Below are 72,089 nucleotides of genomic sequence, written 5' to 3'. Positions count from 1 at the left end.
AGCGGTGATGAGGGTTGCTGTCAGTGCTATTTTCGTCTCACCCATGCCTTGTCTGACGACCTGCTAACCGGCATCGGTGCCTGCATTTCCTGCCAGGACACCAACTACAGGCTACCACGTCACATATCTGATCGATTGGTTGATGCGCATCGTCCAGCTGAAAAAGTTCTGATTCGCCAACTCTAGCGCCTGCCGCTTTGAAAGCACTGTACGCACATCAAACGCTAGAAATCTAAAGGAGGACAAACTGTTTCAAAACATGCAGCGCTGGACAAGCCTCGAGACATCTCAAAGCGACCTAAATGCATGTACACATATATTTAGCACTAAAAACCCTGAGGATTTGGAAAGCATCTGCATAGGGAAGTGGAGCCAAATCACTTCTGAGATGTGTGCAGACCAGTTCACCAACTTCAAGGGATACAGTATTTAGCCTTACGGTCACCGACATCAGTTTCACAATCAAAGTAGTTTTGCTTGAGTATCAAATACTTATTGTGCTCAGTAATAAAAATAAAATGTGAATGTTTTGTTTCTTGCTTTTTGTGTTATTCCTTTTTATATTCCGTCTTTCTGTTAAGTTATATGTGCCAACAATATGGTGGGTTGTTCTTTTACAATCGAAACCAGAAGTTTGCATACCCCACATAAGAAGGCACATTCAGCTTTTTCTTTCTGTCTGAAGTTAAATCAGACCAAGCTTCTCTTATTTTAGATCAGCATGTGGTACCAAAGTTCATATTTGCTGAGCATCACAAGATATCCATGGTTTATTGATGTGTCAAGTACCAACCTGATAGAAGTGGAGGCCATCCAAGAAAACAGTTAGGGAGATTAGAAATGTTCCCTAATCTTTTTAAAGGAATCCACAAAAGGACAGCCCAAAGAATTATATAAAATAGATCATCTCCTCAAATGGATCCCAATTAGATTTGAAATAACCACGTAAGTCTGCCACTACATTGTTAGGTTGAGCATAAAAAGGAAAAGATATAAAATTCAAAGTCCTTGGTGTTTGGAATAAGTTATAACCAGAAGAAATATACTTTTTCATGCAGAATCTGAACGTAGCCTTGGGTTCAGCTTTTTAATTAGCGTTCTTTTTTTTTTTTCTTTTCTCAAAGTACATGACACTGTCAGTGTTTATTGTTTGGAAATCATTAATGCCTTGCTAAAGGTTACTTGTGTTATTGCACAATTTATGGTTTATACTTGGCTTCTCTCTTGAACACAGAAATGAAAAGCTCTCTGAGCTGTTTGAAACAGAGTAATATATAATAAAATAAGAATTAAATGATTTCCATCCACCCTCCAACCAAACAAAAAAAAAAAACCTCTTGCCCCTTATTTTTTGCATTGTCAAAGGCAAAAATAATGATTTCCCATTTGGTATGCATTTTCCCCATCTCTCTCCGGTGGATTTTGGGGTGGGGGGTGGGGGGGCAAGAAAGGCAGCGTGGCGCTTGTGCCTTATTAAAAGTCGGACCTGTGTTCCATATCTTATCAAATACAGAGAGAAAAATTACAAAAAACAACCCTCTGTGTTAGATTGTCTGGCTGAATGGTAAATATCAGGCTTATAATGAGCTTTCCCTGTTGCCGTTTCCCTCTTTTGTAATGTAAAGTGGTTAAGCACCTCTGAGAGAAGGGTGCTTCTTTGCTTCTGTAAACATCATTTCCTCCATTGCTCACGTCCCTGGGACATCCAGTTCCTCAGTGGCATTAAAAGTAAACCCCTTCTTTAATACAACCCAATTACAGAAACATTTTTTTTCCATCATTTGATGGCTGCCTCTAAAAATAACCTGCAATGACTCATTCTCAAAAAATAAACAGAAATTACTATATAACCCCCAAATACCTTGGTCTTTTTAATATTTTCAGTTTGTTAGTGTTTTCTGTATGTATACAATGGATTAATGCGCTTTCTGATGCAATGTAAGTTTATCTTTTCCCCTCAGGCTTTTTTAGCATTTTTTTATGTGCCTGTCTGTGTATGTGCTTTTAGCAAACATTCTCAGTGCTGACCTGCATATAAAACGTAGCAATGTAGCTGCTCCATGTCATAAACAAACAAAAACACAGTAAAAATCCCATAGAATTATAGCGTAGCTAATAAAACCCTTCACTGAGTCAGAGGTACTGAAAATTGATTGTAAAAATGTGTTTATTAACATCTATAATCAAAAAGACAAATTTAATTTTTTCATACAAAATTCTTTGCAAAGTTTAATTTTTATTAAAATCATTTGTTTTGACAAATATGTTCCTATGCGAAGCCTTATACTTGCCTAAATTTATGTATTTGTTCTCTTATGAGAGCAAGCAACCTTACTTTTGTATAGTATTTTAATTAAACTTTTAATTTTGATGGAACACAAAAACAAAAACAAAAAAAATATGACACACATACGCACACACACACACACAAATGCAGTCTGGCTCAAAAAAGCAATACGTTCAACTAAGTTCCAAACCTGAGTTCGACTTTACTCGTTGAAAATGAAACTACACAAAAAGCTCTATGATCATTTGAATGGACATAACTCCACAGCAGCAACGTTTTATGGTAAAACCAGTTAAAAGATGTCAGATTTGTATGTGTAATATGAATTTCCATGTAAAAAAAAAAAGTCTTTTGCATGGACTTTGCTAATAATTGTAAGTTTTGTATGCCTCAAGGTGACATAACTTTATTTTAGCATAACCTGTTTACTTACTGCGTTTGTACCTCCTGCAAATATGTACAACGTGAAAGCCCATGCTAAAGTTTTTGTCATTACTGAGTTGGATATTTGTCTCATTTTAGGTTATTTTATCATTTTTCACTTGGCGTCTGCATACCTTTGTGCTGCACATACGCTCGTTCGCTCTGCAGTCTGTGTTTACCGTTTGTATCCTAGAGCTGTTTGATGTCCTGAGAAATGAGTCAGACGCTGAACAACATTCTAAAATTTTAAAGAAAACATATCCAGCTGTCACAGCGGTACAAGACGTAATGTAGCTCTGAGGATTTTTAGTCCAGGATTTGTACTTTCTTTGAAATATCAGTGACAAGACTCATGCCATCTGTCACAGAAGTACCTTGCATGTTTATTACTGTCAGTTCTTTGGAAACTCAACTCCCACCACGTCTTTGACAGAAACCAATTTTTAATATTTTTGTAAACCAAAATCTATTTTTCCGGAGTGGCAATGGTGTATGCAAAAAGGGAGGAAGATAAAGGAAAAGGATGCAATTGGATTGGGTAATACGCTGTACATAAAGTACTGCAACTGTAGCAGTACTTTATAACATGTCAAGTCATGTTAAGATGAAAAATGTGTGTCGAAGGTGTTCATTTCAGATGCTAACAACAAGCAGAATACCATTAAGCATCCGTCATCATGACTATACCTGTTGTAAAGTTTTCATATCCTGACAGATTCTAGTAATTGCCCAGATTTCCCATTATTCTACATACAGAAGCAAAGAATATGTTTCAATTTAATACACAGACGAGGTCCTGTAAAATAACAGTAGCGTCTTATTGCTCATGGTCATATACAAAACAATGTGAGGCAGAATTTTCACATTGCAGAAAGTAAAATCAAGAAAGCCAGGGTTAAGGCAGGGTTTTGCCAAGGTTTTTCTTTTTTTTTTTCCTGGAAGTTCAAATGATTGCACTGACAAAAAGGCTGCAACACCCCATCCTGCCTTTGAGCTTTCTTTTGAACTTCAAACTAATTTTAATATCAGACAAAGATAACATCAGAAAACGCAAAAATCAAAAGGGATTAAATTTAATAAGAGGAAAAAGTTATCTAAACCAAGTTGCCGCTGTGTGAAAAATCTATTGAAATTTGATAACAAAAGCAGATTAAAATTTTACCCTGAAACTAACTAAACTTTGGGTTGTGCAAGGTGCTCAAATATAATTAAGATATTCTGAATTATCTTTTTTATGTAATTTTGATGATTATTGAATCAGTAAAGGATTTAATTTAGCATTTAATCACATTTGTACAGTTACAAAGTTTGACATTAAAATAATTTTTCTGCTTATTTTGTCTTAATTGTTGTAATTAATTATTTAATCTCCCACCTTTGTTCATTATACTTAGCTTACTGCTCTCAAATCTTGACTTTACCAAATTTGTATGCATATTTTTGGTTGTTGAAGTGTGCTTACCAATCAAGAAGCCACACGCATCCTATATCATGAAAGCTAATTGTATAAAGTTGCATAAAGATTAATTTGTATTTTGAATGAAAAATGCTTCCATTTACCATACAAATACTTGTACTACTACTATTATTATTTCTACAACTAACTGTTAATGTTAATTCAATATTTGGAAGCATGACCAACATGGACTGAATGGCACTTCCTCTGCTGACATTGTTAAGCTACAGGCAGACTACAAGTCTAAAACAGTGCAGGAAATCAGTGTCATCGTTCACAACTTCTTCTGCTGTTCACTGATTGGCCCAATAGAAAATCTACTGGAGAAACAATCCAAGTCAAGGGGAGAAAGCTCAGACTATGTTTAAATGAGAATTTTTATTTATTTATTTTTTTTAGCAGAATTGCACAGGAAGATAATGTCCAGGTTACATATTTTATAAAAGGATAAGCATCTAGAGTGTATGTTAAGTTAATTACCAATATATCATAGACTGCACAAATATTACAAATCCTTGTTCACTTTTGTTTTGCCTCTGCAAAAGATCATGGGTGATATCACCAAATACAAGCCAAACATAAGAAATACTTACAATATTAACAAGTTTGCATATAATTCCATTCATGACAGCAAAAGAAAATGAACAAAATGAACTAGATCTTGTCATCTTGAGCTTTTGTTCTTGTGCATTTCAGCTGTTTTCCTCCCCAGGCTGAGATTAATTGTTTGTACATCCAGCACTGACAACAGCGTTTATGAAAGGAGGACTGCAGATACAAAGCTGTATTTCAGGTTCTCTCCCTCCATGTTTTTTTTATTTTTTTTTTATCTTTCATTGGTTCTCTTATTTACCACTTTTCTTTGATTCACCGGAGGAGAAACACAGTGGGAGAATGTAATGGGAATGTGTCAGATAGAGAAGTTCAGGCAACAGCCTGCAGGGGTAGAAAGGTGATGTCTCAATTTATGATTCACCTCCCACATTGTTCGTAAATTTATCACCGAGATACCACCTGCTGCCACTATTGATGCCTTTGTCACCCACACAAGAGCGGTGACTGTGATACTCCAGAGAACCGCTGAAACACTGCGAAGGCAGAGTTCACAAAGGCTCTAGTAAGTAACTAAAGTTTTAAGGAGATGTCTCGGCAGCATGAATATGTGTACTTTCTATTCTACAAAATTAGTATAAAAAACATTCTTCGATTTAAAGGAGTTGACTTTGTATTGTCTGTATTTGTATTGTATTATTATCTGTTTTTTGGGGGTAAAATAAGCTTTGTTCCAGACAGGCATATCAGGCTGAATTCTGCCTTCTATTAATAATCTGTTCCACAGGGGAGGATTTTATCCAAGAAATAAAAATGTGTGCGAAGATCTGAATAGATTTTATCCATGGCTGAATTAATTCACCTCCTGCATTGTCCTGTTCTACGACTCACATTATTGGTTTGGGTGATGAGCAATTTCAAATGCTCTCAGAATTCAATGTGCTGTATCACTGAGGTACGGGATTATGTCTTTGAACACTGCTGAACATTATCATAACTTAATAGGCAGGATGTGAACTCGGCTGACCCACAGTTAGTCAGTCTTTAACAGGCTTTCAAAAACACACCTAATCCATCCCTGACCCCGCCTCCCATCAGTGCGGCTAATTCTTGTTATTTTTTCACGATGGAAGAAAATCATAACCAACCCACAACTAAGATTTTTTAATTATTTTCTGCTAAAAGGTAATATCATTTTGTATAAAAACTACCAATTAGTACCAGGAGTAGTGTCTTTACACTGTCAATCAAGCTTGTGTATGTGCTCTATCTGTGGTAATGGTGGTATAATAACTTAACCTTACTTACTGAAAATTGTTTATCCACCTTCATCAGTGGCCCTGCTTACTAGATCGTGCAAGCTCCGTTGTGTAGAAAAAGCCATTGTGTAGCAGAATGCAAGGGAGAGGGTGAGAGCACCATATACACAAGCATGATTGACAGTGCTAAAACCCTCCTCCTGGATCTGACTGGATGCTTCTGACCAAGCAGTAGGACCACAAGGAGGAAGCAGAGAATATTATCTATCTTATATGGTCAGGGCACGTTAAGTTTTGAGAAAATGTATACAAAAACCATATTTTTAATAAAAGTTACCTGCTGCAGTAACTTAACATCAGCTCCTGGGTGAAACCTCTGAGCAAAACCTCCATTAACTCCGTAGCAGTGCCAGTGAACTATTACAAGTAAAACCCAAAAGAATATTGTTATTTAAGTGTTTTGTGAAAGGTTTGTGTTGTTGTAGAGGACTCAAATACACACAGGTGGCAAACAGAGTGATGATGGAGTTGCATCTTGTGACAAAATGGGTAGATGTGCAACAGAAACGGTATTCTCCAGAGGAAGGATCAAACAAGGCTCAAACCACTGAGCCACTGGGAGAGGTAAATTGTGAATCTGGCGATGACTAGAAGCTTATCAGGAGTATAAACACAAGGGGCACTGATTTCTGCGACGAGGACCAGGTGAGTTTATTTACACTGATGTAGAACACCTGTGTACCAGGAGCTTTTGGTAGCCAAGGAAATTAAAAAAGTAAAATCCACAGGGGGGCAAGGGGAATAGGTAAATGAGCCCAATAACTAAATATTTGTAAAAACAAAAGACACACTGAGAGCACAGAACACAGGAATAACTCAAAATACAGGAGACCAGAATGCAGACAAAAAAAAATGTCAGTGATCAGTGCAATTTCTTGTTTTTTTGCTTATTCTTTTGTTGCCACTCCTGTTCACATTCACTATTCACACTGTCTCAAAAACATGAGAGAAGATTTCCAACAAGACTGCTGTAACAATATGTGATGAAAGTGCCTATGGTGGCTCTATTTATCAGACACAAAGAGCAGGATCACTGCCAGTTCTGCTCCTTTTCCCACCTGATGCTTCATCTCAGGAGTGCAATTTTCATAGATAAGCATTCTAATCCTGGGGTGACACAAGACCCCGGGCTGAAGAAACCCACACATTCGACTGTGCTATTGCTGTGTGGAAGCCGCTTGCCGTCCTAGAATCTAATATACCACCGTGAACACAAATACTCAGGATATAAACCTGGCTTCTGTCATGACAACCTCTTCTTTTACTGCAGCAGTCTCCTTTGATCATCTACAAAGCCGGATGACTGAATGAAAACTCTTGTTTACAACACTTTAAAACTCCAGCTGCCTCAGAAAATTCTGACACCAATAGGATTTTTTTTTTTTTATCTTCACGGGGATATACATCCTACATTTTTTTTTTCATTATTCTTAAAAAAAAAAAGATTTGGGCCAACTACTTTCTTTATGAAAAGAGTTTTTTTGTTTTTTTTTTCTCTTGATGCAAAATGTTTTCCAAATTGTTCCTCACCTTGTAAAAGAAAATCCTTTATGCTTAGGAGATTGGGTTTATTTGTGATTACAAATTCACAGAGGGCAAAGAAAAATCCACCAGGAAGCCACAATAAAGCAGAGAATCAGTAGTGCTGTTTACCCCCGCATCCCTGCTTCTCTTCAACCACCACCCCATCCCCCGACCCGCTTTTCAAACCCCACTGGCATTATTCTATTCTACTGATGAAAGAGATTGCCTGGGTCTTGCACTAATGAATTGGCATTATTATTAAATGATGTTTGTTAATTATGACCTAGTTTGCTATGAGTGAATCACACAGAAAGCAGAAACCGAAAGAAAAAAAAAACAAAAAAACATCATGAATTAAGGGCTCACAGTCAGTGCCAGCAGTTAGTTTTGGAGTTAAACTGCTGCTTGGCTACAACCTAAACCAGGAATCTATTTAAAGATAACTGGCGCTCCCTTGTGGTGTGGCAGCGAACATGTTTTTTTTTTGTTTTTTTTCTATTCTTTAGTGGAAAACCTTTTAAATATGTTAACAGTAGAGCTTACTGCTCAATTTTTAAGATCTGTTTTGAATAGCACAGCAGGTTACATAAGGTAATTACTGATGTTTACTTTATTTTTTTTGCCAAGATCAGACATCCAGCAGCCTTTCTCTTTCTCTAAAAGCAGAGATTAGGGCTTTTCAAGTATGTGCTTGCAAATTTAATCACCCCCAGCCCGATTTTGCGGCCCATCTTTCGCAGAGCATGGGGAAAGAAGTGGAGCAGATGAAAAGCTCTGAGATTCTCATCTCAGTGATCAAATATTTCCTTTTCATTTGAAATTCTGCTTTGTTGTTAATGATGTTGACACAAACTTCAGTCAGCGTCTGATAATTTTGATGGCTGGGTGTTTGACAAATGCAAATGAGCAAATGGTAATTAGAATTTTTGATCCAAACTGTTTTAAGAAGCAAACTTTTAAACTCTCTCTGAAATGTGATTATCTTGCTTTAGGCTGGAGGAATTAATGCTGGGAAGCAGGCTAGATCTCACAGTGACACCTTGTGGAGGACATCAGCAACATGTTTGCATTCATCACAGAAGGTGAATCTCTGTTACAGTGTCAGTACGACTGGGTTTGCTGTCACACATTTCGATCATGACGGAAGTAACACGCACAAGAAAATGCAATTAAAATATCTCAACTTCAAGTCCGATTTGTGTTTTTATTTTTAATCAAATATTATTCAGCAATAATATTGTACCATCTGTCAATATCCTGCTCTATAGTTGCCTCTCAAGTTCCCATTACAGTTTGAAGATATTTCTCCCATAGTGATTAACATATCCACACAGATACAAACACATACAGTCCAGTCATCAGATGTAACAGTTTCTTTAGGGGGAAATTATGCATCTGCGATCATGACACGTTAATTTGGTCTCTTGGATTAGAACACTTTATTAATTTTTACCTGAAAGAACTCAACAGTTGACTTTGGAGTTTTACAGTGTTAAGTAGCAAGACCCATTAGCACTGCCTTCACTAGCTATACTTTTTTTTTCCTGCCATGCATCCTCATGTCAGGTTCTTCAAGTAAGATAACAACAAGATTCATCTGACCAGGCCCCCTTCTTCCACTGTCCTGTCATCCATTTACTAAGTTTACATCCAGATTGCTGATGCTTTCAGGGCTGGACACTGAAAACCATGGACAACGTGGATGGTCAGCAGGAACAAACTGTGATTCACTGTGCTCTATCTAACACCTTCTCATAATCAGGGTTAACACACAGGTCAGGCTTTCCACCCCACATGCCTCAGTGAGCCTTGGTCTCCAAGGTGGTCAAGTTCTGATAGTCACTGACTATTGCATTGAGCAACATCACAACAGCTGCGGTTCTGGAGATGCTCACACCCAGCTGTCTAGCTTTATCAAACTAACTCAAATTCTTAGGATTGCTCATTTTTTTCCTACTTCTGACACATCGGTTTTGAGGACAAAATGTCCACTACTGTTACGATGAATTGTTATGCAGTTGTCTTAACGTACGGCCCGATTGGTGTAGTTTGATTTATTGTTTCCCTTTACAAATCAAGTCAATAACACAAACTAAGGTTGTAATCATCTTATTAGGGATGAAAAATGTAAGGCTCGTTTTACATTTCAGTAGAACTAAAACTCGTGGGAGCAAGAGGTTTGTTCTTACATTGCTGCATGACTGGCTTCATCCCACTTCCATTCTTCACCGACCATATGTCTGTCCCACGCAGCAGAGAGGCTACAGAGTGTTACAGCCATTATGTATGACTCTTAACAGACCTCTCCTTCATACATCATTTCAAGCCGCCAGGGAATTTATCCACTTTATCAGCACTGAGTCACAAAGTCAGTTCAGCGGAAATAACTCTCGGGAAAAGACGTCATTTTAAAGAATCACTCTTTGGGCTCTCGGGGAGCAGAGAAAAGCTTCTCCAATCCTCTCAATGCACATCACTCGGCCCTTCTGTTACACACTTCTGTTTAAACTCTAATACGTTTCATTGGGCCAAAAGTAATGACACTGTGCAGCGTGAAATTTAACTTAATGTTCCATTTGTGAGTGAAACACAATGGGAAGAATCAGCCTCTTAATGGGTGTTTTTTTGTTGTTGTTTTTTTGCAGAAGCAGTACCCGACAATTTAAAAAATAGATTACTGTTCATCTCCATAAAAAGCAGCTTTGGGAAGTACCAGAATATTGCCGTCTTTTGCAGGCTTCCATTATCCTCATAATGGAGCTTAAAATACCCTAAGTGAAAGCATTCTTTAGGCGTGCTGCAGCCTGTATCACCATTGAAGAACATTCTAGTATTTTGGATGTGTTACACAGCTCTGTGCCGCCAGGGCTTCAGGGAGGGTGAGGAGCGGTGTCAGATTCCAGACCCAATGAGGCTTAAAGGAAATGATGTCAGCCTTTGCCCAGACTACCATGATTCATTAGTTTCAGCCTGAGCTTTCATGTTGCCCTATTTTAGGGGGCCCTGGCAGTTGTGGCCGTCTTGGCAGTGCCACGCTGAGAGGGAAAAATACCTGGTGCGTTACATTACATTCTGCTCTCAACACATACTGGATTTTCATGTTTCTTTTCTCCATTACAAACAAGCTAGAGAGTTTATTCAGGGTTCAGTCTGCAGGCTGAACTCTCATACACAGGGAGCTGTAAATCGCAGTGATTTAGAGCCTTCTGTGGGTATATTTTTTTCTTTTATGCTTATTATTTTTCTTTAGTTTGGAGTCTTAACCATGAAGTGGAAACAGGAGGTAGTCCACTAAAACCTCTACAAAGCAAAGTCAACACCAAGGAGCGTTCCTTTCAGAGAGGGAGGTAGATCATAAGATCTCTGTAGGAGAACTTGAAAACAGCAGGTAGTCAGCTTGCCCGACGCTAAAACCGTGCACTCTTGGGAGGCCGTTCAACCTGCTTGCAGCACAAACAGAAATTATAGACGATTACGCATGAGTGTGCACGTAGACAAACACAGCCCAGTTCCCCTTTCTGTCGGGACAAAGCATTTGACTACCTAAAATATGTGATTTGAGATAATCTGTGTGTGTCTGTGAGTTGTATACTTTAGATTTGCTCAAGGGTTAGATTTTTTTTTATTTTTTGCAGGATATCATGCCCCATTTCTTCTGCTTATGTCAGAGCTAAAATGGTTAGGTCAGAGTTTACATGACTTTTGTTATTGTTTGGCAGGAGGAAATCTGCTGAGCTAAGTGAGACTCAACCTTGGAATTAGACCTCAAAGAACCCAACTAAAACTAATAAAATGATTTCTTTCTTCTATTTTTTGAGCTCTTCACATCAAGGCCTGCAGTATACTTTTTAACAAAGACAGTATGATCTGATGGGCTTTTGTTTTAATTCTGAAGACTACCGCAATGCTAAATTTGTAAAATCGGGATGTTCACCAGTTGGGTTGTTTGTGTGTTGTTGATTTTCTCTCACCTTCCCTTCTACCCCGTTTTCCTGTTGTGGTGCTGATCTCTTCCAAGACAAAGGTTGTTCCTGCTGCCAAAGCTGTTCCTGCTACACTGCTCACCCACCTGCAATGTATCATGTCATCAAGTTAGTATAAAAGCACCAGCAGGACTCCCAGCCATTGCCAGATTGTCTGTCTCAGTTGTGGTATTTCAGCTCTTTTTCTTTTTATGCCTCAAGGGAAAGCTTGCTATATTCTCCTTGAAGTTTTTGTGCCTTTCAATTACCTACCTGAAGCTTACCTTGTTTCTCCCCTGGATTGCCCTTGTAATACCTTGGTTACTTAGTGGTTTTTACTATGTCTGCAATAATTATCTAGGAAACCCACCAAACTGCATGGGAGGTGATCTGTCAAACCCCCTCCATTTACCCCAATTGCCTCACAAAGACCACATGTAAAACAACCAACCTTGCTGGAATCACACAAATCAAATGCTAATGAAAACCAGTGCACTTTAAAAGCATTAATCTTTACTTTGGTCACATCACAGCCACAGATTCTAATATTTAATACTATTTCCATGTGATATTAGCATGTGTACCGTTTTACTTAATCCCATTTATTTTAACATTTTGAAATATCTTGCCGTTACAATCCCTGCTCCAACTTTGATAGTCGATGTGGTATACCTTGGATCATGAGAAATTGCCTTTAATCCTCCATACCTTTATAAACAGTAACTTGTACAACTTTATTCCTGCCATTTTTATAAAGGGTCTTGTTTCACCCATTTCTCAAACATTCTTATGCCAACTCTGGCATTTATGATTGAATTAACAATTTTTTCAACAGCATCTTTTGAGTTCAAACTTTCTATCCATTTTGAGTTTTTGACTAAGATTCACCAAAAGTTTACACCATCTCTTTATTGTGCAGTTCTTTTTTTTTTTCAAGGTACAACATAATTTCCATCTCTAAGCCAAAAACAAACCAGAAGCCTACCAGAAAGTGCCCCTCATGCTCTTGAAGAGTGGTAGAGATACATCTCAGGTGGGGGAAACAACAGCAAATAAATTGTGTACTTATGTTAATGAAAGATTGGAAAGAACAACACCATAAAAAATAATCATGAATATAAAGGTTTATTTTTATTTATTTTTTTTGGTGTTTTTGGTTTGTTTAGGGAGTCAGAAACTTAACTGTAGACAAACTTTCCCCATTATGAAATATAGTGTTTTCCCTATTATTTTGTGGGAATTCATTCCTTCAACATGCACACAAAAGCTGTTTGTAGTAATAGATGAAGTGGGACAATTCAGGGTTAGAGTGTAAGAGTTTGCAAGCGTCTTGAAATCATGTCAGTAGTTCAAAACCCAGCAGTGTAATTACTTCACATCTTTTGTACAATTATTTCTCTCAAAATACTTCTTTGCCCTTAAATTGCAACCATAAAATTCAAACAACACCATCAGGCCTCAGTGGAGATTTGGAAGACTTTTGACAGGAATAAAGTTTTAAAAAACGTCCTTGGCTGTTGAAGTCTTGAATGCTACCCATCATGATTAGTTTTACAGCTCTATAAAATACAACAAATGGTTGATCAAAGTACTGCACGACAGGTAAAACATGAGACACAGTCAAAAACAATTAAACCCTTAAAACACTAACAATCACTGCTACTTTCACACTGGGTTAACAAAAGAATGTTTTTGACTGAGATTTAAACACAAGAACAAAGCGATCTCTTCTTACGTGCTGAGGAAGCCCAATCCAGAGCTTTGGGGCCACAACATAAAACTCTCAATCACCTCTTGATGTATTCTCTGATTTAGGAGTCATCCAGCACCATATTGATGAACAAGATGAGCATGCACGAAGAAGCTACTCATTAAGACATTTAAAACAAATAGAGGAAGATTAAATTGGTCTTGAAATAGGAAGTAAGTGCAATGAAGCGAACACTGGAGTGATATGCTCTTGATTCATTGTACCTCTTAGAAAAACATATTTGTTATCTTTATATCTTTTAACAAATGAAAAACAAGAATCACCAAAGAACAGTTTTAATAAAAAAACCCCATAAAATTAGAAGATTGGTGTTAAAAAAAGGCATTACTAGAATTTAGAGTATAATCAGGTAAACCTCATAATTAACCTTTGCAGGTTACAGCATAACACACCTCATATCTGAAAAAAAAAAATATTCATAAAGATTGATAGTTCTATGCAAGGTCTTATAATAAAGTTTTTAGAAGGAGGATGAATGCTCATTTAAACCGATAAAATTCATAATATTTTTATCTTCCTTTTCCAGAAGCTTTGGTGAAATTTTACCACACAGTTGCATTCTTTGGTTACTCCTATGACCTAAAGCAGGAAATGTCCAACAGTCTGCAGTAATTAACAGTTTTAATGAGTTGTCACACACACTTTCACAGCAGTGGAGCTCAAAATGCTGGAGTGAGAGGAAATTAAAAGGATTGGCCAGAGAGGGAGGAAAGACATTTGACCTTTTGAGTCAGTTTTCAGCTTTGCATTCCAGAGAGCTTGTTATGTTCAACAGATCTGTGTGATTTCTAGCTCTCTCAACTTCCTGTGGCTTCTAACCTCACGCAAGGAAGTAGAGTTACCACATGTCCTTCATAATAACCACTTGACTTTGGATTGTGCTCTGTACTGATTTCATCAGACCTCCACCTTCTAAGGTTAAATTTACTCAGCCATCTCACAGTGAGGACCCACTGCTAAGCTTGGTTTTGCTCTATAATTACTGACCAACCTAATATTACAGAGAAGTACCTCTAAACATATACCAAACCAAGGAACATTACTTCCTGTTTCCAAAAATATCAGCAGATAACTCACGTAACACACCACACAGGGCCATCGTACGCAACGTTTCTGATTCAAAAACTGTATGAGAAAAATCGTTGTTAGTTTATGAATCCACAATCCATTGCTGATCTTCCTTCACCTGTTTTACTCAGGCTTTTTTTTCTGTGCAAACTTCTCCTGTAAAATAGTTTTATCCCTTTAGACAAATTTGTGAATCTGAGAGCAAAACAAAGACTAAGGCAATATTCCCAGATGGAAGACACAGTGGCACAGTATTGCCCTGCAGACCACAGTGTCCAGTGGGGAATATTCCATTGTAAAAGCACCAACGATATTCAAAGAAAAAGGAAAAAAAAAATCCCTTACTTGTGGTTAGTCTTTTAGGTTGCAGCCAAAAAAGGATAAGGGTGGATCACCACTGGGTTTTGTCTTGATGTGTTGTGGTTACCAGATTGCCAGTCTGCTACTGCTGTGCTTCCAATGCCTCTTTCTCCTTGGAGGGCAACAGGTTCACATGGATGGCTCAAAACAGACACACCCTCAGTGTGAGGGATTCTTCATCTGAAATATCTGATCAGACTTCAGGACAGAAGTGCCTGCTGCAAATCTTACTGAGGCTCGAGACTGGCAGCCTACAATTAACTACAGCTATTATACAGAAGGGAAATGACACAGTGCTTTCTATGAAATGAAAGATCAAGAGTAACTATGGGAATGATCTCATGTCTTCTTTTCCTGAAAACATTTACGTAACCTTCGACGCTGAAAATATAACAAAAGTGGCATAAATGCAGACCGAAAATGGTATTTGTGGTTGAGTTTTATTTTCCTGGAGGAACCTCGCCAAAGATTAATGAGGTGAGGTGTTTAATTATAAAAGAGCACGTTCAGGCAGACTCGTGAAGTTTTGTGTATGTTGAAATTATCAATGAAACTATTGTTTTTCTTTTTTTAAGTGCCTTTGAGTATAACTGGCATTACATAATTACTACCTTACTCTTGATTATTAACTTTGGGGGTTATCTAACCACTAGAAAACAGTCAGCCATTATCCTTAATTTATGGTATGTTTCTAACAAACAGACATGCATTGACCATTAAAGTTTAACAATAATATAATACTTTATCTTGGAAGTTTGATGGCTTTTTGTACTTTTTGTACAGGCAGTGGAGCAGCATATGTTTCAGAAGAGCCTGCTTGAAATAAAAAGCACAGCAAAGTGCTTTGGCGAGACCTGAGAACAGACGAGACCTGATATCGACTGGTATTGGTGAATATTTGCTTCTGCATGGTCGGCCTGCTTTTATCCTCTCCCTTTGCCGCCTTCAGCTTCTTCTGGAACTCAAACACAATGCAATTACACATCTCACAAGCGTAAATCCCAAACAGGGACTTCTTTGTGAGACGTGTGTTTGGGTGGGTCAAGGAGACGGGCGTGAACATTATTGTCAGGTGGTAACCACCATTCACATGTCCAATTGTGTACCCACAGTTGTGTCTTAGGGCACTCAAGCCCTGTGGGGTACACCGTGTCAGGTCCACATGCTTTTTTCAGGAAGTTATAACAATCCTGAAGCAGGTGGACCTGACAATGCGGCAGCAGCATATAGTGGATGGGAGCTAAAAGTGCCGCAGCACGTTTTAGCTCCACCACCAGGCCATCAGTATCGAACCTGAACGTGACGTCACGTTCAGTTCACTAATGTAGGTGGAGTGAAAATACATTATGATGTCAGCTCCCAGAAAGTCTGACAACTTAGCGTACTGTGACACAGCATGGTCTGTAAGTGTCTGTGAGTTCAGGGAGCCAACCTCATGAATGTCAGACTGGGTGACTTCCATTGTGTGCACAGCACAGCTGTCAAACGGCAAATGACACAAAGATAGGTTTCAAGTTAATTATGATTCCAAAATGCAAACTTATATTAATTGCGCAATTTTGCAAACTAATGTAATGTCTTAAATAATAAAATGTAGTTTATATGTTAATGGGTATATAATAAATTTATGTTTACATGTCTCTATGTGTCCCCCATGAGTCCCCCATGTATTCAACATGTCTCCCATGTCCAACGTGTCCAGCCAACGCCGTGTGTCCTACATGACCCATATGTTCAACGTGTCCAACCAACATGTCCAATGTGTCCAACATGTGCAACGTGTCCCCCGTGTCCAACGTGACCCATGTTCTCAACGTGTGGTCTGTAAAGAAAAAGGAAAACTGAAAACGTTTTACCACATCCATGAAAACTGCACTTTGATCAGTCCATTTTGAGAAAATAGGGCCACAGTGGTCAAAATGTTTTCAAGAACCAAACTTTTTCAGGGTAATCGCTCTCAAGTTCTTGCGTTTTAGATCCCAACATATAAAGGGCAGGTATTTGCAATAACTCACAGGGAACTACATTTAGGGGAAAACTAACATTTGTCATAATGGTTCTCACAAATTTAGGGAGAAAATAGTGACATAATGGGTCCTGCTTTTGATGTGGGACCTTAACAGCATTCAGAAAATCCGGTGCCATCCGTCTGCTTATTTAAACCAGGCAGTCAAGGAAAACTGGCTATATAGCTATTATCAGCATAAAATGAAATAAATTTTACTTAGCACCAACAAGTGGCAGCAGGGACAAAGACCTGGGAAATAGATTCTTGTGGGCCTCAGCTAGGTGCAGATTTTTTAATAGTATTTCAGACCAAAAATGATAACCTGGACTGGCTTTAAATTAATAGGGTCTAAGCTGTAGTTGACAGCTAAGTCACACTTATGACCTAAGCAATTATCCCCTCAACCAAGTATTGGAATATTGGTTGTGAAAGATGGATATGATTGACCGAGCTTTATTACACTGAGATCCAGTATGAAAACGATAAGTCTGGGTGGCTGTCTCTTGTTTCATGCCAAGAATCACAAACCATCTCTGGAGCAAGTAGCAAGGAAATTGACTTCATGTAAGCAGAACCAAATGTGTTTATTCGAAAACAAACACTGAACCAAGCAGGCTCTTCTGAAACATATGCTGCCCCACTGCCTGTCTTTATCAAAAAGCAAGAGTGTTTTGATTTCAGTGTCTAAATACAGTCTTTCGAATATTCCAAAGTTTCCCCAAATTAATCTTGCTCCATTTTGTCATCTAGGTCTAAATATGTGGTCAGAATGACCAGTTTTGTAGGTCTGAACATCAGTTCATTGTTTTAGCTTCTTCTTGCGTCTACAAAAACAACAAGTTTGTTCCTTTTGAAATGTAAAAATCAGAATTTGCAGTCCACATGTGGACTGAACTTAAAACTTAAAACGGGCAACAGAAATGATCAAACTAAACAAAGACAGCAAAAAAGCTAGGCCCAAAATTATTCATGCACCTGGCAAAGTTAGATTGAAAATGTCATGATGTGAGAGTTTAAGAATGGACCAAAATGCAGACAGGAGCTGGGAGCATGTTAATGGAGAAATACAGACAAAAAAATGACAAAAAAAACATGGAAGCACAGGGACACAGAGCCAAACAAAAACCAAGAATCCAGAACAAAACACCTTCAGGAAAATCCAGGGAAGTATCCAGGGTCAATGGGAATTAACAGAAGGAATTAGCAAGGAGTATGAGCAAGAGAAAGATTACTGTGAGGGTTCAATGCTGGAACAGAAGACCTGAGCTGATTAGCTAACAGTTTGCAAGTGTGAGGGGAGAGAGAGACAACGTGGCACAGGGGGCGAGAGAGAGCACATAACTCAATCTAAGAAACATGACAGAGTAACAAAGAATAACTAGAGACAAGAAATAAACTAGAATCATCAATAAAACAGAAAAAAAGAAAGAGACGAAGGAAAAAAACAAAAACAAAAAAACAAACCTCAAAGCAACTAACAGAAAATGCTTTTTCATTTTTACCAACAAGTTTGTTTCTGGAAGGAAATGAGATTGGCATCGCTCCAAACATTATATGTATACACACACACACACACACACACATATATATATATACAGTTTGAAAAAACTGTCAGTTTGAAAAAAGACAGTATTTTATTTACATTTTATTAAACAATGGCGCACTGATATTTCTTATCTTCTCAATCAATGGAAATATGGAATTACAGCAATTAAAGCCTTAATATGGTTGAAAAACAGTTCTTCACATTTCCACTGGTATTTCACAATTTGTCTTTGGAGCTTTCTTCCAATAAGCTTTAGAAAAGATTGGATCTACTTTAGGATTGATGGATAGAAAAACAGAGGGACCCGAAAGCAAGCCTCTTTTTTTTCATGCACTTTTATTGACCTAAGACACGTAGCCTCTGTGTACCCGTACAGACACACCCTGACACCAAATTACCCTACACTGCTATTTTTTTTTCAGCTGAAATTCAACCTACAAAGAGATTGAAGGCGCAAAAGTCAGACTAAACACTCTGAAAGATCATTCAGAAGTCTCCAGAATAGCTCATAAAAGTCCCGCTTTGATTTTCTTAGCTGGCTATAAATGGAGCTCCTGTGGCTTTTGACAACTCCCCATCCTCCACCCATCCTCTGTTCCACTTTTGTCTTCTCCATAAATCAATATATGTTTGGGAGTGTGGGGCTGCTGATTGTTTGTACAGAGTGTAGATGTGTAATTTGGATAAATGGTATGTATAAACAGTTTGCTATGACGATGGTAAACAGTCTGGGTGGTTAGAAAGGGAGTGTGCTGATAGTCTCAAGGCATACAATCTGCTATAATTGGTAGTGTATAACCTGAGCATATTTGATTACCCACCTGGATGATAGGTGTGATGACAGGCTCACAATAATTCCCCCTTTTTTTTTTTGTTTTTTTGTTAAATCGCCCGGATCAAAGTTCCCATTTCTTGTCCCTGCCAGCACATCATTGGGTTGCATATAATCATAGATATTAGGCTGCCAGAAGGAAGTCCATCCACACAGGTATATTATTTGTGATGTCATACATAGGCTTGAAATGGTATATTCTATTGACTTTTTTTTTTTTTTTTAAATCTTCCCGTGGTCTTATAGTGACGCTCAGGAGGAGTGTGGGGTGTCAGACAGCGGGGAAGTAGAGAGGGAGAGAAAAGGGGGCGGTGGGGGAGTCAGTTCTCCAAATCACACACACACACACACACAAACTCAGGATGAGTGAGACCTCACACAGGATACGAATCTTGCAGAGTCCAATGGACCCCGGGTCCAAGACGGTGTATTAATGCTACAGCTGCATTTACTGCAGCCAAGTATTTCTTTGATTTCAAATTGAAGGAATATAATCCAACTGCTTACTACAGCTGGCAAAGAACTTTCTCTTGCAGCGAGACAATAAGTATGCATCGAACGAAGGATTTTGTCATGTGAGCAAATACAAAGTTTAATAAACATGTTTGCTTCTTATAGTTTTCTTGCAGCGGTTGCTTTCCTCTTGACATTTTTTTTTTTCTATTCAGGGACTATTTGTGAAGCATGATTAATGTTTATCAGATTTTTCCCCCTGAGCCTTGGATGTTTGCAGCTGATACTGAGTTACCATAACCCTCCAGAGTGATACTGTACTAAATGCTCTCTTTGCCAGGCCTTTGGGGATAGGTGGGCAGAAATGTTTTGGAAGATCTTGGACACTGCTTTCAGATTGAAAGAGGTTTTATTCCAGCATAAGTTTTCTTTTTATAAAGTAAAGGGGGCTTATTAGGCACTGTGCATCTTTAGAAGTGCCTTTATAGCCTATTTTCTACCATTTTACAATTATACACTGCTTTGTGTTGGTCTGTTGCATAAAATCCCTATAAAAAAAACATAAATGGTTGTGGCACATAAAATGGGGAAGAAAAAATATATTACTCATAATATTTCTGTAATTGTTGTCAATACAATAGATGTGTTCATTCTAAACAGAACAGGGTGGGAAAGTTGAGCAAATAACCGCCCAAGGCAACAATAATAAAACTGCAATAAAACAACACTTACATTAAGCTTCGGCTCACAACAAAGGATGCAAACTTTGTCCAAAATATGTGTTTCATTTAAAGCTGACACACAAACACTTAATGAACAGGTGTTGGTCCAGCAGAACACGTCATACATTATTTCTTTCTTTTTTGTCCATTTGCATGGGGAGACATGTTCACTATGAACAAAAACAGAACACTATAACATTTATGGCCTTATCTAATTTGCAATGCATGTCCCCAGATGGAGCTTTATCAACACAAAACAATTTTAAAAGACATAAAACAACATAGCAAGATAATAATAAAATGGGGATGAAAAGAGCGTATGTTAAAGAGGCCTCCCACCGCCAGTGATTCGACAGTACAAAGCATGAGTTAAGTGTATAACAAAATATATATATGTTTTTTACTTTACAGTTTTTTGATGGGTGTTTTCTTGTTCCACTTTTTAACATTTGTGTGAAATGAAGATTAATGATTTCGAAACTCTTACAGAGATGCACGAGGCCAAAAAATACACAGCTGCACCGAATCTCTCCTCACTTTTTGTCTCTTTGGAGTATTTTTCCACTAACTCTAAATTGCACTGTGCCTGAACCCAGATATCCCCAACCTCCGCCCTCTTCCTCAAACATAATTAGAGAAATTTACAGAGAGCTAGCCATGTGGTATCCTGTATACTGTATATACAATGTGCAAGTGCAGAAATAGTTGGGCCCCTTCAAGTGATGTGACTGGGTTTAAAAGTTGTGGCTGCATTCCTCATAATTCCTCACAGAAAAGCTGATTGGGGCTAGATATTAAAGATAGGTTTCTGGAAGTTTAAATATTTTCAGAATTTTTCAGCATGAAGCCAAGCAGAAGTTTGGAAATCGTCTATGTAAAGTTAGCAAATAGTTTGTTTAGTTTACTAACAAATGTCCTATGTCATTAGTGAATTCCAATTATTTTGACTGAAGTATTTGTTTTAGTGCAACGTTCAGTTTTCTTCACAATTTTGCCTTGTGGTTAAAGCTGCAGTATGTAACTTTTATATAAAAAAAATTCCAAATTTTTTTTAAACATATTTATTCAAACTCTCACTATTTTGTGACAGTTTGGTACGAGAAATATGAAATGTTAAAAAAAAAAAGAAAAGAAAAAAAAATCGAGTTCCTACTCCCAGTGCTCCCAGTGCTGTAGCTAGAAACAACCCATTACAGCCACATTTTATTGTGATTTTCTTTGATAGAGAAACACAAAATGGTGTGCGGTTGGGGAGTGGAAAGAAAATATTTGGATTACAATTAAGTCTGAAGTGTGGCCTTTATTAATCGAATAGTGTCTTGAAAGCACAATGCACCATGGTGGGATAATTTTCCCCACAGCATGGCAACGGATTAAAAAACATGAATGGAGCTAAACACTGGGCATTGCTGGAAGAAAACCTATTAGATCTGTTAAAAGTTGCAACAAAATTAAAACTGGGGCAGAGGTTGTATGATCCAGCAGGGACATCTAAACTACAGCTGAGCTACAATGGAATAATTTAGACAAAAGGGTATGTCAACGTGTTAGAATACACCTTCAAACACACAGACTTAAATCTTATTCAGAAACCGTGGTAGTATTTTACTTGCAGCTATGGACTTAAATCTGAATTCAGATTACTACTTAAAAAAATTTAATAACTTAAAACCAAGCATGAGATGTAACTTAATGTATTTCTTCAATGTAACATTTCAACAAAATATGTTTGCAGATGAATGCGCAGTGGGATTATTAGGGTAGTGTGTGCCACAGGCAATTTCTTTCAGAATCAGAGCTGATGCAACACATAGTTTCGTGTTTTTGCTTTTATAGGTCATACCAAAAAAGTGTAACTGAAGCACCCCAAGTGATCTTTAAGAATTAGTTAAAAATAGGTAAAAAATATTGACAAACATATCAGATTTTTACTAAATGTTATAGGTATTTGTTTGTCACATGGCCAGGAGACAGAAATGATAGATAGGTAGCTGCTGTTGTCACATTCCCCAGTTTTGAGACGTGGGCCAACTGTGATCACACACTGGCAGCATTTCAGTTGTGATTATGAACACACTTCTTAAAAATCCATTCAGGGCAGAGTGTAGGCTGTGTTAATGCCTAAATCACTGCACTCCCCCCAGGAAACAGCATAGTTATTGACATATTTCTATTTACGTCAATGTATGTTATTCTGTTACTTTACTTCAAGCATGAAATGTCAACAAGTTAAAGCATGCCTAAAACAACCTGCCTTTTGAGATTCAAATACAACATCTTCTTTACATTTCCTTGCGTTGGACTAAAATAAATCGAGCTTTCTTTATCCCTTCCTCTGTTTGATAAAACCATTTATGTGGCATTTTTCTATCTCGGGCAGAGTGCAGGTTTTGCTGCATTCCTGCTTACAATCAATGTCACCTTTCAGAGGGTATGAAGTCGAGCCAGTTCAGGGGGAAATGATGGACACAAAAGGCTCTTTCAGCAGCAATAAGTCTCCCTCCCTAGTCTGACCCAAATCTCCCCCGCCGCACCCCCCCCCCATCATCATAGCTGGCTCATAGCAGCTACTCAGACATTCAGCCTTCATCTCAGCTTTACAAGGAGCAGAAACGTGCCTTTGGTCAGGCAGCCAGCAGCGTAGGGTGAAAACATGGCCCCTAGAGGTGGGGACAACTCTCTAGAGAGGCTGTGGATGTTAAAATATAATGAGAACTGATAAGAGATGTGAGACCTTAGATGTTTCATATCAGTGAAGCACTGGTTTGATTTGATTCAAACTGACTGAACATCACTATTTTAAAGCATGACACCTTACCCTGTTCCACCCGCTATAGATTCCCCATCTGCACCTTCTCAGTCTTTACATCTCTGATCTGCAAAGTTTTCTTTAGGTTACATGTACATGTTTGCACACTCCCTCCAAGATACACTGAACTACCTATGTATATCATCACACCACACCCCAAAACACACACGTGAGGCTCCCTTCAGAGCAAACAGGCCTGATTGATTCTACATGTGACATGTCCAAACGAAAACAACCTGAAACAAGGATAACACCATGTAGGTCTGTCTGTAAACGTGATGAGTGGGCTAGTTGATCAGCTGGTAGGTCTTTGGAGAAGGACCTTTGACCTTTTTTTAGTTTAGTGTGCTCCTTATTGTTGAAGTGAGAGTGAATATCATGGTAAGATCAAAAAAAAGCTGCCTAAGGTCCCCAGAAAGAACATTGTAGCAACTTCTGGGACCAGATTAAAATTAAAAAAAAGTCTCAAATGAGATAGAAGTGTCAATTAAATTCAGTTCTATTCTGTTCATGAATTTACAACAAACACGTCTCTTATACCACTTCACATGTAATAAAAAAAAATAAATTCAACTGAATTATATAGATTCAAAGTCAGGTAGATGTATGTCAAATCGATGTTAACGAAGTCATGAGATGCCTAAGTGAAATGGGCCTCTCATGGCAACACCGAGCAAGTGATGTAATCCAAACGTTGTTCTGCAGACGTCTGCGGGATTTACAGAAAGGGCTGACCTGGTATGAGAAACCGGAACGGGAGCATAATCATCAAAATAATACAGGGGCAACCATTCTTAAACAGATTTTATTCAAATCTTGACAATAACTTAAACATGTTCGCTTTCTGAGTTTCAAAACCCAGTCACTCACATCTCTCTGGCAAAAAAAAAAAAAGGCATTTTTATTTACAGAAAAGCAAATGTTTGGCATTTTCAATAAAGCAAGAAAAAGCAGAGGGCAGTAAAATGTGAAAATTCTAACAGGTGAACTGAAATCTGCTGACTTGCTTGTTAGTGAAAATACTGAGAAAATAGCCGTTTTCAAAGTTTCTTCAATAAAAGTCTTGAATAAGCTGCTTCAGTATAGAAAATCAAATTAACATGCTATCCAGCAAATAAAGAAGTCGAGTAGCACCAGTAGTAGTAGTAAGCTTCAAACTGTGAAGAACATTTTATACATGAAACACAATTGCTCCAGTTAAATGTGCACATGCTTCAGCTGCTTGTTTGTGAAGATACCAGTGTGTATGACGGCTACCATGATGGTAAAATCAGTATTATAAACATTATGGCAACCTACAGTACACATAAATGTTGTCTGATTTAGCTTTACTTCCAATCTACTCTATGCCATTTATTTCAGTCACTTTTCTTTACCATTTTCACTCTGTTTGACAGAGATTCTTTGAAAAAATCATTCTTTCAAAGCATTTGCTTTAAAAAAAAAGAGAATTGCATCGTGTGATGACCAAACACAAAAACGAACCAAAAAAAAATAAAAATAAAAAATAAAAACTAAAGCAAAAATAAAGAAAAAAAATAATTTATAGCAGGGCATTGAAGGACAGTTCAAGGATCAACAAAGGACACAGCGATGTAGCGAGTGCCATTGGTTGTGGGTAGACCTTCGTGGAGATGAGTCAGGCGTCCTGGGTGCATGAAGCTCCAGCCTTTTCTTGGTGATTCTATGGAGCAGTTGTACCGATGGAAACGGCAGCCTCCACCCTAATTTGGGCGTAAACAGAGCAGACGAAAAACGTTGTGTTTTTAAGATGCCCAGAGTGCATCATACAAGAACTTTCACCAAGTCCCTTTAATATATCCTTGCTAGACCACAGGTATTTTTATTTTAATGTCTTATTCCAAGCTAGCGTCGCCCCATCGTCTCCAACATAGGGATGTTTTCATGGAGTTAATAGATGCTTTTTCAAAAAAGAGTTTTACTTCTGTCTCGCAAAATAAATTCTGTTCATCTGATTGGTAAAATTTACAACACTTACAAAAACGTTGTACTTTGATGACAGGAAATACTGAGAGGCAAACGAAGTTTATAAGAGAATGCAAAGAATCCACATTCATATTCAAAAGAATATGAATTATATTATTCAAGACACAATTTTGATTAAATTTTATGAAGGGGCAAAAGCGTTTAGGTTAAAATAACCAAAAGGTCCAAGATTTTGTCTATCACTTCTGCATCCATTGTGTTTCTGGCCGAAGAAAGAAAAATGGCCAACCTAATAGCAATATTAGAATAAACTGCTCTAGTCTGAAGGAACCAAAATGGCAGTCTGTGACTTATTTTCAAAATGCATTTACCTGGAAATCAGTATTCTTGTTGTTGAGAGCGATGTTGATGGTGAAGGTGGAGGAGTCGTGATGGGGCCTCAAGAAGGCCTGTCTGTTGGGTGTGTATTTAACTACAAAGTTCATCAATGCGTATCCCTGCCGTGATAGAACAGAAATACACTGTGTCACTTGCTAGTCAGAAATTAATGCATTTGGAAAATCTGAGTGACACACAAATAGGGGCCTGTAAACATCATCAGGGTTTATATGTTTTTATAAAGCAAAACAATTCCTGAATTGTGTCCTATATTTAAAAGAAACGTGTTTCTGGCAGCAAAACAACGCAGCCAGAAGGGTGGAGCTGTGTGTGGAAAGTGTTGCGGAGGGGTGCTCTGTGAAGCAGAAGGTCAGCTGGAGACTGCAGCTCCAGGGAGGAGCTTTGTGAAAATAGTTGGTGCTTTATGAGAGATTCAAGGTTTCCTCAAGCATGAATGAAGGAATCAAAGCAACACAACTTGCATAGCGTTTGGAGGGTATTACATGAGAATCTGAAAAAAAAAAAGCCAATTGGACATAATATTCATGATATTATTACTCCTCCCATCCCCCGGGGGGTTCATGAGACAAGTCTTAGCTTTTAGGAGAAAGAAGAGGGGTTTGAGTCATGTCAAACTAACCTTTGTGTAATAACCGGAGAAAACCTTCAATGTGACGGGCGATATGAACTCCCGGAGAAAGTGCAGCCACTCCTTATCAAAGCCAATTTGTTTCATGTGAATGTCATCCGTCGGAACTGTCTCGTAGCCTCCAGCGATCCTCTTGTCCTGAAAAAAGGACGAGAAAAGAAAGTAGTGCGATTAACAATGGAACAAATGACCCGCCGTTCTCAAAGTGTGTGACCACAGCTTTCACCGTGATGATTATGCTGGTATGTCTGTGTGCCAATAAAACCACAGGCAGGGCTGTTGTCTGTCATCATGAAGCTTAATGACCCGTCCAGGAGAGTCACTTCCCGAACAGAGCTATTCAAAGTGTCTGCATGAATTCAGTCTGTCCCGGAAAACTCACAGACACACCGTATTACCAATTTAAAGCAACATAAAACAGCCCAAACACCGTGAAAATAAATGTTGATCATTAGTTCTTTCTTTAGTGCAGCTTCTCATTTTAGACATGGGAACTGTTGTATGTTAGTTCTGTGTCTATGAGCTTTTCTGTTATAAAATAGGAAGGCAGCATTGTAAGAGCTCCCAAACCAGGGATGCAATAACACAATCTTGTAGCCCTGGGAAAGAGATAGGATTTGAACTTTATCAAGTTTAATTGTAAGCTATTTTCAGAAGATTTTATGTCACACCCAGTGATTGAAGTTGCAACCTTTTTTAGGCTGGTTGAGTCTTATTAAAGCCCATGCTGTCATTCAGCAAAGACTGCGCTGTATTTGAGAGGATGGAAATATCTTAGCCACAAACTAGCTACCTCAAACTAGCTATCCATGCTTTTGGATTTTCCATTTATTTATGAAACTAAATACATTTAAAAACAAGGAACTAGCTGTGTTCAGCTTCTACTTCTCCAATGTGACTTTTTACATTGTATATAATCATTGCAAAAATAAGATTGTAGGAATTGACACATTTTGTAAACATCTTGGGTTTCTGTAGTGTGTTATGTTTTTTTGAAAAAATTCCATTTGACCCCATCATTGTTCAATAACTATTGGCAGCGAGGAATTTGTGGTGAGTGGTGACTTAAATAATTATAGAAACCAAATTATGCCATATCATTTATACAGTGAAACCTTAGAACAGGGTGTACTTTTCTCTTACCATGACTGTAGATATAGCCATTAAATCAAAAGTTATACATAAGAATTAAAAAAAAATGCTTAGAAGCAGAATATTATTTTTAAACACACAAAATGCTTATAAAAAGCAAAAAGAAATCCCAGAAAACAGTGGCCACAGGCATGAGCTAGTATTGCAATACCTTTCACTTTTATGCTCAGGAAGTCTCAACCAACAGTACTGACCTCATGTTTGCCTCCAGACCATAAACCATAATGCTCCATCTCCTCAACTATTTCATCACACGCCTTCTCTGAGAGCACCGGGAACCAGAACACATCTGGACAAGGCTGCAACACACACATGAACACATACATGGAGTGACTACAGAGGAAGGACTTGACTCACATCTTCACCTGGGGTTGTAGCTGCTGTAATGCGATACCCAGACATGCTAAAACCAGATGTTGGGATTTCCAGGCGACATTATGTCACTGTCTTTCTCGCACTCTCAGTCTGTACATGTGAAAGCCACACATAAACACAAACCTCCTCCAACTGGTTCTCAGTGAAAATTTGTGTGTAGTTTGGGTGGATGTACTTCTCCTTCCAGTCCTGCATGCAGAGAGATTTTTAGATAAGAAGACATTTTTTCACGCTGTTTGCCGACTTGCATACCTCACAGGGCTAATCGCTCTCCCTACCAGCCAGGAACCTTTTTTTTTTTTTTTTGTGCATGACAGCTTTCTATTGTCTCATATTTCTAATTCTTCCATTACCTCTAATAAGTTTTACAGGTGGCAAAAAATAGATTTCACATGCGTGTAAAAATAATGAAAGACCATAATGACTTACCGCAGGGTTTTCAAATATCTGCCACAAGTCGTTGTTGTAACGAGATACGTTGTAATTAGCTGTGGAAATGAGCCTCCCAAACTCATGACGGTTGGTTATGTACATGAATACTCCCTGCAGCAAACAGGGAAATAAATGCTCTTAAATTCCATACAAATGCTAAAGGTGAAAAGTCTCTTGATGTCTCACTATTTACAACAGATGTGCGTCTACATAACCATAAAACATGCAGATTTAAAGCTCGGTAAATCCCTTAGTGGTTTTGGCATACAAAAGAGAATAAAAACTGATTCAAGTGTGTCTAAAAACACACTGAAATCATGCTTAACTCTAGGTTCAAGTAGACAGGTGGCATATAAATAATCTGAGATTATTTATTGGTCAGTCTTCTCTGAGTTGCTCTTGTAAGGACAAGACAGAGTCATTAAGGGGTTTGGGGGGAGGGGAGGCAAGACCAGAAGGGCATCTTGGGATGAAGCAGATCTAGAGAGGACGCTCTAATTTCAGTGATGCATAGGGAGGGTGCTGTGTGGGAGTGGATCTGGACTCACTATCAGACTAGGCTTTGTTAATGTCAGAAATCACAGATTATGGGTCTGTTTTGCAGCCGTGTGGTGCTGAGTTTCCAAATTGCAATTGTCTCAGTTCGTGTTTGCAAAGATGTGATTCAGGCCAAATGCATAAGAAGCGAGGTAAAAGGGTGTGTTGTGTTGGAGCCTAGTCTGAGATCAGTCGGTGTGTTCAGTGGGGGAGGTGCTGCTAACGCGTGATTGGCTTGTAAGGGTAAAGCATCAGGGTAGAGGACTTGCAAAATGACTCTTCAGCCCTTTAAAGTCTATCTAAATCTAAACTGCTTATAAATTTAAACTTTTCACAAACAAAAGGTTCACATTATTTTCCCCAAAACTGTAAGAATTATTTTTTGTTGTTGTTGTTTCTTACACTGTGACAGACATTGCAAAAGCATTCAAACCCTTGAACTTTTTCTTATTTTTTTTGTAAATTTTCTCATGTTTCATACACAAACGTAAATCATATCCTATCTTTTTCTTTATGCATAGCAGAGAAATTGAATGAAAATAATTTATTTGTATTGATGACATCATGCTGGAAGATGAACCTTTGCCTCTTATAGCTCTAGACAGATTTTCCTAATTACACTGTATTTACCTCCTTCCATCTTCCCTGCAAGTCTCACCAGCTTCCCCGTTTGTGTTTAAAAACAAACAAACAAACAAACAAAAAAATAAACATCCTCACAGGATGTTGCTGCCCACACCACAGAGACTTCCATTTTTCAGGTTGACAGAAATTAATTATGAAGTGATTGCACTGGTTTTTATTTAGGGCTATCAAAATACCAAGAGGTGAATGCATATACATGCCACACTTTTCAGATAAAAACATGAAATAAAAATGATGTAGGCTATTCTTCTCCTTACATGTCATTAATTTGTTAAACTTGTGTGTGGGTTAACCATATGAAATTCCAATTAAATACACTGAAGTTTGTCAACGTAGAATGACAAAATGTGGAAAAAGTACAAGGGGTCATCATATTGTATAAAATTCTCGATCTCAATGTTAAATGTTATTGGAACCTGACATTTTAACTTAGCGCTGCCTATTACAAGAATCACAATCAATTCGTTTCTGAGTGCAATACCATTGAAAATGAAAATATCAGACAGCAGAACAATCAAAGCAAATATTGACCTTTGGGGACCTGAGCATATGGAATGATTCCGGAGAAGGGGAGTCTTTTTCCCTGTGACTGGTCTACAATAAAGGAGAAGCATCATGTAAATAAGGCTGCATAAATTTTACTCAAGAGTAAGAGACAAAGTGACAATAAAATATGTCCATGTCACACACAGTAGAACTTAGTAGGAGTGAAAACGCGCCCGCATGATCAAAAGTGCAAGACTCCCTCTGAAGCTGATGTTTTTTCGGGGTTAGTATGGGAGGAATGCATACAGAGCAGGGCAGTGGTTCAGCTGCAATGAGAGGTGACAAGTAGGTGGCACAGAGTGGAGCCAACTGAACAGTGTATAGGTGTTCAGAAAAGAAAAAAAGCAAGATACATGTTGTCAGCTGCCAAGCCAAGCATTACAACTGACTGAGATCATGGCAATAATGGTAGCAAAAAAAACAAAGGACGATGGGATGCAAGTAGAGCAGAGTACCTTAATGCTCTGTAGACAAACCAGGAACATAGTTGGGTCATGCCTTGGTGACAAATACATTTCAAAACACCTACATACTTCCCTGACATCACTGACTTCTGTTACAAGTTAGATGTGTTGCATTTTCTACTGGCATTATTAAGCCTTCTTGGTATATAAACAAAATCCTTTTCTAATACCTTAACACTTCTGTCACACTATTGCCTAGCTGCCTTGTATTTCCAACATGCCATTAAACACTCCAACATTTGCCATTCTAAAAAACTGATACTGTAGCATATGCATATATCTTTGAAAATATTTTCAGATGTGCCAAAATATGTGCCAAGAACAGAAACAGTGTGGCAGAAGCTTATTAATACCAAAACATATTCATTGTAATATTAAAAATCCAACACAACATTTTCCCCCCCACCTTCTTACCATTTCTCTGGAGTTTCTACACAAAGCCATATCTGGGTCCAGTTTCTCCAGAACAAAATGATTCCTTTCTTTAAGTTCATTCCTCAATACAGTTCCCTTGATGAGGTATATGTGCGCCATGAAAGGAATGTTCCACACACCCCTTAAAGCAAAAAGAAACATAAAATCTTTCACTTTACTTCCACACTATCTTAAGGGAACAATGAGAGTTTGGTGATTTGATTAACTTCATGCATGATTTAGGACTTAACTACTGACTTGGAGTAACTATGTGGTTAACAAAGTTGATATATGTTATGTGATATTAAAAAAAATGAGAACGATACTGTAACAGTTGTCTAGCAGAACAGTAAAGCAATTTGCTGTCATGAAAAACACACAGAACATATTACGTTGTCCTGAGTAGCAATGGAAGGCGAGTTAAGTGTAACACAATCACAGCACTATGTAGAATATTTAACAAATGTGCACTTTAAAGATGAACTTTCAAGTATTTGCACTGATTCCAATGAGCTACTGGACTTATGTTGCTATGTATCGCTAATAGTGGCTAAGAATGTTGTCAAAACACTGAGATACATTTGATAGGAGTTACATCAACACTCAGAGATTAAAACTTGCATGCTGTGTTTGAAAAGTTGAAAAAAAATGAAACGTTGTTAAGTGGTATACGCTTGACTCACACTCGTTTCCTTTGTACAATGTCAACATAATCCTCAGATCGTGCATAATAGCCGTCCAAACTCAAGGCTCCCCAGAAATTTGACCAGAGCTTGCCGTGACGAGTGACAAGTGGTCCAATGACTTTTCTGTGAAGGCAAAGTGGAAAAAACGGATAAAACTAGACCGACATCTAATGCACAGATTCCCTTTAAAAACCTGCCGGAGCTGAGCAATTGACTTTTGCTTGAAATAACTGCCAATTCAGTAACAAATCCCATAAACATTTAATGCAAACCAGGCCCACTTACTATGCTTGATTGAATTAAAATGATTCCCATGCCTTGCCTCTGGTAGCTCTAAAAATGTTTCACTGTGTCACATTTTGGAGGGGAAGTGCTTCGATAAATCTTATTGTTAATAAAAATATTCTAAATGTATTGTGAAATATTGTTTTGTTACAACTTAATAAAAACAAGACATACCAAAATTGGTTTAATTTAACTTAAATTAGAAGATAGTCGTATGTTCTACGACAGACTCGTGCAAAGCACATTCTCTATTTTTTTTTTTTTTCCCCCCCCCAACAGCCTCAGTGCCAGCAGAAAATTCCCATGGTGCCTTTAAATATCCTAGAAAGTCTCTCGTCTTGCATGCTTCCAGTCGGTAACAAAAGCCACAGTGACATCCAGTTTATGGGAAGGTTTCTTCACAATCATACGCTGCAGATGGGGGGAAAAGGGTTTGCGTGTTTTTTGTTGTAGTTTTTTTCTTTTTTTCTTTTTTGCATGTGTGTTTTTTTGTTTGTTTTTTAGGTATTTCCAAGTAGCATTTTAGGACTAGTGCACTCGACTCCATCTGTTTCTATGAGGAGGGGCAAAAGGACTGGAACCCAAAGCGACCTTTTTAAAACTTTAATTAACTTGGCTGTAATGTTCTTGTGGGTTTGCCACTTCAGGAATGAATCCCGCACTTCAGCATGCTGAAGTTACAGCTAACTTCAGCTGTAACTTCTGAACTTCTGTAACTTCTGGTATGACGCCTGTTTCAGCTGTTGCGTGAGTACCTGTTTTGTTCAATGAGGAGCTTCAGCGTTTGCCGGTTGGTGAGCATGACATCGGAATCTAGGCTGAAGTAGTAGCCACATGAAGCGTCGTTGCGGCAAAGATCCCTGATAAAATAAACACGGAACATTGTCAAAAATGTCTTGTTTAAATGCATAAGAGAATTTTAAGCACAGAGTCTGAGTAGATGATGAATTATAAAATATTGGTTGTATATTTCATACTTAGTGTCATCTATCCAGGTAAATGCAGAGAGCATGAATTGTTTATAGTGGAATTCTATTGATTTTGTCTTTCAGACTAGACATGCAATACTGTTAAGGAACATACATTTAACATCTCTAATTTAAACGTATTGAAGATGTTTTAACTAGAGATGCACCAACAGATCAACTTGTGAACAAACTACAGGAGGATTGGAAACTCAATAATATATTTTCCTAGTCATAATGCTAACACTGTATGTTAGCATTACCAGGTTGTGCTCACAGTGCGGCAGTTGTTATTTAAACGGGAAATGCAATTTCCATGGATTCATATAAGCTGTACATTCAGGCAACTGTAGTAAAAAACTAAACCTGTGAATGGTTGAGAATCCTTTTTCCTTCTTCTCTAATTTTTCAGTTTGGATAATTTCATAATTGCCTAATAAAAAAGACAAAAAATGCTGTCTTTTTAATTACAGTTCTTGAAGAAAAGCTTGTGCTGGCAGGTGAGATTTGGTGCATCAGTAGCATAAAATACAAAAAGCTTTTTCAGTGCTAGCCCATTATAAACTGGTAATCTCAATCTTGTTTTGTTTTTCAAGCACAGGATTCTCAAAGATATTTGACTTAGAACAAGCGGACATACATTCCCATGTTCCTGGCTTCTCCTTGGCTCAAATTTTCCTCTGGTCCCACAACTTTGAAGCTCTTGAACACATCCCTATTCTCCTCCCAGAACCTCTGAATGTGCTTCTCGTGATAAACCTCCTGGGCAGGGAGCCAATATTAACAGATTATTGGGAGGGATTTGGACTGCAGTAATCTAGAAAAAAGAAAACCCAAAAAGCAGCTGCACACACTCACGTTGTTATGAACAAAGAGTTTCAGTTTATCTTTTGGATAGTCTAGAGTGAGCAGTCTCTGGAAGAATTCAGGGAGGAATGGAGTTGGCTGTTCAATGAACACTCCGACCAGCACGTCTGGATACTCCTGTTTGGATAAAAGGAAAGATAAATCATTTCTGTTTTAAACAGCTAATCAGAGTGATGCAACACTGTTTTAAATAAATCAAGAATATTTACAGTTCGCTTCAATCGTACAGATATATAAACATTATGTCTCTGCAGATGTCGCCAGCATCACTAAGCACTAAGTAATGCTTCAACAGAATAGCATTACTTAGTGGTATTCTTTGCATTGCATGCTTTTCTCCTACACTCAAGCCCAAGTGATGATTGAAGGCCCATAAAAGACTCACAAAATGACACTGTGAACATGCTATACATAGATGGGAATAAAGGAGGACACAGAGATGAGGAAAGACTTTCCCATGATACTCTGCTTAGCCCACACGGGCCAGTCTGGACTTGTGATCATCTTGACCAGTTCACAGCAAAAGGTCTGGGCCAGGGATAAAATGCCTCTTTTGCCGAACCGTCTAATTTGCACGTTCCGCAATGACTGTATTTCAGGCACAGGAAAGGAACCTCAAACATCAAGCCAACACAAGCTTAAATTGTTACACCAGGACTGTAGACAGGGCGGACCAATAAAGAAGAAAAGGTCACATTGACAAACTGGAGCATTTACAATGAGGTTTAACATGAATCAGACACAGAAATTGGGCTTGTCTGGATTGCTATTCTTTGTTGGTGGGTTAAGACTTCCAGTGTCTTTGCAGGGCCAAAGGTTCAAAGTTAAAGTTCGTAAAAGCCACAGAGGACTGCCAGAGGACTAAGTTCACCCGGGTAGAAAGGCACAGTGTAGACACAGTCGGAACAGTGTTCCCACATGACCCGATATCCTGGTCGTCTCTGTCCCAAACAAACAAAGAGTCACAGCGGAATGATATGTCTTCTCAGGCTATTTTACTTCAGCAAACATTTCTGTATTCATTGTGAAAGGTCAGCTGGAGGCTTTTTATGTGCCTCGGTTAGTGCCAATGTAGTTTTAAAAGTTTAAAACATTTGTAGCCATTGGACATTCTCACATTTGTGACAGGGTAACTGCAAACGCCTGTCTATTTTATTGGTATTTTATGTAAAGAAAAACACAAACAAACAAATAAACAAACAAAACAAGGCAAGCAGTGCATACTTGTAAAGAGGATAGGAAATTATTAGCTTTTTCTTTTTTCTTTTTTTTCTCTCAAATCTGAAAGTTGCATTCAACCCTCTCGTGTCAATTGGTTTTTAGAGCTGCAAGTATTTCAGGGCATGTCTCCAGCACCGCTGCACATCCAGAGACTGAAATCTTTGTCAGTTTTCCTTGCAAATTAGCTCAGTGTCAATGAGCACAAGCTACTGTGAGCATCTGTTTTCAAATTTTACACACTCTGGTCTGGATTTTAGTCAAGAGTTCTTAACTCAAGACTGTGTTTAGGTCCACACAATTTCATTGTAGGTCTGTTTGCATGTTAAGAGTCACATACCTGCTGGAAAGTGAACATTCGCCCAAGTGTCAAGTCTTGTCATTAAAGTAAGATGACCATGTCTTGGTGGGTTTGTGGTGGCATGAAATTTGTAGTCAACATGTGCAGAATTCACTGAGAAAAGATGCATTTTTCTCATTTTATGCATTTAGTTCCATTGTTTAAATCTAAACCAGGGTTCAAAATTCCCACAACTTTCTCCTGGACCTTTTCCTGTATTCTTCTACATATTTTTCTACTGTATTTTAACAAACCCACGAGGCCTTTACAGGAAAGCTGCATTTACACTGAGACTAGAATACACAATTGCAGTCTCCAAGGTAATTGGTAGAAGTGAAATTTTGAAAGGAGATCAGAGTAAAGTGTCCTGAATACAAATGCAAGTCATGTATAAATTCACTTATAATTATATGCAATTTTGCATTGGACCATCACAGAAAATCCCTAAAGCAACATTGATGTTTGTGGTTGAAATGAGAAAGGTGAATGATTTTTTTTTTCAAACGCAAAGTTCTGATGCCATTAAACTGTGAAGAAAAACTTTCAAAACAAAGCAATAAAAAAAGAAAAAAAAAAAGAAATCATTGATAGATTCCAAGCTATCAATGATAGCTTGGGCAACTCTGGGCAACAAAATGCCCAGAGTGACAAATTCAGTAACATTCTTCACAGATTAAAGCACACTGCCTGAGACATTTACGAAAGCCTGCCATTCTTGCCCAACTCCAGCCTAGACTGACAAATTTTCAGCATGACCGCTGTAATTCACTATTGTGGAAAAAAGCCGGATTGCGGAGCCCACTAAAAGGCAGGCTGGTCAACAGTGACTCCCCTTTAAATGAGCACTTCTCAAAACCTCAGAAACCATATCCTGCACCACAGCCATGCAATGCTTCCCTTTTCTCCTGAGTAGATCACATCACGTTTGTGCGCCTTAAAAATGTCCAAAAACGTATAAGGCTATTATTGCAGGAAAGAAGGCCGAACTGACAGCCTCACTTATCTGTTGAAAGAAGACAAACCGAGCTCTGCTCCGTCTGTCTAGACGGTTACCCGGAGCTAGACGGCTCGTACTGGAAATACAAGAAACTGTTTCATCTTTTCCTTGCTTCACAAAAAATAGGACAAAAAAAAAAAAAGTTTCCGTGGCAGCAATTTTAGAAAGAACAAGCATTACAAAACAGATGGAAAAGTGCTAAATGTGAATCACTTACATGTAACTGAGACAAATCCAGAAGATCGTCGTCACAGTGGCTGCACCCATGTTCATAATTCCATGCGTTGGGGACGTAGTTCCCCAGGTAGTTCAAGTACATCTGTGGAAAGAACAAAGTCAGTGTATAATGTTTATTTCTTTTCTATTCTAGACTTCTTATTCAGAAAAAGTGGTCAAAATTAGTGGTGCAACAAAACGATTGGTTTAGAAATCAGAAAATGTTCAGTAATTGATGTAATGGACATATCTATATATTTTGACTACTGTAATAAAAGTCACTGGAATACAACATTTCAAATATTGGTGCCAAATATACATGACTCATGTTTTATTTTGGGGTTTTTTTTTCATCTCAATTAATGTTTTATTGATTTTCTTGTTTTAAGTGTTGTGTTATTACAATTTTCATTTGACTCTCCTCTATGTCAGTCTTGTAAAATGAGAGAAAAAAAAACATTCTAGTTTTGATTTTCAATTAAATAAATCTAAAGCAAAACACTTTTGAAATGAAACTTATGTACATAAAATTAAAATAGGTCATTAGTGACAAGAAGTCACCACCAATATTGATTTTAAAACAATCTATTTCACCACTGAGTTGGTTTGTATAACTTTAATACATTAAGCATTGTGTAAACAAAAGCAAGTAAACTTTAGAAAAGTAATAAATATGTTTGGTAATTTTTTTTTTTTTTTATCTTTTTGTAACAATGTTTCTCAGCAATATGTGTCATAATATTGGAAACCCTGTTTATTCCCCTATATATTGTGCCATATAAGTAAGAGACATGTATTGGATTGAACATTTATCTAAAAAAACAAACAAACAAACAAAAAAAAAATGTGTTTGGTAAAAAAAAAAGTCTTTCAAATTCTGACCGCTGCAAAACCTTTTCAAGTGGTATCCTACTATTTTTTATTATTTCCTAAATATGCTGATCTCATCCACTGCTGCTGAGTCCTTGGATATTTATCTTAACAAAAGCATTTTGTATAAGAGTATCTAATTTACTTTGCTAATTTCCCCATGCTAAAGTAGACATATAATCTTGTTGCAACCAGAATGAGCTGTAGATGATTAAACATGAGGTAATATTTAACTATATGCCAGTTATTCAACTGCCCAGTCCTAGAAAGGCATGGATTTAGTGCTCTACCATTAAGCGCTTCAGCTCCAGCTGGTATGACATTTTGGGGAAAATGACTCAATAAATTGGTGGGTTTCGCTCAAAGCTCGTGTGGTCATTAGTGGAAAAAGATTGTGATGAGTTAAAGGACGGGAAATATCAGACTAAACTTCCGCAGAACTGCAGCATTATCTTACAGACATCCTGTTAACTTACTGACTCTCTTGGACTGATAACTGAATGATGGCATTGAGCAAATGAGAAACACATGGTCAAGAGCATTAGCAAGCAACCGTGGCATGGATGAGAAGTCAACTATGGCGAGGGTCATCTGGCAAGTATCCAGTAGGCTGCATTTTTTTTTTCCACTCACTGTGGGGGAATGTATCAAGTGAAATACACTATTCATGATGAGTGGTTTCTGAGAAAGACATAAAGGACAAGGGTAAAAAGAAAAAAGTTGTGGTTTCAAAACCACCAAAAGTTCTCATTACACTGTACCTAGGGTTTCACAATCCTTACGGTAAGTTGCCAGAGAGACTGAAATATTTCCCAGTTTTATGGAGCTTAGAGCAATGTAGTGCTGCTCCTCCCCAACTTGTTGCTGCACAGGTGGTCAGGTGGCTGAATGAAAGCAGCTAAACATTTCCCTCACTTAGAAGAAAGACAAAATCTTCTCTCTGGAAATATCTCCAGGTGTGAATAATGACCATCTTTAAAACCTAAACTGGTTTGAACCTTATTTACCTATTTTATGTGTTTCCTTACATGTTCTCCATTCATAATTGCCACATTCTGTTAGTATTGCCTCAGTTAGTTATGTGCACACAGTCTACTATAAATGGTAAATAGACTGAACATTTATAGGATCACTTTGACCAAAGCGCTTTAGCGCAAATGCCACATTCACTCAGTCGAACTAGCTAACATGCACTAACACAAATAGGCAACTTGGTGTGAAGATGCTTGCCCAATTGCAAACCAACATCTGGCAGAGAGGGAGCTGGAATTAAACTCATAACTTTACAATTGCAGGGTAACTACTCGTTCCACAGAGTCATAGCTGCCTCAAGGTGAAATAAAGCACTGTTAAAAGTGCACTCAATGAACATAGTAATACATGATTTCACAAAAGAACAAACAAACAAACAAAAAAAAAAAAAACAGCTTGCATTCCACATACTCAAAGTAAATACTGGTTTAGATTGAAATAGCATAACTATGTGAAAAACTATCATTTTGTTTTATAGATAGTATCCAACAAGAGTTTGAATCATTAAAAAGAAAGTCTGGCCAGTAAGTCACCTTAAACTTTGAAACCACAACTTCTTCAGTCTTCATTCAGACAGCTTGACTAATTACACAGTTAATATCAAGTAGTTATAATGTTGTTATAATGTTACTCTATAAAAAAAAATAACAAAGGATAAAAAATAGGTATGTATGTCCTGTTTAATTAACACAATTACTTTAAAGTTACCATAAAATTGACCAGGTGGTAATTCAAAATGTTTGATTTAGCAAATAGTTAACAAGGAAAAAAAACAACAATACATGTTAAATGTTATTTTTATAACTAAAAATAATAATGTGATAGATTATCTGAGCAGCAGTAGAAATAACTGTTGCTTTTTTTTATATGACTGTTAAAGAAAAAAAGTTAGATAATGATAGACATTTAGCATAATTTTTGGGGTTGCTTGGAAACTATCCATCCATTCATCCATCCATTTTCTTTACACCGTTGTGTCGGGAGGGTTGCTGGTGCCTATCTCCAGCTAATGTTCAGGGCGAGAGGCGGGGTACACCCTGGACAGGTCGCCAGTCTGTCGCAGGGCAACACAGAGACACACAAGACAAACAACCATGCACACACACACTCACACATAGGGGCAATTTGGAGAGGCCAATTAACCTGACAGTCAAGTTTTTGGACTGTGGGAGGAAACCGGAGTACCCGGAGAAAACCCACGCATGCACAGGGAGAACATGCAAACTCCACGCAGAAGGACCCGGGCCGGGAATCGAACGCAGAACCTTCTTGCTGCAAGGCAACAGCTCTACCAACTGCGCCACTGTGCAGCCATTGCTTGGAAACTAAAATATTCTTAAAGAGATTGCCATTCATGAGAATTCTTTGCAAGCCCATTCCCACTTGTACCAAAGGGCAGAGCTTCATACTCACTTTAGTGTTTCCATTTCCGTGGACGACAACAGGTAAAGAATTGTACGCTGTGTTTCTCACTCGCACTCTGTCGGTTCCAAACTTAAGAAGCACCTCATCTGCCAAAAAACATAAAGACCACCAGATTTCAAGGTCAGATTTTGAAAACCTAAAATCTGCCACATGATGTCAACATGACGTTAGTTCGCCAAGAACTAAGTCTTCTCACCAGCTCAGTAAATACTAATAATTACTTACCGACAGCCCCGTTCAGATTCTGGAAAATCTGGCACTTGTGGTCCAGAGTCATGTTCAGAAATTCCTGTAAGATGTGAACATAAAAATGTACTAGGTGTCCAAAACATTTCTTTTGAAAAATGCCAATACAAAAGCAAAACAAACAAAAAACAACGACTTACTCGTTTCAATGGATCCAGGTAAATCTTTGTGTAAAAGAGCTGGTCATCATCATTGTCGTGGAGATCCCACTGTGAAACTAGTCTGTTTACGTACGGGGCATAGCCAATAATACCTGCAAATAAATGAACAGTGTGAAATGCATACCAGCGTGTAAATGATATGGTGAGAGATGTTTACACAACTGGCAGGCTGCTGGGTGGCTGGCTGGCTTAACAGCCTCCAACTTCATCCGAGGAAGCCATGACGCCTTAAACAAAGTGTGATTTTTGGCAATTATCTGAGGCACACATAAACACAGGGCAGGGACGTTTTCTTTTCCACAGAAAGTAAAAGCGGTTTGTAAAAAGCTGCAATCTATGTGTTGTGACCATCTTACATCACACACTTAAACTCTAAATGTACATTCTCATGGTATACTGCTCTCTAACTTGAGCTCCTTTTTCTTCTCTCACTCTGTCGTTCAAGGACAGCAACCACAGTAACAGATTGCAGGGTTTAGCTATGTTGCTGGTGTGTGTCGTTTTATATCCCATCATTGGGGAAAAACCTCAGACACTGTAAACAAGTCAATGGACAGACATGACATATTATAAATGGTAGGAACGAGGGAAGAAAGTTCAAAGCAAAATCATCAATTTTATGCAGATTATATTGTTGGTATGTGGTTCATTTTACAGATCCTGGGAAAGTGCAGTGAACAGTCTGCCTTAGTCTTCCTATCCGAAAAAGACACAATGATTCTCTGATCCCTCTAAAATATTCCCTCTGCAAAATACTAAAAAGACATGAACAATGCAGCATGAAACTTCTGGATTGAAATGAACACGGTAATAGATTATTATGCTGAATTTACCCCAATACAAATTTTCCATCTTTAATTAGCTTTATCCTGGAATCCCCAGACAATATCACAGTTTTTGGGATGCTTATTAAGGCTTTTTGTTATGCCTTGATAATACTTTGCATTAAAGCAGCTCAAGCCACTCAAATCCTGATCTGTCAGTGCTCTAATGTTGTCTGAAACTAATTACAAGAAATGTTGTAGTGGAATGTGCCAAGTAGTGTGGTGTACATGTCTGCAGTTTGCAACCTTCCTGAGCATTTCCAGCAAATCCTAAAAGTGCTAGACCAAACTGTGATCCAATCAAGGTCATTGGAGAACAGTGAACTTATTGCGCTGCACAAGAAGAACAGTATGAGATTAACTGAGCTTTGCAACTTAATCTTCATGCTGGCAGGATGAGTTTAACTAGTGTGGAATCTGTGATGTAAAAAATTGGAAGAACAGTATGTAAAATTGAGACTTGGCACTGGAAAACATTTTGTCTGACAAAACTTTGTTTTATATTGAGGAGCAAAATAAAAGTGACCTGAAGTGACCTTCTTGTTCCTCTGTTTAAATATTCACAGACTAACACCAATACGGAATCTCTCGATCTAAACTCTTCCATCCCCAGAGCACTACACTCTCTGTGACACAACTGTGCATGTCCAAATGCTATAAAACTTTCCTCACTGGTCACTTGGGCGGTAGCCGGAGGAACACAAACAAAACCTGCAATTTCATGCAAACTGTGGCACACTCAGGGGCCCAAGACAAATCCACATGTCAAGTCAATGACAATGAACGGAAAAAGCAGTCTCTGATCAGTCTGAGACAGCAAGGCTCCACTATGGGAGGTCGCACCAAATTGATGACCACAGGGAAAGGAGCAGTCCAATGCTCCAGAGAATTGGAAACGATGGGGTTTAGGTTGGCCACAAATAAGCTTTTGCTTTGTTGCAAAATGTTCTACCTATGTAGAATTTTTAAGTCTGCAAGATGCACCATTTGCATTTACTTTTAGAAAACACCCCGACATGTAACCGTAATTACGTCTAATCGACCACTGGGAGGATAACAGCTAAAAAAAGATGTCTAAGCATAAGGTTAAACTTTGGGGAAATTTCCTCCTCCCACATTCTGCTCACCATAGACAGGAAATACTTTACAATCCAAGTTTACTTGGAAAATATACTCAAATTTTACACCAGGAATTAGCAATAAGGATCCTGGGGTTTTCTATTTTAAAACTAACACATGCTTATTGCTATTCTTTTTTGGTGCTGCAACACTCTTTGCACCAAATACTAGAACACTGTGATTAGCCCACTGAATTCCAAAAAGAGGCCTGCAAGTCCTCAGAGTTCAACAGCTAATGGTGGAATGTGTTACACCCAGAGAACAGGGGTGAATAAGTGTTTTCAACCTGTGTAATCCAGCATTACTTCAACTTTCTACGCATGCATAGAGTGTGCTGCAGTAAAATCTTCTGCAAATGTTAGACATAGTGTAAAATGCGGTTAAACACATGTATCATATAGGAGGTGGTTTAGGAGTTATTGTACCCTAAAGACATAATACAGATGGAAACCCACATATTTAAAGCTCTGTGTGGAATCCCTGTACTTATACTATAGAAATACATCTATATTAGTGTGTAAAAGACTGTCATAAGCTGAGACGGACAGCTTAAATAGCTACATAAACAAGCAGTGATCCCAGTGTTTGTTGCACTCTTCTAGATCATGCCTTCAGATAAAGTGCTGAGACACTGTTTGCCTCCTTACAGGTTTCATTAGCATTTTTGCACCACATCTTCAAACCAATGCTAAAACCATACAAAAACGCCTCAGCAGAAACTTAAAACAAATGTCAAATGGTGATTTGATGTGTCCAGACAAACCTAGCCCTATATGAAAATGCATGCATCATCAAGTTTCCATTTGAGCAAAAATCTGTTATCTCAGTGGCGCATTAAAAAAAAAAAAATGTTTGATGTGGTACATGTTATGAAAAGCTATTTATGTGTTAAAAATGTCTGGTAGACAGAATTTAATGCATGATTCGTGATACATATTTGATTGACAACTCTTACTGATATTACACATTTTTACAGAACATCTGCTAAAATTTGACAAAAAAAATAGAAGTTTGAGAAATGTGGTTGTCTCACTTTTGTGCAAGTCAATGAATATATTTCAGGTGCAACGTTAGTTTGTACGATTTCTGTGGGTGAGTTTTACAGTGTGAACAGCAATGATCAGGCTTCCAACAGCAATCAAAACACTTCAGCCCTGAAAGACAAACTGAACTTTTGGAAATCACCTCCAGAGTTTAGGTAGCGCTTGCCACTTCGGACTAAAGGGTACTTGTCAGCGAGCCTCTTATCTGGCCATATCACTCCCTCTGCAGCAAACAGCACTTTGTGATTGGCTTGTTGGAACTTCTTGAGAATCTCCTCTGGTCCCCCAGCGAAGATAAGGTCATAACTTAGGGGGGAGGAAAGAAGATAAAACATAACAGATCGTTAGCCTTTTATTTATCCTGGAGGAGCAGTTTTGTCTTCAACATATTTCACTCAGTTTGACACATAGCATAGGCTTTCATTTGCCCTGGACTAATAGGAATCTGAATGTAAGCAAAGCACAGCCTTTGTGTTTGGTAAGACTGAATTTTCTGAGAGCCTGTGCAGTGCCGTGGTTCCAAATGGGGTTTATTTTTCCAGACATTAACACACACAAAACAACATAATTATCTGATCTTAAAGTATCACTAATTTAATTTATTTGGTGCTTTTGTTAGTTTGGCGAGGGTGCAGTTGGTCTTTAGAGCTAAATCATGATAATTTCACAAGAGACATTGACTCTTTAGCTTCTTCAATTAATGGGAGCTTTTATTCTGCTCGTGTGACAGCACGGGTTTGAAAGCTTGAGAGCATATGCAGCTTGAATGTGGATCTAAAAATAGTGCAGTATATGGCCCATTTATAGAAGATGGCAGGAAAAGTAAAGGTTGAGCCACGAGAGGAAGCCTGACATAGGCGAGGAAGTTGAAAAGTTTTGCTGGCATCTGGCAGACACATGTTCATATACAGATCCCTTGCGACTTGTTAAATCATAAATCACGTACTTATCCCGTTAACATAGGCCTGCTCTCCATAAAACCATTCAAGATTGTGTCTGAGAATTACACGGAAATAAATTCAAGACAAATCCAGCTTGGGAATCTCAGATTTCCATTTATAACTATTTTATTGTATTGCTTTTCAGGCTGTCTGTAGTGTAGTGTAGTGTAATGGAACTAAAAAGACCAAATAATATCATATGATTGAGAAGGATATGTTAAACAATTTTAACACTGAATTGAGTGTTTGATGAGTTAGCCAGCAGCAAGGGGAGCAGCAATGCAAAACATGGAGCTCTATTTATCATGGCAGAGGGGCAGTGCGTTATCTGCCTAAACGAATTTCATGCCACGATTTTTATATGATAAATAATTGTATAACCATGTATCATTTTCCTTCCACTTCCCAAACATAAAAGATGTTGTGCTTTTCTATCTCTGACAGTACCGATGCAACGTTAAAGTTTGAGGTTGTAACTATACAAAATGTAAAAAAGTTATAGGGAATTAATAATTTTGCAAGGCATAGTAATGCAAAAGACATTCAGTAATAGGTTTTAGTCTGAAATTATGCTGCTTGACAAGTGTTTGTAGTCTTTTCTATTCATTTCAGAAACTGTGCATGTCCTGAAGCGCATTTCTTTACAATGAAAAACTGCTAAATTAATTCATACTTAACTTTATAGGTGACTGAATCGTAAAACAAGACGTAAGGCCGAATCAGTACCTGCCCACACACTACCGGTGGGCCAGGAGGATTTCAAATATAAAACACACTGAATTACTTGTAATCCTCTGACATTTCCAAGTGGTTTATTAGACCACAACTGCTTCTTTTAAAAGAGAGAAAATTACTCTCTAACAACCTGCTTCAAGGTGCTATGAACTGCAATTATGACTAAAATTATACATTTAAGACGTCAATGTAAATATTATTTCTTGCTCCATTTAAAGATAAAGACTTGTGCAAAATATTTATTTTTAATCCCCTCACTTTACCCACGGAAGTATTTTCCATCAGTCTTAAAAGTTTACAGTTCAGCTACCTGTACTTGAGAATTGTTCTCCTCACGTATAATAATGCCTGTTTCTGAATGTTTGATTGGTGTTTTTGCTTCAACAAAAACACCTTTCACTAAGAAGTTCTGGCTTTCAAATCTGTTATTACAGCACATGGTGGTTAGCATTTGCACCATGCTGCAAAAAGTGCTTTGGCTCCCTTTTTTGGTTGGAAGTTAAATGTAGATCAAATGAAAGGTAAATCAAACTAACGTTTGTAAAGTAACAAAACAAACTCAAAGCCAAGTATGTCATATGTTGCAATAAAATGGCTGATGCAAAATATAGATACCTTTACATTAGTTTTGGCTCATAACATACCTATCCACAAACAAAACGACAAGATCTTCCTGAGCAGCCAGACTCTCCATGGCCTCCTTCAGTAGTCTGACTTTTTGCCCTCCACCAATAGAACGACCAACATCACCGCCTTTCCACATCTCTCCCATTCCCAAGACCTGATGCAGACAAAAAGACAGACAAAATGTCCAAACTGTGAACTGGCTGAACACATAAAGTTTGGCTGTGAAAATGTCCATTTACATCTACATCTAAGCAACCATAAGTCTCCTAATTGGAAAACCTCTGAAGGAGTCGGTCCCATGTTTCTAAGTCATAAGAGCTGGAAGGAACATTTCACTCATTCCTATTTATAAATGCTACCAAAAAACAAAAATATCCATGTACATTTTTTAATGGGGAGATTTATTTCATGTGTGTTTTTGCTGATGAAAAGTGGATATAAAAAGTCTACCCACACCTCTTGAATTACCATGTTTCTGTGATGTTAAAAAAAATTAGACCTTGCAGAACAACACGTCTAATTCAACTGAAAAAAAAACTCTAAGAGCAAAAATATGAATATGTAGATTACACCCCCAATCTACATTTTGATTAAATTCCAATATTCTTCTATGCACTTCTGTCATCAGAAGCAGAACTAAATGTGAGAGATGATCTGTGAAAGAATCCCCTGGAGAGGGCTAGGGACGAGAGATGTGATCAGAATCTGACAGATTTGGAGAATCTTTATATAACAGTGGACAAATAGTGCTGAGTTAATAAATGAAACACCTACGGAAGAAGACTGAATAATGATTCTGGGTGAAAATGTGGAGAAGTATAAGTCTAAGATATGCAAAACAAAGCAACTAGGTTTTTGCACCATTTCAACCTCCACAATTTTAACTATTTTACCTCAAACATCTGTCTTTTAGTTAATGTTTGAAATCGGGAGTTATTTACAAAAAAAGATGATGACAATTAACATGAAAAATGAAGACAGGAGGTAGAATTTCATAACCTTCTGTAAAATTTATACTGGTTATGGACCAAAGTCTTAAGTAACTTGATAGAGAAATTTTAAAAGTAGCTTTTCAACATAATAACTTTTAAATGAATATTAATCATACTTTTCATTAAGCTCACACTTATGTGTCTTTTTATTTATATGTTTGATGAAATTCTAATTTTAAGTGTTAAACAATTATCATTTAATCACAATTAAGGGTGAAGTGAGTTATAGAAAAAATTAAGATTTCAAAAAATAATGTAATTTACTGAAAATGACAACCAAATTAAGACACCAATATACTTATCTTCTCTGGTTCTGTAACCTGATTACTGAAGATTTGACTACTGTACTTTTACAGTAGTTTTAGAATCAAACTAGTGTAAAAGTACTGCATATAGGGGCGCATGAGGTTAGCAGTGCATGCATGTCCCCACCAGCCTCCAAGCTAAGAACAAACAAAATGGTTTCTTTTAACCACAAAAGTCAATTATGGAGCTACATCATGGAGTTTCCCTTTGGGATGGAAGTTTTTCGCAGCTTGCTGCACATCTTTGTTTCCTTTAACAGGCTCAATTGATTCTGGCAACTGTGTGTGGAAAGCATTTTCCTGCTGAGTGCGTGTTAGTTCTGTATAATTACAAACAATACGAATGTTTGGGCATGGATTTAGTAAATGAGATGCTCTTACCTTCACAGTGTAGTTGAAATAACTGGCGGTCTGCATAAAGCGCTGGAAGCCATCTGTTTCCTTAGTTGCCACAGTTAAGACCACCAGCTTTTCTGAAATGGACACAACTTTGGTTAAAATTCATCAAATTTTTTGGGTGCTAAATTATAGGGATGAAGGGATATGTCCCTACACAGGGAAACTACAACATATAAAGTTGTAAAAAAAAAAAAAAAAAAATGGCTGGAGTTAAAACATATCCGCAAACATTTATTTTCCTAAGCTTAAATATAAGTATTGAGATTCCCTCTGCTATCCTGTGAAGCATGTCCCTTGCAAACCTCAAACCTATGTCAACATACTTTTGACCATTTGGTGTAGCAGTCTGAACCTATGCCTTGATTTAGGAATGACTGTTGTAATTTTAATTTCATTTAAAAACAGTGGCATATTTTCAAACAGACTCAATTATCTATTTCCTCTTGGGATAGAGAGGTTCCCAGAAACCTCAGGGACATTCCCAGTTGCCTCGAGTGCTGAAGTTTGAGGTTTAAGGAAGGGTTAACCAAACACACATTTTCACCAGTAGTCTAATGTAACACTAGAAAGAGGAAGAGTTTTTTTTGAATAACCTCCAAACTTTGAATCAAATATGCTCTGTTTGTTTGAGGAGACAAAATGAGAAAATTTTCAACATCTCTACATCTTGTTCGTCAGATGTTATTACTACACGGAGGGAGAAAACTAATTTGCTATTGGCAGACAGTAGAAGTCTGCTAAACATTAGCTAATCTTCAGAGAGGGCAAAACTTATTGGCCCAGTAAAACAGTTTTATAAGACTACTTGAAAATGAAAAGAAAATCTGACCTTTATTTAATAGACAGCATGTTACATCAACCACTTGTAAATCATTTATGAGTCAATGGGACATTAAACTGGTTATGAAACAAGTCTGAAGGAGAATTCCCCTGTCTTTTAAAAGGCTTTAACAGGTCTAATTGAAATTACATTTTGAGCCTCATCATAGCTAAAGAGCAAGTACAACCCTCATCTCACTGCCTTAACCCAACAAACTATAATAATGCATTTTACACTGATGAGGCATTACAATATGACCACCTGGCTGATAGTGTGCTGGTTCTCTTCTGATGCCACACCCGTGTTAACCCTTCAAGGAATAGACTTTTCTAGAACCCTGAATGTATGATGCATTATATGGCACCATGAAGTTAGTGGTAGAATTTTTTTGCAAGTTGTGAGGTTGAACCTCTTTAGATTGGACTTTATTATCCTGCATAGTCCATAGATGTTTGGTGTAATTGAGACCTAGTGAGTTTTGGAGGCCGAGTAAACACCTCAAACTTGTTGCTGTGATCATTTGCTTTCAGGATGAGAACATTATCCTGATTTTTATAAGTCCATGGCCCAATTCTAATAGTCATGTGTTCACAGCTGGCACTTCCAGCAGTGGAAAGGGGTCAGCATAGACACCCTGAGTGGTTTGAAGCTGTGTAGCACAAAACATATCAAAATGTGATTTGCCAGGGTTTAAAAACCTTTTCTATCAGAATCTGCTCAACTTCTTCCAAATTAGAGCTAAACTACACCAGCAGTTGGATCAGAAGACATAGTTCAAACTTCATTGCCCACTTGCAACAAAAGAGCCTTGTCCTCGGTTTCTTTCTTCAACCACTTCCAATAGGTAATGTAGGTAACACTGCAAAACAGGAAGAACTTCACTTATAGAGATTCTGTAATCCAGTCCATCCCAATATGAAAAGTGTAAAGATTTGTGGAACTCTAAAATCTTTACACTTTTTCTTCCTCCTTCAAACACATTAACTTTAAGAACAAACTGTTCACTTGCAGCATGATATAGCCCCCTCCTTAGCAGACAGTGTAATGAAGAGATAATCTGTTATTCACTTCACCTGTCTTTAGTTACAATGTTATGCCTGATCACCTTGTGCCTAATGTATGGTTAGGCACAAGATGATAATTGTTACTTTCTGTCCTAGTATTACAATACATTATCCTAAAAAAGGCAGTTCAGAAGACCATTGGTTTTACCACCCGGAATAAAATGTAACCTATTGTGAGCAACATGCATTCCCTGTTCCAATTCTAAGCGTGAAGAAAGTCTTGAGCAAAGCACTGCCAAGGAGGTTATGTCCCTTAGGAAACACATTTTCCTACATCTGTGTAAAACAGCAGGAGCTGTAACATTTAAATCTACACCCCCTAACAGTTAAATCTGCACCCCTGGTCAAATGTTTCTAATGTATGCTAAAGGGAATAAAATCAACTAACACATCACTTTTATTTAAAGAATAACTATTAAGGTTCAGCCTTCCTTTATGTTGCTACTGTACTGTGTAGTCACATGCTCACTGTTAAATCCTTGAGCAATTCATTATTGATGATAATACTTTTATTGACTTATTAGTGCCTGCTGTCTATCACAGTACTTGCTTCTGTTGCTACATTTACTTCTTAGAAGGTGATCACGGATTCTCAATTACGCTAAGATCTAAAAAGTGTCCTGGAAGTATTTTAAATCTCAGGACATTGTGATCAATGTTTCTTTAACGCCTACAGTTTCAATTTACATAAAAATAAAAAAAGATAATTGTCAAATGTTTCTGGACTTTTTAAATAAGTTATTCTCGGTGGACATTATTTAACTCTGGTCAAGGAGTTATTTCTTAGAATTATGAGTAAAACGACTACCTTGGATAAGCATCAAACCCACACATGGACAATAGCAGAATGTGTTGCTGTTGGCTCAACACTTAGTAGAGTTAACGTTATCCTCTCCAAAAATATAATTTTCAAAATATCCCACATTGCAACAAAAGTCATTCAGTCACTCATTGATGTTTTTCTTGGACATAAGTCTTTTTTTTTCTTTTTTCTTTGCCGCATGTCTTGTCTCAAGGCCAAGTCTGAGAAAAAAAAAATAATCTGTGAAAATATTTTTCATGTTGAAGCAACAAAGCTACATTTTCATCTGATTATTTTGAACAAATAGTTTGAATTTTAAACATTCACAAAGAGCCAAACAATGAGAGGTTCTCCTTCAGCAAAGACACTGGAAACTAAAAACAGATTACAGTGACATGCTGTTTATGAGTATTTCATAAACTATATTTATGAAATACTCATCATGTCACCAAGACATTTCCCAGTAGCAAAGAAGAGAAAGAAAAAAAAGCACAGATAACATCATTAACAACCCCTTTGACATTTCCCTGAACTTATAGAATCACACCCTTTAGTCTTCCATAAACATAAAGGCCAAATGAATGCATTCAAGCATGCAAGCTCCCATGAAAGTACACTCTGAACATCCTGAAGCACACTGTCTCCGATTTAAAAGAGACGAGGAAAAGCGTAGGGTTCTGGCCTTGCATGAACTACTCAGACAGTTTGCCTGTGGTTTCTCCATACACAACTGGTGGAAAAAATGTGTCATCTACTGCAAATAATATCGGAAAATCTTTGTTGTATATCATGATGACTGTGTGTAAAGAGACCACAGCATAGTAAGCAAATACATTTTTACTTCTATTGTATCAAATTAAATCTAAATTCTGCTTGTAAAAGAAAAGTCTCACATCTCATACAACTGTAACAGCTAACTACATACAATCAGTAAAAGCTCACTTTTCCAGACCATCGGCATCTGTATTGTTGAAGAAGATTTTAGGTTATAATAAATTCTGGAAAATCTCTGGCTCTATCTTCTTCTCACAGATCCCAGGTTCTTCCGGCGGGCCGGAGTGAAACCACACAGAAAACAACAATGAGTGTAGACGTCACAGAATTTCAGAGTTTAATCCAATAGAAGACAACGCATGAAATTACAACAGAAACTGCAGAACAACAGAGACATGCATTCATTTACCTGAGACAAATGGAAAAGAAGAAGAAGGAAAGAAAGAAAGAAAGAAAGAAAGAAAGAAAGAAAGAAAGAAAGAAAGAAAGAAAGAAAGAAAGAAAGAAAAGCAAAGAAAAGCAAAGACATGCAAAGACGTCTTTGGAGAATTGCAAGAGCAAATCTGATTTGTTACTCCTGTGTAGAAAGTTTTATAGTAAAGGCGTATTCTTGTCTTTTAATTTATTCAAATAAGGCATATCTTTCCTCATCCAACCAGGAGCTGTCTCTGACCCTCTCTAAAGTTAGAAACTCCCTGCAATTTGTTTCCAAGATCAAAGGCCATTTGTCCCCTTTATCTAAACAAAGTGGAAGCAGAGACTCCCCTCTACTGGCCTGAACTCCTGCTGTTTTACGGCTTTTCACAGATCAGTGTAAAAGCTGGAACTTCTCCTGATTGTTTTCCCACACAGACAAAGGACAGTTCAAAAAGATCTTAGCAAACAATCTGCTGTAACTACAGATAAAATAAAGATCAATAGGGTAGAATAAGTTATTTATCTGAAAACTATAATTAGTCTATTTCAATCAAGACATGTTAAGTTTTAAAACTAGCATATTCTAAATTTATTTTCTTAACAGTATTCAAAACAACACTTGAAAGAGTTGACAAGTAGGAAATTTCTGTTTTCTATAACAGTATACGTTAAATCAAGTCAAACACAGCATGACTTTCTATGGGTAACTTGACAAAACAATACATAAAATCTCCTTCAGAGACAGTAAGTTCTACTACGGCTCTGATCATTGTTTGGGAGGTCAGGCTTTTGTCCTACAGCTATCTGCATGAAAAGACGAGTTTTCTTTCACTTTTTTAATCAAAAAAGTGTCAAACAACCATGTTCTAGAAAATTCTACATAATAACATTGGTAAACAATACACTAGTTTTAACTGTCATTTTAGTAACCAATGTCAGAAAAATATTACACTGTTTAAATGTGGTTTCTACAATACTTGAGTTCACACTAATCACTAACAGACTTCTCTCCAAATCTGGACACAATGTAAAAAAACCTGACTCTCTAAACATCAGCTGAATGTACAGTTCTAAGGTGACGTGGCACACAATACAGTATATTCACTAAAGCCAAAGTGCAGCTTCTTGTCTGGCACAATGAGTGGAACATTGCCTACTACTATAGGCATGCATAGACAAGTTTTTAAGTGTATTCATCAATACCAATACAAAAAAAACAACAAACTTAACAGCTTGTGACTCTCCAGATGCTGGAGGTCTTATGACTATTTCAGCTTAAGGTTATTGTTTCTCTTTATTTATCTTGGAGAAACAATCTTGACAAATGGATCAGAGCTTGATTAAAAATCAAGCTCTGATCAAGTCAACCAAACGTTTTTAACCATTAGGCATCCTCATGTAGACATATTTTTATTCCTAATTTCAATTTCTTGCTGTTAAACGGAACGCCATCTTTGTTCCTGCCTTATGTCATCAAACACCCTTTCTGCGCCAAGTTATCTTAATGTACACCTTGTACCCCTCCTCCCAAAAATATAATAATGTAAGTATTTCTAGTATTTCTTCAGCGGTTAATGAATAAGAAAGACATGACTTACCTTAAGACACTACCCTCACAACTGTGTTCACTCCAGATTAAGTATCAATATGTAATAAACTAGGAATGAAATAATGTTCTTTTGAATCACAAACACCCAAAAATGCCGGATGTCTCAAATTGTTCTCTTGGGGACTCTAGCTCCTCTTTTGATGACAGTGTTTTCCACACCAGTTTTTGACTCCTACTCAAGTATTTGAATAACTGTATGTAGAGACATACTGTAATGTTTCATTGTTTTTGCTTAGACACAGACAAAGAAAGTTTAGCAAATCAAATTATGTTACATTTTTCAACTGGAATCTCATCTTCTGCAAACTGTTCAGTCCTTTGAAGTGTTTTTTTTTTTCTTTTTTGTCATAGACTGACAAATGTTAAAGCACAGTTGAGATCCAGATGTAATCAGCAGCAAACAAGGGAGCTTTTTGTGAAGCTGGTATTTTAGAGGATGAGTGTCCAGTCAGAATAAACATCATTCTCTCCTCACAGTGCTGTTTGAACAGCCCAGGAGGAGAGGAATGTACAGCAAACGGAGCTACTGAATTTCTTCACCAAGAAAGGCATAGACTCTCTAAGCAGTTTTTCCTTTGCACAATTTTTGTGGCCCACGTTTGGTTGCGATGTTTGGCTAAACTTTCACACTTCTGTGAGGAGAAGTCCTGATTTACTCGCTAGAGAATAGCTTAGGTATACGTTACTTTTCAAAGGGGAAACCATCGAGGGAGAGCATCCCAAAAGAGTAACAGAATTTATTTGTTGAGGCTTCTGAGTGGAAACTGCTGCTCTATTTTGGGCATTCAAATAAAAGAAGGTTTTTACTCCAAGAGTCACTAAAACTCTCAGTTCAGGAGAAATACAAGACATTTTAGGAACTTTGATACCATTCCTGTGATCAATGTAAGTCAGATCATCAGTGCCCTCTCTGTGTTTGCATTTCTTCAAAACACAAATCAGAAAATGGGAAATTTTCTGATTTCACAATCACAAGATTGTGCCATCTCTTGAGATAGATAATTCATCAGTAATTATTTATGTTTTTAGCTAAAAGAGGAAAAAGAGAATAAGCATATTTATGTGGAATATTAAGAGAACTTTGCAAGACTAATATAAAACTCAAAGAAGTCAGATTAAGGTATTTGGAAGTGAGTTTAGCACATTGCAGTAATTTAGTCAAATAAGAAAAAAAAGGGAAAAACATAAAGACATCCTATTTATAATGTTCTTTTAATGGTGCCCTAATGCACAATATTTTCATGACATTTTAGGCACACTCTGAACCCACAGAAAAAAAAAATATATATTTTCAATTACATGTGTGAAACCACAGGCACTTTAGCCTTAGGATGTGGCATGCCTCTCTAAAATATTTAGCCAAAAACAATTTTTGTCACGTCAGAGAAAATATTGCATCAAGAATAACTCGGAAACCTACAAAAGCAGCTTTGATGTTTGCTTCAGGTGGCATGCCAGCAGTTATGATGGCCATTTTCTTTAGACCATTAAGTTTCCTATTACTGAGATAATCCTCACTGATAAATTAGCATTGCACATTATGAGGCAGATTTACCAAACGACACAATTTAGTAACTGTTAACAAGTCATAAATAAAGTATGTGGGAGTGTTAATTTCAGTGGGAGAGGGCCTGAAACTGCACCTGATATACTCCAATTTCATTTTATTTTTGAAATAAGCAACCATTATGGTTGCCATGCTGACTATCCTAGGCATTCATGGCAGGCTCTGTTGTGATGAACCAGCTGTAGGGTAGCAGAGAGAAGCAAGAAGGGTGTGAGCAGCACAAAGACCTTATCTGTCGCTTATGTGTCACAGTGATAGTTTTAACACATATGTAAATAAATGCTACATACTGCAGCTTTAAGAAATTTAGATGCAGTTTTGGTTTGGTTCAATTTTTGGTTTTTGTTCTATTTCAAATGACACACACAGACCTGATTACTGCCTAAGCTGTAGAATTAAAAAAAATCCCTTTAAACAACTCCCTGACAGCAATAGAGATATTGAAAAGTAGCACACCATAACCCAATGTAAAAAGAAAAAGGAAAACCTTGAGAACAGATCAGAATCAAAGCCACTGACGTCTATCAGTCTGAGAGTAAAACTAAATATTTTAAAGATTGGCAACTCTGGTAGGCCACACTGTGAGCTATTCTTATCTACAAATGGAGAAAACATGGAACAAGGACAAACCTTTCAAAAAGTGGCCAATGAAAATGACATAGCAGTGTACCTACAAGTCATCCAGGAGGTCATAAAAGAACCCCAAACTAAATTCAATCTAAAGATTTATTGACTTCTCTTGGCTCAGTTAAATATAGCAGTAATTATTTGAAAATAGGAAATAGAACAGCAAAAATAGCATCAATGATAAAATCCTGAAAAAAACAACTGATGACCAAAAATAACACAAATGCCTGTCTGTCTTACTATGCCCACAATGATCGTGACGGACACCAAAACCTTTGAGAAAATACTCTGCAGACTGTTGAACAAAAGACTAACTTTTTGGAAGGTGCAGTCAATGAGACTACATCTAACTTAAAATTAATATAGCATTTAAGAAAATGAGCATTACACATGTAGTCAAATATGGTTGCAGCTGTTTCATGATTTGGACATGAATTCCTTCCTCAAAGGCTTTTGGGTTATACAGCAGGTGAAAAATACATTGCACTCCAAAATGCACACCTCTAAATAGCTTAACAAAATGAAGGTTTTGTTGCCAAGCCGCAGGCTGACCCTCAACAGGCGATTAATTCTTGACTAAGATGCAACAATTCTGCAAAAACTATTGGCACTGCCACTTTTGTAAGCTATGCGTTATGGTTGATGGCAGATGTTGCCACCAAGGCTGAAACAACCAGTGGTTAGGTTTAGGACGCAATTACTGTTTCACATAGGCCTTCGATTACTCTCAGGATTTCTTCACTTTTCTAGAAACTCACTATGGCATGACATCTTTCGACTACAGGCAACTGAACTATTACTAATAAAAACTTCAAAGAGCATAAATCCTAATAATAATGAATATTTATTTAAGGTATCAGCAGTCTAAAGTAAATTTTTGCAAAGCCAACAAGAATTGGCATGTCTCACAATAACATAGCCCTAATTTAAGCTTGATACTGAGACTGAGACTAGCTAAAACATTTCAGTTTGTCAGGCTAACCGAACTGCATTGCAAAAAAACAAGATGGCATAACTGGCATTATATTCTATTATATCGAATATTTACTATTTTATTGGCATTGATTGGATTGAATGAAATGTAAATGAGTGAAAAAACAGTCAATGCCCAGCAATAACCTAAAGACTTCTTCAGGAAAAAATACAGATCTTTCCTCAAGAAAACAGCAACAACAAAAAATCCATAAAAGTCTGTCTTTGAAGTACATTTGAAGATGTTATGTGTAACTCAGTAGTTTTTACAGTGCTTTACCTCAGACACTCTAAGTTAAAAACAAACAGCTCAACACATGCTTGGCTGAAAGAAGGCATGGACCCAACCTTGTGGTGATACAGTGACAATGTCTTACGGGATGATTATAGACCATGCCTGCCAGCAGGGTTTGTTAGTTTGTTAGACTGGCATTATAGGCAATAGAGAGTGGTGTTTCACAGAATGGCATGGACAACCTTAGGTGGAGTTTCCTTTGCTTTTCTATAAAGTTCTCCTTGCTGTCACGTCAGAGATGTCTGGGTAAGGTATAATCTAGAGACGCTTTTACGGTGTAGGAGAGAGGCACTTTACCAGATAATGAATGATGGCGTTTACCAAGCCTCACCTAAGTATTCCTTAAGTGTTTCAAAATAAATGTTACCATTTGGGTCTCCTGGGCTAGCTTGACATCTACCTCTTTTTTTGTTTTTAATTATATTTTTGTTTGTATTAACTGTGATTGTTGCATAGCACTTGAACAAGTTGTGTATTTTTTAAGTGCATTTTATTGTTTTTTTTCTTCAAGTATTTTATAAGTTTTTAAACTTTGTCTTCTATTTTGTTTTCTTGAATACTTTTCTGATGGGATGTAGAATATACTGGCACTAATGTCGATATTAGTCATATTTTAAAATATCCATATTGGTCCAATACATAAAACCGGGTTGATATTAACAACCAATGTTTATTTCCATCTTACTGCCACTAGTTTCTGGTGGAGGGTTGTCATGTGGTATGCGTTTGGTCATGTGACAGTGGCAGTGACGTGCTCATGTTTTATTACGTTCCACTCTGTAAAGCTATTTTTATGTACAGTAAATCTACCAATTTCTCCATTCCATTATGGAATGGAGAAAGTGACTTTTTGATTACGTTTTTTTTCTTTTTGCACAAAAAATTAAAACAGATCATAATTTAAATTTTTACACTCATGAGCTAGGATATTACTCCTTCAAAAACATCCAGATTACACACATTCGATAAGAAATAATCAGCTCATGAGTATTTTGTATGCATAATGAGGAAGGGTGTTAAGAAATGGGAATATTCTGTTGATATGCAAAAACCAAATGAATAGGTAACTTAACATTAGGGCAGAACAAATCAAGGACTCAGAAAGCACGGCCAAATTATCAAATTTAAGATGCATCTCTCTAAATACCCTAAAAAATACGAAAACATTTGCTCTGATTCTAAAATACAAAGTATTCTAGTATCAGAGCAAGGCACAAAACTTTGCAGAGTTTCTAACTTTCACCAAGACCTACATCTTAAATTCACTACTTTGTTAGAATTGCTGTTCAAACAGTCAAACATAAGTGAAAGGGTCCTTTCAGGTGGCTGGACAGCGGCTGTCTGCATGGCCCAATTTTTGTAACTTTCCAAAACTGACCACACCAACAGCAATGTCCACTGTTCCCAGTGACTGGCCAGGTGCAAGCTGGTGAGAAATGGAGAGCTCTGCATTCCTGCTTCTTCCACTGCTCCCTTTCACTGTTGAATCACTGTCTGTATCTGAGCTCTGGCCGCGGAATGGTGCTCTCAGAAAAGAGATGGGGAAAGCTGTGAGAATGTAGTGAGGTTTAGATTCTCACAATGAAAACTCACACCTTTCCTGTGAAATAAGCCTATTCCTTTTTTTTTCATTTCTGACTCAACTATTGCTGCAGGAAGCTTGTCCAATATGATTAGTTTCACATTAGGTTCCACTCACAAAACATTTGCTAAAAATGGTAAATCTTAATCAGTTCAAGATTGGTTTTTGTCAGTGTGTGGAAGCTACAGTGAAGTGTTTATCTTACAGTTAGGATCCTATAGAGTCCCGTAAACCAAGAAATTTGTTCTCTATCATAAACTTTTAAAAAAAAATTCTAAATGTAAACCAAACATGTGTTGAAAGTGCCCTGGGGATTTAAACCACAGTCTCCTGGGTGTCCTGCAAGTGAGTTCACAAAGGTCATTTCCTCAGCCCACTGTACTGCACAGTGCCAGTCCAAGGCATAAGAGAAATGAGCAGCAACAAGCAGACCAGCTAAGGGGATGGGGTACTAGTGCTTGACTTTTCACAGAAATTACCCTTGTGCACTGATACAACCAGCAGGCTAAGCCAATGTCATTTTCATTTTAATAACTGCTGTCTTCTAAGAAAGTGTAAATATTTAATCTCCATTAATGCTGCTTTGAATGCAAAGAATATGATCACTTTAGGTTTCAGTCATTTTAAACAGCTAAAAACTGCAGAAATGGTGCAACCATCTGACAACACGTTAGACTTCAAAGGCTTCCAGCACTTCTTTTATTTACTCAATATTGTCCTAGTTCACATAGACGGTTTCTTATCTATGTGTATCAAAGATAAGGAACTACTCCTGATATATATTCACACAAACTCATCTAAAAAATAATACAAACTAGCCCCTAATTTAGTTGTAAGCTCAGTAGTAAAACATTTATTTAGAGATTATAAACATAGCACAACACAGCACTCAGACTCAAACAACTTAAAATAAATATCATTGGTGGCTTGAGGTTGATCCAGGCACCTTATCAAATTCTGGTCAGGGTTCTACACAATCTGAGACCAGAAGTGGAAACACAGATTTTGGTACATTGTTTTACATTTAAACTTAGATTGCTCAATAAAAAGCAAACTCATCCTTCTAAAACAGACTAAAAGTATGATAAAAGTTATTGTTTTTGTTTCTAGTGGTGCGTTTCTTCCAGTGATTTTTTTACAGGCCTATATAGCAATTTATCTTCAAACTTCCAGACTAAACAAACATTTAAACATCCACATATTTTACAAGACCTCTGTGTGAATGTCTGTCTGGATTTGAGGGTAATTTGGTACAATCCGCCAGAAGCAATTTGCCAACATGGAAGGGATATCTAGGTCAATAAAAGTTAGACATAGTGGTTCAACAGCCTATACGTTCAGGGAGGAAATGATTTTCTCAGTAGCCCATAAACAAACTTACAAGCACATCTCTGTTTCTCAATTACAATTTAAAGGAGTTATAAACGTTTTTTTTTTTTTTTTTTTTTACTTCTACGGTTTGGTAGCCTATATCATGTCTACTATCTACCCTCGCTGCGGTATTTACAGAAAAACTTCAAAGACTCTCCTCACCAATTAGCGCTTCTGGCACTAAAACTTTTACTGCCTCTCGTATGTAACATAAAAGCTGCGCCAAATAACATAAAACAAGACAAGACTGCGAGAAACCGCACAATCAATTTCACGCTGTACACATATGTTTGCTCCAAACACGATGACATTCCCACACGTGAATGCACCCTGCACGTTCATATAGGCTGCAGTGACATCATTTTCGTGGTATAAATCTTAGGCATAAGCCCATTAGTTCCCTTCACATAGTGAGCGGTATTCACACATTAGCTTACTTTAAAATTAGAATAGGCGCAAAAAAAAAAAAAAGATGATGTCTTACCATTAGGAATAGGCGCAGGAGCTTGAGGCGCATTACTTGAGAAGACAGAACTTCCAAACTTCATGTAGAATGATAACATCAAACAGAACCTGAAGGGATCCATGGCTGTCGCCGGGCTTGTTACCGGTCAGTGTGACCGACTGAGCTCCTAATTCCCTGCCCGTCAAAACCAGCCCCGGAGGGGTCTAACTCTAAGCTCTCGCGAGGTTAGAATAATTGAACAAGTATAATAGGGCGTTTTCTTGGACGAGCAGACCTGCAGCCACTGGAGACAAGTTTCTTCAGCTGCGGAGGGGGGTTGTATATAAGGAGCACAATTCAGAGAAATTAGAGCCCAGCAGGCGGGGTTCACTAATTGCCGCAGCAGCCACTTGCGTTTCCGTAGCAGAGGGTAAGAGGAGGGAGGAGAAAGGGAGGATAACGGTCCTCCTCATGGACACAGGGACGTCCTGCGTGAAAGTGCGACTAAACACAGCTGTGTTTGTGCCCCACACCCACTGGCTGTGTCTCCACTATGGTTTCCTCCCCTCTGAGCGTCAAGCTGACCATTTTTAGCTGTACACTCAAGCTCATTAAGAGAAACTCATGGAAATCACACCCACAGCACAGAAAAACTTAACAATTGTGGCACCCCCATTTTAAAACCTAGCTTTCAATAGAGCAAGAAAAAAGTATATTCCCAATAGCAGATTTTTTTTTTTTTGTATTGACTCAAAAAAACATTTTAGACGTTTCATAGAAAATATATCTCCTGCAAATAGTGTGCTCTGTGATAAAAAACCTGTTGAACATTTGCTTACTACCACACATTTAAATTATTTTATTCTTTCGGTTTGTTTTGGGGCTACGTAGGAGGTGCCATGGACCAGCACGACATAATGCAGGATTACGAAGAGGTAAGAACGTCATGGTTGTCTAATTGTATCCACTCCTTTTTTTACAGGAGTAAAACCCATGTCACAACAATGGTGTTTGTAGTTGGAGAACTGAGTTTGTCAAGATTCCATCAACCAGTCTTGACAGATGTTTATTTAGTAGTTGGTACCTTTTCTGGTATATACATCAACCTCTATGGTATAAACCAATTGTCCCTCCTTACTTTGGGAAATGGGTGAATGAAGCAAAAACACAGGCCCTGAATGTGGCTTCCATTTACTGTCAGACTTAATCTGTGTCCCAGCTGAACCTTAAACCAAATGCTACATCTAATTTGTTTCTCTCCATTCCTTGTTAATAAGAAAAGACAAACCTCACCCGACTGGTTTCTCCTCCTTGCAAACACTTGACAGGACATTGTGATGACTGGCAGTAGATTATTTCCATAATAACATAAGCAGGGAGAATGAATTGTAAGAATCCAAGTTTACAAGGAGAGATTTTTTTTTATGAAGGGGATTTTGTTTTCCATTGAAGTCACAATATATAGAGGGCTTTAGAATAGAGTTGCCTCTTACATGCTAACATTGTTTTTTTTGGCAGTGAGTGGCAGTGCTGATGACTTCCAGCATATGTAATGACATCATGGGTTTATCCATCCGAATGCAGAGTGAGTAGAAATTCAAGCTTTTATATGAAGTAAATTACATGCTTCCAGTGAGGCCCTGATAAACCTCGGAAATGCAGAGTTGTGCCAGAAAACCAACATAAGAAGCTTGAATTGGACGTCAGCCATTCTTCTTAGCATGCAACTCACACTAGAGTGAGTATGGAGCAGGCATGTCTATGGAAATTGGTATGTCATGAGAAAATTACCACTTTGACGCTTGCTGTCTGTCTCCCGTATTGTAACACACCAGACAAAGATCAGTCTCCCCACTGTGAAACTCAAACAAAAAGTAACAACAACAGATTACCCCTCGTCTTGGTTGTTGCTTAAAGGTGTCAGTTCTACATTTGTATTCAAATGTGATCTTCAACAGCTCAAGACAAATACATGACATAAATACATTCATTTGTTTGTTTGGGCTTGTGAGGGACTGTCTGAAACATGAAAATAATAGGATATGGGGGAGTGGGGGTGGAAACGGTGACGCATTTTTGCAGAATGATATATATGGCGTTGCTTCATTTCATTGGCTTATTTCGTTTCACACCTGCCAACGATTTAGAAATTCATTATATTTATTAGTTAGTTTGAGGAAAGCATTACATGAGTTAATATCCTTTGAGCAGATTATCGTTCCATCAATGTCATGTTCTGAGAAGATTATTCTGAGTCAGATACCCACAGTGTATTGAAAAAGTATCCATGCTCCATATTTTTATTTTTTTATTTTTTTCACATTTTTTTGAAATATTTAGACGACAAATTTCATTGTGTTTTGTTGAGTTTTATGAGACTGACCAATACAAATTAAACCATTTTGGAGAGGGATTAAACAAAGATATCTAGTTTTCATAGTTTTTATAGTCTGCATTTGCTTTCAGACTCCTTTACTTTAATATCCTTTATTAAAATCAAGACACCCAAAAGCGACCATGATTTAATTTATTCTGAGGTAAATGGAAATAATCCAGAATACACAATAACCACCTTAAAATATTGAGGTGGCAGCATCATGCTGTGGGGATGCATTTTTTTAATAACCTTTTTTTTTTTTTTTTTCAAAACTTGGACAAGAAAAAAGAAAATACCCTAATGGTGATATTCCACATGTTCAGAAATTTTCCACCAACTCACCAACCTCCAACTCAAAATACAAATTGACTACACAGCACATTAGTTTAGATATTTATTTAAAGTAATAAAGTAATACAACATTTTTTACCATGTGATAATGTGGTACTTTGTGTTGGTCTACCACTTAAAATCCCTATAAATTACAATTGGCTTACACTGTAGAGGTTGTCTTAAAGCATTTTACAAGACAATGTGTTTGTGCAATTCTACCTTTCTGAGTTGGTACTTGCAAGTAAATTGTCGGTAGGTAGAAGCAGTGAGACTGGCGACAATTTTAAATGTGGGGTACAGAAGCTGTGGGTGAGAAAATAACATTTAATTGCTCAAAAATTGTAAAATACCTCAGTAAAGAGGTGGCTGTGGTTAGTTGGAGGAGGACAGAGTAAAACGCTTGGAGCCTGTGTGGACAACAAGGCAAAGCTGCAAATAATTATCTCAACTCTGCCTGGTTACCAGTGGATGCTGTAACGACCCTCAAGCTAAAAACATTTTAGCCAAAAAAAAAAAACACATGGAATTTTTTTTCATGTCACAATGGACAGTGTTAGCTTTTTTTTATTTCGCTTTATTCATTATTTTCTCAACTCACAAGCCTGCAGACTTCCCTGATGACAAGCATTAGTGATGCCGTTTCTTGACAGCAGTGATGTATTCTCTGTTTTGGTGCTGTTGTGGAGACAGTGGGTTTGCAACCACTGTGTAATTAGACTACACTTAGAAGGCAGCCTGAAAAGAGGGTGATGAATAAAAAGCAAAAACCGTCTTCAAGCGATCGTGGCCATGTTAACATTTTTTTAACTTATTTTGTTTTCTTCAATAGCTACAAAACTGTTAGTTTATTCAGAAAGTTGTTCACAGGCTACACCACACAGCCAATTTCTTTGAGAAGTAGTTGAGAAAGACCTTGGACTTGAATCTACTTTCTACACCACTTTCAACTTCTTTTAGTGGTAAAACTGTATGGTTTTGCAATCATGCTGGTGAGTCACATAACCTAGAAAGTCAGTCCCCTAAACCTTTTCTCAGGAACCCACAATTGCTCTGTGATTGTTAAAGAATAGGTTGTATTTTTATCTCAAACTCTTTGATCACCTCACAGAAAGTTTAATTACCGATCCAGATGGGTGGAAAGCATATCGGTCATTTACTTTAGTTAGCTCATCCTCCTAAAAAAAAAAAAATGTATCTCTGCGTCATGCCCTGTTTAGTTCAGACTCTTGTGGTCACACTTATGGGAATGCAAAGCATCTATTGACCTGGGGTGTGGTGGAGGGGTAGACTATAAAGGATCTCTTTAGGGGATTTGCTATTGGTTTGTTTAATTAAAGACTCAAGAACTTTACCCAGTGAATCTTTTGCATTTTAGTACTTATGCAAAACTTGTCTGTAAGAGGCTATGTTTTGATTATTTCACTTCAAACCTTATCTATGATTTTTTTTTTATGTGAGCAACTGTTGAAGATATTTGCACATGCTATATCTCAATTAATTTGACATTTGGCAGATTGAGGTACTTGGACGGTGTTCTCGGAATTACACATAATGAGTTCTTTGGGCAGTTTCATTAGAATATCCTTATTTGGCAACCACATGTTAAAACCACAAAGCTTGTGAAAATAAAAAATAAACCTTCCTACAAACCTTTCCTTACAGTGCACTCTCATTGCCATGGAGGATAGCCACACATTACTTATTAGCTTTTTTAAGTTAAGTTTGGAGAAAACAAAACCAATGCTTTGATTCCAATCATTGAAGACAGTGAAAACTTGTCTTAAACAGTCTATATGACACATCATATATTTATATATCCAGCTAGTCATGGGGGAAAGTTTGGGCGTAGGGTAGCTTGAACATTGTTTACAGGGAAAACAAAAGGTATTTTTATTTGGTTACTATGTCCCTCACATTGTTAGAGAACTATGTTATGTAGATTTTTGTTAAACCTACCTATTATGGGGTGGCACACCATTCAGAGGTAAAGAGGCTATTGATCTTTGACACAGGCATCCATAGTTTCTGTGCTGCATGTCTTCCACTCTCTGCCCATTTCCTGTCTAACTACTGCCATTCACGGTCACTAGCACAAACAGATTGTTAAAAACCCTTTCTTGTTATTTACTTTTACTTTCTCATTTTTGTTTTGATACTAAGACTGTTGTTCCCTCTGCAAGTCAGGTACTCGGTAGCCCCACCTTTTTTTCTGATGGAGAACTAAGGTCACAGATTTAAAGGAGCTAACACTCCTCTCAGCTGCTTCATACTCAGTACACACAGACCATGATGGCCTGAATACAGAAACAGAAGAAACAGACAAGCAAGGATAGAACCCTGAGTTTTCCAAACGTACCCTCGTCTCCATGACTACACTTTGGTTGTTCATAAACACCTATTACAGGACATAGAACAAGAGCCATCCCATGGAGAGTTCAATGGGAATAAGCTCAGTTTTGTGGTAAGAGCTCTTGCTTTAAGGTAAGGTAAGGTAAGGTAAGGTAAGGTAATTGTATTTATATAGCACATTTTCAGCAACAAGGCTATTCAAAGTGCTTTAAAAGGAAATACAAACAAAATAACGCAAAGGAAAGAAAAAAAAAGAGGAAAGAAAACTAATCTATTGTTTTAAAGTATGTACACTAAGTGCTCCTATTCAGGGTTGCTAAGTATCTATTTCCATTTCTAAATGGTGAGTACTCTACAGTTTCTGATAAAATAAGCTAAAGAGTGACTGATCTAATTCCTTTTCTGGGTTAAAGTGAGTACTCCACAATTCTAAGTTTGTTCTAAGTCCTTTTCTGGGTTAAAAGTAATATAAACTGAGCAGTGACTGTTCCTGTAAAGTATTTCTGGATTCCAAGTTCGTAGTTATTCTAATTCTAATTCCATTTCTGGGCTGTATAATATTGATCTAAATAGTGTGTACTCCACAATTTCTGATATTACTAATAAACTAAAATAATCCTTTTCTGGGTTAAATAGGAAGTACTCCACCATTTCTAATACAAAAAAAGAGGAATGGACACAGTAGGGCAGGTGGCAACATTCAGACAAAAACAATGGGCAAAACAAAGACACGAGTGCAGGTGGTAATGTCAAAGGGCCATGGAGCCACGTTACTGAGCCTCCTGGCAAAGTCCGATAGAGGTGTTGTTATCAAAGCATGATGTCCTTGGGAGCATTCAGCTTCGCAACTTCATGGATACAGGAGGGGGTGAGGTGGGAAGAGCGCTGTGTTCAAGGAGATTGGAAATACGCAGCGCTTCCAAGGCCACATGGGAAAAGCCAATTCAGAAACAGAATGTCTTTGGTCGGGAAGATTATACATTTCAATCTTCCCTAAAATCTCTCCAATACATCTCAGTTCCCATTCATCCAAATTAGTTTGGTTGTTCCACTGAACTGAAACTAGCAACTTCTCCAAGATCGATTCCATCCCATTCGTGAGTTTTAGAGTCCTCGTCTCTGTCCACACCAACAGTCAGAGTGTTCGCCAGTTTGGCCAAGTCCATCACAAATTAGTTGATAATCCAGGAATCCACAAGCTCCAAACAGCAGAAATCCTGTTATCATGAATAAATCCAGGGTGAATCCCGTCGGGTGTGTCCCTGCAAGACAAGAGGGCTGTCTTTTGCCCAGACTTCTTGTCTAAAATTTGACCAATTGCATTGAGAGATTGGTTGACCAGATCCATAATTTGTAGATTTGGATGATGTGCAAAGAAAGGCTCCAAAAATATAGAAAAAGACAGGACAAAAACAGAGCAAGCAGGGCAGGCATGTGCAGGGCGGGAGCAGGGGAAAAAAGCGTCCGCCTTCATCGAGAGCAAGAGAGAAAGTTAATTGCTTTAGTTGTTCAAGAACTGGACAAGCCATAAAGCATATAGATCCACAAAGAAAATGAGGCCAATAAAACCATATTTCTTACACCTCAGTAACTCTGTGACGGTGGACAAAAGCGACAAATCTCCTAAATCTGAATCTCAACTAATGGTCAAACCCTTTTTTTTTTTCAAACACTGTAATATGCTTCCAAGGAGATTGAGAAGTGTAACCTCTTTATATCTGGAACACTTTCTGGTCCCTGGTTTGCCAAAGGTCCTGCTGTCAACCAGATCCATTAGATGATCATGGGTGAAAGAATAAGGATATGGACACAAGTTGCAGAAATAAACTTCTACTTTTGAGTGACTTAAACTTAAGCTTTATAGATACTGTGAGGAACTCCATCACCATAGAGAAGTTTGAAGTAGAGATGCTGCTGTTCTGCAGGTTTTCGAGGCATGTCCCACTTGGAGGAGATTAAGTAGACTCAGAACTCGATGGAGGGACTCTCTTTGGGTCTGGCAACACTATAGGGAACTGGTGAGTGTTGCTGGGGACAGACATATCTGGTTCCTTTCCCAGACCTGGTGTACCAGCATCACAATTTTGGATAAACAGAAAAAAAGGATGGGCTGGCATTTTTGTTTAGTCTTTCAGGAAGTCACTTTTGTCCATGTAACTAAAAATAGGATCTGAAATGTTCTTACCGCACCTCGACCAGGCATATTCATAACATGGTTACTTGTGTTACTGTAGTAAAGAAAAACTCCTGTTTAATAAAGACTAAAAACTCAGCATCATGTGCTATGTAGGCAATCTACCAGTTTTAAAGCTTAAAAGTAAATTGAATTATGGTTATAAGCTTATAACCCTAATTGTTGAATTAGGGTTATAAGAAGTGATCAAACTTAAAAGGATCACAGGGCTGTTTATTGCAAATTAAGGGTAATAGTAGTTGCCCAGGAATCACGGGACCTGCCAGGCTGCCACAGCCCTCAAACGATAGAGAAGGTTAATTAAGCAATAACTTTACACAAACAGAACAAGATGACAATGTGTTCTTTTATATAAAGAGAAACGTGATTAAAAAAATACTTTTGGCTAGAGCACAATAACAAAGCTACAAAAGAAGAACACAGCAGTATAGAGCACAGAAACACAGCAGATCAGATCTTTCACATTCTTTTAGAGTTTGCCACGAGTAAAGAATTGGTCAAAATGCATCCAGGAACTTAAGCTTTCAAAAGTTTCAAAAGTTGTCTGTGTAGATGTTGTCTAGGCTTCCTTCATATATGAATGTTTTTTTTCTTTTATTATTTAAAAAGTGATAGAAGAGCATTTAAAAGTATATAGAATTCCTTTATATTCAGTGCTAACTTTAAATTTTTATTATGTATCAGATTGTGTGATCTATGTTTATCGCTTTACTGAATGGAAAGATTATGTTCATAATTTAGATGTGGGAGATGGCTTTAGACAGCAAGAGAGGGATTGTAAACAGGCGAAATTTGCTTGCATTAATTTATTTCCATGTCACTGAGTTCAAATAATGTGGTAAGAAAAATTTTAGGTTATAATCTCTATTTTTTTTAACACACTTTGTAAAGTGACGTGGCCAAACATTTTCCAAATTTCACCACTGATTAGCTGATCAGTTGTGATCATCGTCTCCCAGATATTCCATTTGCGTAGGACTTCTGAGACTCAGGCTCTGACAAGAAAAAGAAAAAAAAAACAAACACCAGAACCACAAGAAAACTTGAACCACAAGAAAACTTGCACAATCAGTTGGAATGAGGACTAATCACCCTGTCAAGATTTGGTTGCGATAAGTGCTGCTACATTTGAGTTATTGTGTGTAATCGTAAATTCCTGCAAGACTGTTTGCCTTCTTTCCGTTTAATCTTGAGAGACAAGCGTTACTTTCATCAGAACTTTCTGCACGCTATTAAATTTTCTTCTGAATGTTAATTTTCATAAGTTTGAAGATAATTCTACATTATTCATTGTGGGTTTTTTTTCTTTGACAGTTTTTCTTCCCTGGATATTTTTTTTATTTTCTTCAGCTGGGACTTAAACTTGAAGCACTAGTGTGTTTTTAGAGATTTTTAAGTTGATTTGTTTTTGGTGTTTTATGCCTTGTGTGTGTTTTATGATTGAGCTCTCCATAGTGATTATGGAGCGCTCTCTTCACGGTTGACTGGCTGCCTTGGACATAAAAACCCAGAGGCAGGACCTAAGTCCCATCCTCTGCTTCCATCAACAGGCATCCTGCCACACTTGAAGAAATGCTTTTGAATGTATGTTTTATTGGATTGTGGCGTTGGATGAGTTAGGAGTTGCGATTAATTCTGTTTTTTCCATTTTTGGTTTTAGTGTTTGGATAGGCAGGGAAGCAACTATCAACTGTTTTACTCTTAGATGTTTCCACCTATTTTTTTTTTTTTTTTTGTTAGTGCTTTTTTTGAATTTTTAGCTCCACCTCTGAAACTAATCTGGACTGTATACATCATGTGTCCTTGAGGCCACTTTAATTTATGAACCAAGTTTTACTGAAATATGACTTTTTTTTTAAACCTGTCAAAAATCCACATGGCTTTTAAACTGGCTCGCTAATTACTAGTCTGTAGCTTTGCAGCCATCGTCCCACATCATAATGCTGTCATGACCATGTTTTGACTGTGGGCATGGTCAAACATGGTCGAAATAGTGCAACTCTCTTAGACTTATGAAGAGCTTAACTTTAGCTCCTCTTTTGTTCTTGATTTGTCTTTCTTATTCTAGAGTAAAGTAAATAATTGTGACAATTACAGATTGTGTCTTTTGTTGTTTTCTTAGGCTGTGCTTGTACAGATGTGGATTCAGCCATGTGTTTGTCCCAGTATGTTTGAAACACAAATAGCTCAAATTCCAGTGAGTGCCTTTGAGAACACCAGTACAGTCACCCCATTACAGAGCACAATGCATTCCACAGAGCTCCCAGTGCATGCTAAGTTGCAGGAATTATGAAACTATTATTTTTTTAATGACTTGTCATAGGATGAAATGGCTCCACTAGCTCAGATCTGTATATGTTTATGAACCACAGTTTGCATAAAAGAAATCTCCTGATTGAAAAAAAAAAATAATAAAAAAAAAAAATCTGAGAATTTTAAATTATATTTAATGTCCATATTCTTAAAAACAAGCCAATCCAGATATGTTTAATGAACAGGGACTGCTTGGTTAAAAACTAAATGGTCAACACCCAATATGATGGGAATCCGTCAGGGGTGTAAACAGGGAAGAACAAATGGCCTCTGGCTGGTCCATCTGGCAAATCCTACTCAAACAGAACGAATCAAAAATGTCTCAACTGCTGTTTGTTTAAATTGCCTGACTCCCATATAGAGAGCATACAGAGACTTTACTGTTTATGAGAAGCCAAGCTTTGACATGTGTCCATAAGAACACATGTTAAAGTTTTGGTCAAAACAGGGGGTTCCACTTGACATCTCCTCACTTGAGCACCAGCTCATTTATTTCCCACAGATTGAGATCTCTCGAGCAGCAAATCACTGTGTTATTGACATCTATATACATAGATGTGGTCGCTGAATCTAATTCACACCAAATGTTGACTATTACTCAACATCTCATTTTGCAGTACAGTGTTCAGTTTAATCAAGAAATGAATGTTTTCCAGCAGTGAATCGGAGATGTTTTCTATCTGGGGGTGAGGGGAGTTTCTGGTTGTGGTTAGATGTGTGGCTAGACCCTTTCAGAAAGAAATAAACAGAGACAGATGTTATTTTCCCATTCTTCCTTGTGTTACAGCTCAAAATAGGAAATTAAGGGAGATGCGTACTGAGGGCCACCAAACCATTTATCAGAGAGGGTGTTTGAATATTTTTGAGACTGGAAATACAGTGGCATAGACAGCTTCCAGAAAGTCTTCAATTAAGTAAAAACTGTAAAATTGAACAAGTTGCAATTGAACAATTTTGCAAATTTTATTGAGGTGGTTTTACAGACTATTTGCACAATTTAAGCCAAGCTCAGTTTTAATACATTGCAAGGACTAAACATTTTATTAATTCACAGTATTAGTGCAAAAGTAGAATACAGGCTTCATCTGTTTAACAGTTACACTGCATCACATTCTGTCCCAAATCGAAGGTTATGCACCAACAAAATGCATCCCAAACTTGTACTGCGCTGTAAAATGATCGGGTCAGCGGAAATGACATTTTACCAGGTTTACCTTGGCAATCTGCATGCCATTAAATTAGAAAAAGACAACCAACTCAAGAACTAGTCATAAAGTCTCCAATTTGATAATGGAAATAGATCTGGTGAATTAAATCCACTTATGGTAATTCTACAAGTAAGTGTCGGCTCACTGAAGGCAGAGTAAAACACTGTTGACAGAGGACATCTTAGGTTTGCACGGGTATAATCAATTTCTCTAACTGGCAGTATTCTTTACAAAAATAAAAGTCTATAGAATTTCAGGACTTAAATATGAGATAAAATGGCTTAAGATGGGTCTTTTTTTTCAAAGTTTGCAAATTGATGGGGGTTGTAAAAAAAATGCCTAAACAAAACAAAACAAAAAAAATTATAAAATGTCTTAACAGCACTATAAAAATACTGGCATTATTAAGAACATAATCCATGTCTTTCTTGTTACATTTCGACATGATCAAAGAGCAAGTAGCTGCCAGTGGCTTTAATAGAACCTATTGGTTTTGTATGATTTCTAATATTTAAACTGCAAAACTATCACGATGGAACTGCAAGAACATGGATACACAGACCATGCCATGCATGCTCCACAGGATGGAAACAAAAATAAATAAATAAATAAATCATCTTGATATATGTAGAATTAAATGCAAGTGTGTAATTTCCAAAATCAGCAGTGATCAGAACTACAGTGCAGCAGCATGCATTTCAACCTGAGTTTGTCCGAAAATACAGACTAGTATTGAAAAAATAATAATAAATACATAACCAACTTCTATTAGTGAGTTTTGAAATTGTTCATTTGGAAAAATGAACCGATACTAAGCAATTATCTAGCTCCCTCTCCTGGTCACTGCTGACATGTCATAAGAAGCTACAGTTCCTCCCTAAAAAAATAAAAAATAAAATATCCACTGTGTAAATAAAATTATAGATGCTGCACAACCTTAAAACGTTACAGTATATGCATCACTTAACACACACTCAAAGCTTGTTTTGCTTTTCACAATTCCAAACTTCTACATTACATGAATTGTTTATCACACCACCTAACATACCTACAAAATCGGCAACGTGTGTGTTAAATATCTGAATGGACAAAATTCTATTAGCATACTTTTTTTCAAAGTGTATAACAGAACATGGCTGTTTTTCCTTTTCTAAATCTTACACCAGTGTCTTCTTACTGTGAAAAAAAAAATAATAAAAATCTTTCATAGCAGTTATTAAAACTCTTGGGCCCAATATGTAATCAGTAACCATCATGTAAATACACCCTATAAATAAACACAGAAACACCCATACAATCACTGCTATTCAAAAAAAAAAAAAAAAAAAAAAATGAAATAGTAACAGAACCCACACAGCCACAGGAACAAGACAAACGAACCTGAGCAGCTGAAGCAAAAAAAACAAACCTTCTACATTTCATTGTTCATGCAATGTTAGAACTTTTGGGCTCATTTTAGTACTCTATTTATTGAAGGTTGTTTGATCGATCTGCATTTTGGGACTGATCGTCATGGCTTCGTGGCCTTGTTCCACTAGGATTGCGATGTAGAAATCCTGCTTGGCTCCTAGTCTCAGTTGGTAGTCTCAAAAAACATGAAATCCTGTTGTTAACGTGAACAAGAAGAAAGTGTTAATGATGAAGCCAAAACTAAAACTGGTATTCATGTGACACTTATTGGGTGGAAATGCATCATGAAAGGGCTTGGAATACATTTACTGAATGGAAATCGACAGCTAGACAATAAATCACATTTTACCTTTATTTTATTGTACGTGCAGCTCGTTATTATTATTTTGATCCAGGTACTGACTCAACTTTTAAGTCTGGTCCACAAAACACAGTTGCAGTGAAGGGTTTGGGGACGTCACTCAAAGATTAATAGTAACCAGCTTTATCTATTATTCAAAAGCCAATTTTGATGCGAGTTTGGGGATAGTGATACCAGACTGTGTCCAAAGTTTAACTCTAGATTCTGATTTTATGTAAAACTAAAAACATTAAACGAGACTTTTACGAGACCATGTATTGAAAGGCTAAAGGCCT

At 37.5% G+C, this 72,089-nt stretch overlaps 2 protein-coding genes across 7 annotated transcripts in view; both read right to left on the bottom strand.

The window, feature by feature from the left end:
• Positions 1 to 23,880: 23,880 nt before the first annotated feature.
• On the bottom strand, positions 23,881 to 59,743 carry plod2 (procollagen-lysine, 2-oxoglutarate 5-dioxygenase 2). 2 transcript variants are annotated; one of them, XM_007555580.2, is made up of 20 exons: positions 59,309 to 59,743; positions 46,907 to 46,998; positions 45,246 to 45,382; positions 43,068 to 43,231; positions 39,919 to 40,031; positions 39,758 to 39,821; positions 39,521 to 39,618; positions 36,207 to 36,308; positions 33,426 to 33,551; positions 33,208 to 33,329; positions 32,358 to 32,462; positions 31,315 to 31,440; positions 30,632 to 30,773; positions 29,739 to 29,801; positions 28,023 to 28,136; positions 27,717 to 27,782; positions 27,413 to 27,517; positions 26,058 to 26,204; positions 25,411 to 25,536; positions 23,881 to 24,816 (listed from the first exon to the last, which is right to left on the bottom strand). In XM_007555580.2, the coding sequence occupies exons 1-20, from the start codon at positions 59,409 to 59,411 to the stop codon at positions 24,661 to 24,663; spliced, it is 2,271 nt and encodes a 756-aa protein (XP_007555642.1). In that variant the 5' UTR covers positions 59,412 to 59,743; the 3' UTR covers positions 23,881 to 24,660. The 2 variants fall into 2 exon arrangements, with proteins under 2 accessions (XP_007555642.1, XP_007555643.1); XM_007555581.2 differs by lacking the exon at positions 29,739 to 29,801 and having other exon boundaries at positions 59,309 to 59,742.
• A 10,030-nt stretch (positions 59,744 to 69,773) lies between these two features.
• Positions 69,774 to 72,089, bottom strand: part of LOC103140426 (phospholipid scramblase 1) — a 6,788-nt gene continuing 4,472 nt past the window's right edge. For all 5 annotated transcript variants that reach the window (XM_016673180.1, XM_007555576.2, XM_007555578.2 and 2 more), the window contains one exon: positions 69,774 to 71,646. In XM_016673180.1, the coding sequence (XP_016528666.1) occupies positions 71,617 to 71,646 (30 nt within the window). In that variant the 3' untranslated portion in view covers positions 69,774 to 71,616. The remainder of the gene's footprint in view (positions 71,647 to 72,089) is intronic.

Source organism: Poecilia formosa, unplaced genomic scaffold (assembly GCF_000485575.1).
Source record: "Poecilia formosa unplaced genomic scaffold, Poecilia_formosa-5.1.2 Scaffold71, whole genome shotgun sequence".
Lineage (NCBI taxonomy): Eukaryota > Metazoa > Chordata > Actinopteri > Cyprinodontiformes > Poeciliidae > Poecilia > Poecilia formosa.
Note: the sequence above shows the minus strand (reverse complement) of the source record. Positions and strands in the feature narration are given on the sequence as shown.

What these genes read in the sequence shown, in the direction of transcription:
- plod2 (XM_007555580.2), bottom strand. Translation starts at nt 59,411, where the DNA reads ATGGATCCCTTCAGGTTCTGTTTGATGTTATCATTCTACATGAAGTTT. An exon ending in GAAGCCAGGAACATGGGAAT is followed by an intron (nt 32,463 to 33,207) that starts GTATGTCCGCTT and finishes TTATTTTATCAG; the next exon opens with GGATCTTTGCCGCAACGACG. An exon ending in CTCCTCATTGAACAAAACAG is followed by an intron (nt 31,441 to 32,357) that starts GTACTCACGCAA and finishes TTGCCTTCACAG; the next exon opens with AAAAGTCATTGGACCACTTG.